At 42.7% G+C, this 72,089-nt stretch overlaps 1 protein-coding gene across 3 annotated transcripts; it reads right to left on the bottom strand.

Moving 5' to 3' along the window:
- Positions 1-432: 432 nt before the first annotated feature.
- Positions 433-42,677, bottom strand: TAB3 (TGF-beta activated kinase 1 (MAP3K7) binding protein 3). 3 transcript variants are annotated; one of them, XM_072135910.1, is made up of 8 exons: positions 42,654-42,677; positions 21,452-21,641; positions 14,602-16,000; positions 9,208-9,368; positions 7,029-7,122; positions 4,458-4,547; positions 2,607-2,714; positions 433-2,016 (listed from the first exon to the last, which is right to left on the bottom strand). In XM_072135910.1, exons 2-8 carry the CDS (start codon positions 21,551-21,553, stop codon positions 1,877-1,879), a joined length of 2,094 nt encoding a protein of 697 aa, XP_071992011.1. In that variant the 5' UTR covers positions 21,554-21,641; positions 42,654-42,677; the 3' UTR covers positions 433-1,876. The 3 variants fall into 3 exon arrangements, with proteins under 3 accessions (XP_071992011.1, XP_071992012.1, XP_071992010.1); XM_072135911.1 differs by lacking the exon at positions 42,654-42,677 and adding an exon at positions 42,235-42,502 and having other exon boundaries at positions 21,521-21,641; XM_072135909.1 differs by lacking the exon at positions 42,654-42,677 and adding an exon at positions 42,235-42,501.
- Between the last annotated feature and the right edge of the window lie 29,412 nt (positions 42,678-72,089).

Raw genomic sequence — 72,089 nt, forward strand, 5'->3', positions numbered from 1 at the left:
CATTGCAGCCAACACATGGCCCCATAGACTTCTAGTGGGCATAATCAGGGTACAGTGAGGCATGGTGAATGCAATGCTCACCAGCCGATGTCAGAATGGCTTCATACAAATGCACAGATTGGGGCAGATTTATCAAGCAGTCTGAAAGTCAGAATATTTCCAATAGCCCATGGCAACCAATCACAGCTCCCCTTTAAAATATTCATGAGCACTGGTGAAATGAAAGCTGAGCTGTGATTGGCTGCCATGGGCAACTGGAAATATTCTGACTTTCAGACTGCTTGATAAATCTGCCCCACTGTTTATGGCCAACTATGCACACATGATTATGTAGTTTTAAAAGTAAATGAAATACTGACTAATAAAAGACAATATTTATGAATATATCTATATAGCAGGTCTCAAATGAAAAACACTCCAATTTCACAAAAGAATTAGGTGCTTTATTTAGTCAGCCACTTGCATGATGCAAACCAATCACCTTGACAATACAGGAATTTAGATGCATTTAAGTACCAATATGAATTTTTTTCAACAAGATATTTTCTTTAATTTATCGTGTATTTTGTTATAACAAAAAAAGAGAATAGAACAAACATTAAAAATTTTACCTTAATAAAAAAAAAAAGTATGCAGTGCACAACATTTCTAAATCGCCTTCACTTTCATAAGTAGGCTCATAAACAATGTGCAAATAACACAGCTATTCCGACTCTGGCTTCTTATTTTAATTAAAGTCAAGTGGGTCCATTGAGGGCACAAAGTACCTTCTTTGCTGTAAACATCAAGCAGTTTTCACAAAAAAAAAAAAGGAAGCTCAACAGCAGGTTTGGGGAAAGGAGGGAAAGACAAGGACAACGGTCGATACAGAATGTGTGTCCCACCACAGGTGTGGACATGTCCACTCTTATGTGGCACATCCCAATCCAGTGAACAGATAGAATAATGCTGTAGTATATATAAGGATTAGGTGGACCCTTTACTTCTTGCTCTTGACTGTTGATAAATATACAACATATAGGTATATATTAGTGTATACGTGTCAAAGAACGTAAATCAGCAATTGGCAGAGGTGTGGTGATTACTCAGACAATATGGCCACATTTAATGTTCCTAACAGCTTTGGGGAATCACTTCAATAGGAATACAGACTTAACACATGCAGTAATATTTCCATCTTTAGCTTGTTGTACATTAAAACTTTGAACATAACCAGTAGTTTGATGATACAGCTTGCCGGACACAACTTTATTTATATAAAAAAAAAAAAAAAAAAAAGAAGAAGAAGAAAAGACAGCATTGTCACATCAGATAATGTGCTAAAAAGATAAGGCTAAAACCTTGATTTCATTTATCACCAGCAACATTTCAGAACAGCATTTTTCATTTTGGATGGACTTAATTACCCTGAAAAAAGCAGCAATTATGTCTCAGTGAATATACTTTATAGATATTTTATACTACAACACCTGCTCCCTGGCAAAGTCTTCATTCAGTAGGATATGTCTGGGAAACAGAAAGAACGTTTTGTTTATTCTGTCTTCCACTTCATAAATCCAATGAATTGGTCTACGAAACTACAACCTCAAGTGCCCCTCCCCAACATCTCGTCTTCTGGAGAAGAAACCAAATGACCAGCATTTTGAAACCTCCATCATTCACGCACAAAATTGCAGAGAGGGTTTTGGTGGATTACCAACAAAACTGTCCTGCCACTCATTTATAGAACTTGTGACCAACATGTCTCCAACTGCAGCGCTGGAGTTGGGCTCAGCTTGCGGATTAACTTAGAGTAAGGTCCCTTACTTTCTCGAGCATGCTAGATAGTAGTATCTTTATAAAAACTTCAAGCAAAGTGAAGCAGTAGGCGGTGAGCTCAGGTGAACCGAGGCATCTCACACTGCTCACAGCGATTTAGTGCCGGATGATTGAGAAAGGTACAGCTATTGCAGTTCCACGGAGACCCTTCAAAATCTTCATCTCTTGCCGGTCTTGGACTGGATCTGTTTCGATTAGCTGCCAGAGAGAATAAATAATGGCACAGTAAGCAAGACAATATGTAAGGAAGCCGGAACTTTACTCTGTGTGTGTAACTTTGTGACAGTTTTCTAGTTCTGTAAGGGAAACCCACAAAGTGGGTTGCAATGTACAGTTCTGAAATTGTGTAATTAATGTGAAAGACTGTACAGTATTGTTGGTCTCCATTCTAACAGTTGTATACATTAATGTCCCCCCTCCACTTCCCGACACATGTCACATCAGATTTAATAAGAGATTCCAAACCTCTTAGTACATTCTGATCAGCACTAATATGCCACCGTAACTCCTCATGCACTTTTAGGAAACCCTCAAAAAGATCCATAGCACGTGACCAGAGCGAAATTTTAATTCTGAAAGTATGGCACAAATTCATTTTTTTTACATTTTAAGACACTAATTGTAACAGAATACAGTAAATACCTAGTCCGCATAACTCGGCAGATTCACTTTTGAAAATGCAGCAGATGATTGCTATAATTTTATGATTTCTTAACAAGTTAAAATTCTTCAGGTTTTAAGTGTAACAAATAATATAGTAAAATGGCAACTAGTAAAATAGTACATACGTTTGTCCACAGAAGTTGGATTAGGAATATCAGGTGGCTCAACTTTTAATTTTGAGGTCACGCTTATTCTTCTGGCTTTTCGTTCACCCGAGGAGGATTCAGAAGATTCTTTAAGATCAAACAAAAATAATAACATTTATTTTTTAGACAAAATTATATCAGACAAAACTAAAGAGGGGTAGGACTAATTTGGAGAAAAATACAGAGTCCACACATCAACAAATAATGCATAGCAAACACAAAAAGAAGACAGTTGATGTGTAAATTGGACAACACAGTTTATTTACATAAATTCATAACATTTAAAAACACTTAAAAAACCAGCTAAGCTGGAGTCACGTACAAAACCTCAGAGGAAGCCTCATACTTTTGCTGTACTAGTGTTTATCTTCTCTATGTATACATATTATAACCTGTTCATAAGTATACTCTTTTTTTGCTCCTTTCGATACTATTTGCACTTTGATGGCTTTATCATATATTTGATTATTTTTGGAGCAATATGGCTACATTATCCATAGTGACTCCAGCTTTGCTGGTGTTTAAGTGTTTTTAAATGTTACATGCATTTATGTAAATAAACTACTGTGTAGTCTAATTTACACATCAACTTTCTTCTTTTTGTGTTCAAAATGATATCAGATAATTTTGCTTAACAGTAAGCGTGATGCACCTAGGCCGGTCATATAGTGATCACTTTTACAGCATTTGGGAGGCAGGGTATGATAGGGAAGCAGCATATTTACAATGTTATGCAATATAGTTGCACTAACGTACAATGCATACGTCCCCCTAGGAAACAAACATTTATATAGGGCAGTGGCTCTAGACCTGTGGAACACATACCCCTGAGGCGACATCCAACACCTTCAGAGAGTACATGACACAGTTTAAAAAAAAAAAAAAAACTCAATACACTAAACATGGCCAATAAAAGCCCTGTCCCACCTGTAGCCGCTTATTATGGACAATACACCTAATGCTTCCTGCAGGTGAGCGATCTGCCACCAATAGCAGCATGCAGGCACCACAACTTCCCCATAATAAAACATGGCTAAATAAGAAAAATAGGTTTTGCCTACAGGTGTATCTCTATGCCATTTTATCTCTATGCCGTACAGCTCCAATTGCTTTAAACCCTATTTATACTAACCCCCCCCACTTCTCTTTACCTTGATCCCGGCACTGTCCATCGCTAATCTTGACATGCATGGGAGGCAGGAGGTCGCAGCGGCATGGAACGCCGGACATTACATCCCCGTGCTCCATGGCGCTAATTATAACTTTCTTTTCTTGCTGATCCCAGCGTGTCAAGATTAGCGACAAACAGTGACAGGATCAAGATGAAGAGTAGCATGAGTGAGCATTAATTGGTTTGTTTCATTACATAATGAATTCAAATGCTTTGTAGGAAGAATGCTTTTTGGCTACAAAAAAAAAAAACATGCTATCAGCTACTACACGTCAGTAGCAGGAAGTTATAAAATTCTATAAAAACGACTATTTGTATTGGTGCTTTTTTAGAGCATGTTCTAGATACTGGTATGTTCCCTTTCTCATCTCAATGCCTTTCCTCCTAGTGTTATGCTGGGGTATATTATGAGACATTAGCATAAAACTTAAAAATTCGGACAGGATTCTTTCATGTGAGTTTTGTTGGAAAGTCACCTGTGTTAAGGAAGCCTATTCAAGGCACCGGAGGGTGTTCCATTGAAGTCTACAGGGTCCATAGAATTTTAGGCTATCATGCTCAGTCTGATATCTAATATCTATGAGGCCCTTAACAGTTCAAGGGGTACAAAAATAGAATTGTAACACTCAAGCAACATTGGGTTCCATCCCTTTTAATACCTTTTTTACACGAGTTGGGAGGTACAGCAGGACCAGGAGCTATGTTATCATAGAAGTTGCTCATTGCCTTTGCATCAAGTTTTCCCACTCCTATTAGAAAGAAAACAATATTAAAATAAATATTCAAATAAGTAATAAGAACCAACCACTACAGCAAATACTAACAATTTTTTTTATTTAACTGTATTTTTATGGATTTTTTCTTTTTATAAACATACCAGTTACTACTGCAAAATATCGCATTGTACATTGTATGACAGGAATATCCCTGGTCGCAGCCAGGATGGCAAATTATTATAGAACATCAAACCATACAACAAGAGAACAGTGTAACAGTAAGGCAGTGTTATCTGAACACTGTATGAACACAAGACAGGGGTAAGACACAAAGGGGGTGTTGGGGGTCAGACCAGGTATCTCTAATACAGCGCACTAGAAGGTTTACTGGGCATTGATAGAGCATTGTTACTTAAAGGGAACGTGTCACCAGGAGACCCATTTTTAACACTCCCCCAGTCCCCACAGAGCATAGTACATACGCTGCCAAAGTGTTTTTGTATTAAAAATTGGTTTTACAGAAAAAAAAAAGATATGTTATATTGTACCTTTCATTAGCATCTGCTGTGTGACTAGGCAGTTGCCAAATGGGAGGGTCTGGAAAGGAGCAGATCCCCTCCCACCCTTGGGGAACAGCTTCTCCATGTGACCTTTTCAAATATATGAAAACAGCCATCACTGGGCTTAGCGACACCCCCTGCTCCTCTACAGCCAATCCCGAGTGTGGGGAGTTATTCATATATTTGAAAATATAGAAAAATGGGTCTCCTGGTGACAGGTTCCCTTTAAAGACTGCTTCTGCTTCTCCAGAAATCATCCCATGGGGCCCACACTAAATTAAAACTCTCCAGTTTGTTATTCAACAAGGCTTTCAGATGCTCCATTGTGCGAACATCCTGTATCCTAATACTAACAAATTTAGCATAATTTAGTGAATAAATAAAAATAAATAAATAAATAAAAATAAATGAGGCAGTGCAATCTTTAAATAATTCAACATTTTAGTATTATAACATTTTAGGATTGAGTATGTCCAATGAATAACAAAGATTAGGAGATTCTAACCCAAAATAGAGAAGAAATATATTTGCCCTGCTGACACTATTTTACGTGTATTGTATCTATTAAAATACAGAAATAAGCTCACATCAGAATCTCTTATTCACTGGTATTTTGCCATATTTCACCACAGCGACTGTCATCGAAGAGCAGAGGGTTTGGTATGCAAAGCTGCTTAATGCAAAGAGTAATGGGCACTTAGGCACCATCTTTGGGGCACTTGAAGGACAAGGCCAAGCTAAAAGAGTCTGTTGTTCTTCTAGTGTGTATACGTAGGGGATTGACTAAGATATTTCAATACAAATGGATTGTTAATTGCATCACAGTATACTGATATGGTTAATTGGGTCAATTTCTGCTGCCAGGTTCCCTTTAAAGTTGGAAGCCTGGTACATATGTTGTGCTGGTAATCAGCAGCCTTATGACTTGTCTCTTCTCCAAACGACACTGAAGATCGATATTAAAAAATAATCCTGGAAGGAAGACCACTTTAACCAATGTGAATCACCAGTGGATTTTCTTTAATAGTCGGAAGATACAAAATATTTAAAGACATGACCAAATTAAATGAAAATGTCACTCAATTGCTATTGAATATCATTAATCCTGCAAATAAAGCAGGTATGTGAAAAGTTACAAGATTTTGTGTGAATAAATAAATATTAATGGATACTTACAGGAAGAATTCTGCAATTTATTTGCAAATTAATTTTCTGGGACACACATCAAGAAACAGTTTTGTAATCATTTACCAAGCTTTTATGATATCACTGCATATGTATACCAGAGTTAGACTGTCTCTATTGGTTTCAGTAGGCTGTAATGCAGGAGTTCGTTTTTGGTAACTCTACTATGCTCTCTTCCAAACCAAACAACTGCTGTAAAAATAGCAGTGGACATATTTTGTAAGGCTTAAATCTAATCTCGTTTTTTCTCTGTGTTGTAAGGATGTAGGGAGGATTAATAACATATCCTTACAATAGAGGGCTACAATCTTATATGCCCATATATTTAGATATGTTCTTCAGTTCAGTTGCTTCCCCCAGAAAGCCATAGGAGAAGCAATCATCAGCAGCAGGAAGCAATTTGCTGTTACCGATGTTACAGGTGTCTTCCCATTGACGCAACTGTCCGTATTTGAATCACTGGGGAAACGCCCCCAATGTGCACTCAAGGGAGGCGGGCTATGGATGCAATACAGCTCCATCTGTACTAAAATGGTCTGTGCTCTACAGCAGGAATTTATAGTGCAGCCTGCTGCACTTTTTCATCTGGCATTTCCTGCTGGATGTGATACATACGGAGTAGATGGAGGCAAAAGGAAAGCCTCCGTCTACCTATATAAAGTCTATGGACACATTCAACGTGTATGCCAGAAGCTTGCCTTGCGTACACACTGAATGTGTGGAAAAAACCTGATGGGAGTTTAAATATCTTAATTCCTTTAATATCTACCTCTTGACTGAAGCAAGTCAACTTCTTTCAGTGTACAATCTATATTGATCTGGAGCTGCCTATTCTGGCTCCTCAGTCTGGTCATCTCTTCTGGCTGAAAAGATAGATGAAATATGAGATATTCAGTAGGCACAATAAATAAATGCATATTTACCAACCCTCCTTCATCTACTACATATAATCATGGATGAGATGATCCATTCTGTCTACGCAACTGGAAAACAAGCTGTGCTACATTATTGCATTAGGGTTATCCTTTACAGAAAAACAGACATTCAAAGCCCCCAAAAAAGTGACAAACCATAAAACTGCAGACTTAACTGAACAACCACAGTGGGTGCGTCATAAGAATGGAAAGGTAGTAAACATAGTTTACGGCAAAAACCAGGCAGTTTAATTAGCATATTGGGTGTCACCGCTTTATATACATTCCCATTAAACTGTTTGTTCCATGGCTTTTACTACAACAATATGCTGTACATAGCAGTAGGGCAATCTTAACTCACAACTAGAGCCACCAGTAACCGGCTCCCTTCTGGTCCTTAGCGGCTTCAGATGATCTCCATCTATGTTTCAGGAAGGCAGATCTGACTAGAAACATTCAGCTCCTTGTCCATCAAAAATAAATAAAAAAGACACAAATGCACTCAAATGCCTCATGTTTTTGTGTGTAAGTATGGGGGTAATTTACCAATATACATCTGTTACTAGTTCTGCACTGATTTCTTGATATGTGAAGTGAAGCCTCCTGTCTTTTACCTCATCAGCCACACATTCCCGTCCATGAAATGGCCACAGATGGAGGGTCCTATGATCTCTTACAGGAGATTGTTCATGGACAGTTAGAGATCACATGACCCTCCATCTGCAGCCATTTTATGGTCAGCAATGTCTGGTCAGGAGGCTTTACTTCCCCTATCATGAAAGCACTGAAGAACTTTTAATAGATGTATATTGGTAAATGACCCAATATCCTGCCCCCCACACATTACAAAAAAAAAAAAAAAGAGGTAAAGTGGCCAACCCCTTTAAGCATTCCATTACATATGTCAGGCATTCATATATTTTGCAACATCCTTTTTTACGTACATTTCTCATATTCAACACACTATTCCCTTAACACATACACCTCTAGACATATTGCCATTTTCCTTTTTTATATACTCTTCATTCTATCTTTATCTCTCACTCTTCCTCGGTTTTGCTCTTGATGATCGAGAGAGTCTTGTTATTACTACTGGTGCATCTAAGCATGGAACGCACAGACACCCCTTCCAGCTTTCTTCCCATGCCAGATACTACTTGGTGGTTTGCGCTCCAGGTTGACACACACTACCGGAACTTTCGGAGGTCGACTTCCGGTCCCAGCTTGATATAATGTCGGTGATTCATCTAAATGCCGGCTTTCTTTCTGGCAGTGTTTACTTCAGCCTGGCGCTGCACAGCGGCTTATTCTACTCTTACTACCCCACGCGTACCTTGCTATCCAGTAAGAATATTATAATACCCCATGTCCTCAATGTGCCTCAGCAGTTATTTCTATAATTGCATTCCCCTGAAGAAACCTACAGCATTATATGTGATCATGTACGTTTCTTGCCCATTCCTATGTCCTTCTGGATCCCAATGCCCCCTTATTGTTGTACTGTATCTACATAACTATACCTATGTCCCCATACTTCAGTATCTACATGTACTATACTTCTACGTATAATTCCCTACATTTGGTCTCCTACCTTATAATTTTGCTCATTATGTCATTTTCTCACACTGATTTCCATTATCTTCTACAGTAGTATTGTTGCACTATATTTTTTTACTTTATCATATTTGCACTTGCCAGTTCATCTAGTCACACAGAGGCTTCCATAGGAATGAACAGAGAAACAGAATAGGGGTTCACACACATGAGCTATGTCACATGATATGGTCACATGATATAACGGGGACAAAAACTCCCCTTTCCATTCACAATTATGTACCGTTCTGATCTGCCACAAAATAAAAAAAAAATATTTGGACCGTTCCTTTAAGCTCTGCTCTATGCAGAAGACTTTACACATAAATTGAGCCATCAGATGTTGTAACAATGGAAGCCATGAGACCAGCACAAACCAAGCCTTACATCATGAAGCCTTCACCTTTACTACAGACACATGTGACACATGGGGCAGCTTACAGTGGGTATTGATGTGGTGCAGCTCACTCTCCTTAGGCGCCTTTGCATCAGATCGTGCTCCATTCCATTCACTTCTGCCTTTAGCATCTCCAGACCCTCTTTTTCAAGTTTCAGCTCCTTAGCCAGTCTTTCCATTCTTGCACGTTGGTGCAACAATAAGGCTACACATAAGAACATCAGAATTTATTAACACCGTTTTTTTCATAAAGACAATATTTTACTTTACGTCAGATGGAAGCAGTGTCCTTCATTACTATTTACATTTTAAGCAATCCAGCTTTTACATTTACAATCGGATACTGCAGAAAATCCAGGATACAATGCTGCTTAACAACTTATGGATTTCATAGATTTCAAAAATGTGCAATATGCAGAAAAACATTACTTCATATTTTTTAATAAAAGTTAATGCGCTTTACTTGATATTTTGTTACTTCAAAAAGACAAGAAAGTCAGCCTTAGAAATGGCCAGCAGGCCCATTGCATTTCCATCAAATATCTCCAAAAGGGTTTAAAATGACACTTTATGCAAACTTTCTGGGTTATTACTAGCACACTCAGGTTGGCTTCTAAGTGCTTACAAAATGTAAAACACATATTTTAAAAAAAGATATTCTGTTTCATGCATCACCTATTTAGCTGTTCAGTATGTGATGTGGAGACCTCAAATAACCACCAATAAAGAATTATACCATTTCACTTTTATTTACTTGCAACAAATAAAAATCTTTGAAATCATTTTTGACGATAAGCGTAAACCGCAAATACTTCTTTGTCCTATTTTCTCCCTCTCTGTACTCTGAGGTGTCAGCATATTGTAAGACATCTATGTTAAGTCTTCAGTTATTTGCATCAGTTATTTTGTGCCTAAACCAGGTATAATGTCAAGACTTGCACCCGTTCTGTGTGAATGACTTCTCCTAGTTTTGGCTCAAAATAACTTAAGAGGTAAAGATGTGAACAAGCCCTTAGCGATCAGTGTAAAAGCCGCAGGGCTGGCATAAAGAGCTGTATCATAGGGCATTTTACAAAGACACAGTCACTATCAAAGAAAACCTACAACTTACAGATTCCAGTTTATGCATCAGTCTTCAGCTACTCCTATACATGCTGGTACTGCTGTGCATCAAGGTTTACGAGGCAGTGACTAAGCCCTCTCCTTATTGTCAATACATTTCTCAGAAATTTGTCAATTTATTACACATTTCTCAGGTCTAACTTCACTACATAGGAACGTCATATAATGTGACAAATACATGAGCTACATGTGTTGTGTCAATGCAGAGCCTGACTTTGTAGTTACAGTGTATACCTATGAATGTAAAAGCATTTGTAGAAAATACCTCTATAAGCACCAAAGAAGACATTGAATATTACACATACCTTCTAAATCCAGGGAAAGTAACCCTTTAACACACAAGCAATTCATATTTATTCTCTGAATGCAAATGCTAGCATTAGTGGCATAATCCCACATGGATTATGGATTAAGCACAGTGCATACTTCTGACTCACAGAAAACATTACACAATGTAGATACACTACAGGCACCATAGAAACATTACAACCAGAGTTGCTTGTTGGAAAATGTAATGACCTGTCAGATGGGGAGACATGGAGGACCTAAAAGCTGCAGGAGGTATCATTGTATAAAGCCACCAAAGCATTTCAAGAATATGAAAAATCTGGAGGACCTACTATAGAAGGTTACCAATAGACAGTAGGAAAAATGGGGGAGATTTACCAATGTCTTGTGGATTAGACCCGTGCAGACAGGGCCAGACTACAAGGGTGGAGCGCCCCGGGGCCCCCGCAAAATGTGGACAATTGCACACATTGTTTTTGGTTCTGAGCTCCCCGGTCATATCCAGATTATCATGTGCCCCAAAGACTGCTATAGCGCCTCTACAAGAGTCTATGATGTTGATTTACTCTTTCCCAGAGGCTGATTTAACCTCCAAAAAAGCTTGGTGATTTTCTTGTTTAGGCGCTGGCTCTCGGCAGTAGGGATGTGCAGTTTCCCGCCTGCAACACAGACACAGAGCAGTCACCTGTACAGAGACGTCTCTGCTTCTGCCAGCAGAAGGGAAGCTGAAGCTATGCCCCCTGAGCCCTCACTGCTGCCGGTCACTGTCATCTCCCAGCTGCTCTGTGTCCCCCGTCATAGGGTATATAGGGAGCAGCAGGGAAATCACATTACACTAAAGAGTGGCAGGGCATGGCACAAGCAGGAGGACAGGACATGTGACCACTACTGGGGGTCTCTGCTCCTCCTCCCCTCCTGACCCGTCTCTCAAGTTCTAATATATACAGCTGCACATGCACACTAGGAGACCTAGCAGAGTCTCAGGCGATCTGAGAGAAAGAAGGAGAGTGGAGGAGTGCTTGGTTCTAAAGGTTTTTGTTGTCATCTGTGGCGGGGGTCCTCTGCCTGCTCTGGGGGTCCATTGCCTGCTGTGATGTTCCCACAGGTTTGTGTTACTGACCTATTCCCTGGGAGTTCATTTGATTAATAGTGGTTACCTGAGCCTGACATAAGTTGTATTTAATATAAGTACAAAATAGTTATGATTGAGATTCTATGCATGGGTGAACTGCATGGGACACAGGAGGTGACAGTGCTTGTAAAATGGTCACAAGAGCTTACAATCTATGAGGAGGAGGAGGAGCACAGGAGGTGACAGTGCTTGTACAAAGGTCCAGGCATTTCAAGTAAGGGATAAAATAAATAAATACCCCAAAGAATCTGTGTTCACATTGTATTGAAACTCATTCTATTGAACAAAATCCTCCCCGAACCAGAACACTTGTGCTCAGTAAGTAGCAACTTTACGCAAGTGCATTGGTCAGAAGGCATACGTTTTTGGGAAGGACCGTCTCCTGATAAACTTTAGTAAAAAATAAACAGAGTAAAAAAAAAATAAGTGTTATGCCCTCAACCCCCCAAAAATAAATGAAATAAATTTAGAGGCGGCAGCCCCAGCCTGCTCAGTGTGGGGATGTAGGGGGTTAGGGGCTAGCTAATAACAATGTATACGACTAGGATTTATATATTTGTATTACTGAAAATTCCATACTCTTCCTCAGCTAAAAATACTCCTTGAAAATGGTGAAAGGTTTATTATTATCCTTCTGGAAAAATGTTGTGCCCCGACTGCAATAAGTCCCCTGCTCTGCCATAGACCATCAGAGGTATACTTTACAAAGATGGCAGCGCCCTGCCGCTAGATGCGCAGCGTGTGATGTCACAGCGCCACCATTTTGATTGCTGGGGAGGCTGTATATAGTGATTGCTGGGGAGCAGTATATAGCCCCACCAGATTTTGCGTCCAGGGGCTTCCACCAACATTAATCTGGCTGTGCGTGCAGACTATGACTGCTGTGCCAGATTTATCATGGATAATAAATCGGGTCCTACTTTGTACCATGAATAACTTGGTTTAGATCACGGCACATGACTTTTTGCCACAACCAGTAAAATGGGTAAAAGAATTAAACGCGCAACTCTGATATCTTTAACAAAGCTGTAGTTCATGACATTAGGAACAACTTTGCCCATTACCTGGATTTCCCATGCCCAGCAGTTTCTATGATATCCTCCTCAATTTAGCCTATACATGCAGTAGATGTCTCTTCCGATTGCGCTGCTCATCCCAGGTGAGACTAGTTGTTTACACAAAGAATACAGATATGGTGTCACAGAAGGGAGAGACTCTCCCACTTTGCTCATTCTGGAGGGAGGAGGGTAAGTAATTTAATGGTCTGTGTAGCTAGTAGGAGAGCCCTGTGTATTTCCAGCAAAGGTAAAAAGGTGAGGGGAAAATGTGTTCCCCAGTCAGTCACTCCATCCCAGTCTGTAATTTTGCAGAACTTTTTCTCTCTCTCTCTCTGCACCTCAATTGGTGTCAAAAACTCCTCTGCAACAACCCTCCCCCACTTGCTCTCCAAACACTTTTTACACAGCAGGAAAGCCCTTACTCCACACAGACTACAGTCTACACTTCATGTACTTATTTCATTGCTGATTTCTACTACTTATTACATGCTTCTCTACTGATTGAAAGCTGCCAGTCTAGCCATTATATAGCTATGGTATGTACAGTTTTGTTGGAATCTCACTAGGTTTACGGCTGAATTACTAAAAACAAAGGCAGCATGAAAATTGTGGGATCCTAAATTTTCCTTTCTGCAGGGAAAAGACAGGAAAAGTTTACTGATGACAAGTTACTTCAGAACAAAAAAAAGCTATAGCAGCCCAATAAAGAAAAAGGGCATTGTACTTTTGGGTTTTAAAAAGGGAATCACATATGACAATTTGTAAAAGCATTATGAAATCAGAGTTTAAATAAATTTAATCAACGTGGTGTTATACATTCCAGATTGTCCGCTTGGAAACTTGGCAGCAAGTGAGATGAATAGGTCAGCTAAAATGGAAACCAAAACAAAAAATTCCTTACACACCAATAGAAATACAAAAAACAGACAGAAAGCCAGAGGTATGAATGAAAGAATAGCTCTCAACAATGATTGCCATGAGAAATACACTAGAATGCTACCTGCCTCAGGGGAGTGTACACAGCCTTCTTTTTTACTGGCTAATATAATGTGCTTTTATCATCTTATATGCGTGGGAAATCTTCAATTAGTGACCTGTCCTGGAGACTGACAATTCATTGAGAATAACCAAAACCCAAATCACCAACCATATGCAAAAATCTGCTGTGGATTATGGGCACTTTGCATTCTGCCTCTTTTGTTGTAAGAATGTTGCAGATCTTCACAACAGATTTGAACTCTCTAATACAATGATGGGAATCTAGGGGTAAAGGCTACCTGCAGACCAACATTGCAAAGATCATGGGCCATTTGCATCAGTTTGGTATCCGTTTTTTTAAGAATGCTCATAAACTATAGTCTGAGTGATATGCTAAAACCGGATCTGACTAGGATATGCCCTACTGCAAATTGGTCACCTTCCTTTAAAATAACAGCAACTGGTACTTCAAAAGGCTTAGCAATTAGTGCAAAAACTGAAATTAAAAAAAAAAACAAACAAACATAGGAGTACATGTACCTTCGTTTTAAATTCCACTCCTGCCCCCCCCTTTCTGCTGGTCAGATGTGTTTTAGGGGTTGTCTTTTTAATAAATCATTAGTGATTTTGCAACTTTTTGAAGCAGCTTTCCTACGCCCAACAAGAATTGTTTTGCCTTTGTACAAAAATTGCAACTCTAACATCTGCAGAAAACTAGAAAATGGCAAACTTTGAAGGGTAGTTATCTAAGGCGCAAAAAAAAAAAATTTTCACAGTGGGTAATGCAGACTAGAGCATCTCAGCTTTGTAACTATATGGAAATTAATTACTACTTGCAATAAAGAGTACAAAATTAATACCTTGTGTATATGCATAATCATCCGAGCCAGAACTTGAACTTCTGTGGTATTTAGGAACACCTTTTTCTATGCCTGGTATTGACATCAATGAAATGGGCTGTATAGGTTCTGGAGCTCCTGGATGCTGATCTTGGTCCACAATATTCAAAAGATTTTCAGTGGGAGCCCGTGCAACAGTGATTTTTAAAAAAGCTGGGTTAGATGGGGACATTAGTACACGAGGAGAAGGGGTTGGAGAGCCAGCGGTGGCTGGTGGTTGAGTGTATGTAATATACAAAGGGTTAACACCATAAGGAGTCTTTGGCTGGCCAGGCATGACTCTTGATGGAGATCCTGACCTTGCATTTGAGGCATATGCAGGCTGCTGGCTCCTCTGGGAAGACTGATTATTTATTGGTGAAGGACTTCTATTCATAGCAGTTCCAGGCCTTTGTGGCGACTCCACTGTAATCTCAATCTTGTTCATAGGAGCCTTACCTATGCCAGACCCATAAGGAAGATAAGATAAACTACTTTGCTTCGGATAAGAAGGTGGAGCTTGCTGAAAAGAATGAGGTGAAGCTGTTGATGGACTAGGTGGTAGAAACACATGTGAAGTCTGGTGGCTTAATGGATTGGGTTGCACTTGATGTTGAGGAGAGCTGTAAGGAGAAGTGCACTGAGATGCGGGAGGGGAACAGAAAGCAGACTGTGGAATCTGAGACTGCTTTGGAGAATACTGTGTAGGTTGATAACCTTGAGTGTACAAAGGAAGAGGACAAGGACTATAGTTAGGCAAAGGAACTGAAGGAGACTGTGTCCAAGGAGAGTTCTGAGGGGTCTGCCTCCCAGGAGAATTTTGTGATGACTGCCTTATGTAAATAGAATTCTGAGTCCCGTAAGGATTGCTCTGAACTTGAGGAACAATTTGTAAAGCTCTTGGCACATTGTGACCAGAAGGTATGTTTTGTGACACTGTTACGGTAATAGGATTTGGACTATAGCGAGGTAAGTGCATATATGTTGGAAGCGGAGCTTGCATAGCGGACGTGTTAACACCTTGCTGCTGAAGAGACTGTGGAGGTGGAGTCGGAGAGTTTCGATTCTGGTCATTCAAGAAAAAAGGGTTGAAATTTTGTGCCACAACTGCTGGTGCTGAATGGGGTTCAACCAAGCAGATAAACTTGCCAGTGGTGTGCTGCGGGTCAATGTGTCCATCACTTGAGCTGTGAACCAATGGCCGGCCATTTACTTGTGTTCCATCTCCTCCCTGAAAACTGGTGCCTGAATGGATACCAAGATTGATGTGCAAAAGGCTGCCATTGGTTCTATTGTCCTCTTGGTTATGCCCCTCTCTATATAGGTACTTGCAGCTTTCTTGACTCAGAGCTCTGCAGCAAGCTTCAATATTGCCATTGTTCTTCAGTTAGATATTTGGAAAAAAAGAAAAGAAAAAAAAATTAGAAAACCACAAAGCTTATGTAACGTTAGCATCTGTGACACAACAGAATCATGCATTACTAGAATTAAAAAAAAATTATTTAATATAATATTAAACTTTTTTGGTTGAAAAATGCAGTTTTGGCATAAATGGAGCAACGAAAAAATAAAAACATAGGCATGGGTGACTTGCGTGGGCATAGCCCTTTGTAATATAGCAGTTAGTAAATTGTGGTGACAGATTCCCTATGAAAAGAAAACAGCATTGGTTGGATACAGGTTTGACTCCAACTATGGGCCATGTAAAACTTTTTTTTTATTTTTCTTGTTGTAGCGCTAAAGTAAAATTGAATATCTACAAACCAATCCCTTTCTAGTACGGAGATGCAGCTTCTTCAGGCACAAAGGAATCATCAAGTGGCTAACTATTTTCAAAAAAATCATACTAAGGCACATTACAAAATTGCGTTCATCCCTCTGTTAATGGTTTCTTTGATTGAAGATAATAACACTTGCACTTGGACTACACTTTCCTCCTCCGTCTGTAATTACGGAGGTCCAAACGCAGTTGTGAACTGGACCATGGAGGAGCAAATCTTCCCATTGTAACTATATGAAAAGTAAAACCCATAATAGGCGCACACAGTTTGGTTCCTCCTAAGGATTGTGATTATTCATTAATTTTGTGATTACATGAAGTTCATCAATTAAGATGTGATTGTGGAGGCATCATACCTTCCAAAAACCGTTTTGGTTAGGGAAATACCTTCCAAAACAAAAAACAAAATGTATTTTTCTTTCTGAAGTCAAAACTAGGATGAGTACATGAGTTATAGGGTCCGTAATCTAAAATAGCTTAAATTGTGTGCCAACTATAAAACTATTTAGCTCTAGACCAATAATCAAAGTTTGCGGTCTCCAATATATTGGGGCACATTTACTAACCTCTGTGCAAAGTCTGACAGAAAGCTAGCGCACATTCTTTGTAGTGCAAACTGCTTGCACAGGTATTCAAGAAGGGTCTGTGCCACATTTGTGTTGTGGATGCACTATACTTCATGCAATACAAATTTCTGCACTGATAGGGGCATTCTGGTGCTCACTCGGATTTAAAATGCAAAGCCCAACAGAATTGTGTTGCATGCTCTATGTTAAGGGTGCACAAAAAAAAAAAAAAAAGTGGTGCACTCTGTCAGAGTAGTGCAGTGGGTGCCAGATTCATAAGGAACAGGCACCAGAAATCCTGAATATGGAATATACTTTTCTTAGTAAATGTGCCCCATTATTTTTTTTTTTTTATTGGTGCTAATTTTTTGAGTATTTCTGACAAACCATTTTACTTGTGGGCTGTACCTGTCCCATAAATACTAATATCTTTCCTTGCCAGAAGACTAATGAGGAAGCATTGATTAACTGGTAGCTATTGTTCTCCACGGTGCCAAGAAATAATTAGATTTACGATAGGTAATTAGGGACGCCGGATTCTTTTTCTAGCAGATTAAAACTGAAGCAGCACGACACAGACCTCACACTACGCAGTATCACCCTGAAATAGACTGGATCGAGGAATGACTGACAGCATAGTAGTATCATGGGGACATTACACCAACTGGCTGGTGCCTTATTTATTTTAACCCACCAAAAGAGCAGTGATGGTGGACCTTTAAGTGACCAAGGGCCCAAACTGCAACCCCAAACCACCCTTATTTATTCCAAGGTGCTAACCAAAAATTAAAGCAGTAACTAATTGCTCCCTGTTCATCAACCACTTTCAATCATATTAACCTACTGACGACACTAACACAGTAGAAAAAAAAAGGAGGGAGAATTTGCACCATCATTGTAGCTTCTTTCCAAAGTCGCTGTGTACACGAAGAATCACGAAGAACCAGCAGGAAGACCTCCAGAGGTAATTTGGCACTATCCACACATTCTCCCTCTTCTCCTCTAGTCCCAAGTAGTCAATAAGTATCACTTTAAAATAGCACTGAAAGCTGCTTGGAACTACAGGAAGATTTTTTAAGTACTGTATGGTGTGCTGCGGCGATGGACTGGCTGCCCACAGTAAGGGCGCAGAGTGCCGGCTCTGGCACCTGTGCCATAGGTTCGCCACCGCTTCCCTAAAGTGTTTAAAGGGAACTAATCGTCAGCAATTGGCCTAATAAACAACTATCAGTATATTGTTAAACATTTTAGCACCTTCTAGTTTTCTTTCCCTGTTCAGTGTGATGTCATCATCTAGAAAATAAACTTTGAAGTGAGATGTAAATTGTTTGTATGAAGTCAAAGAGGCGGAGAGTTTAACACTGAAGTCACCTCCTCTGAAAGCCTCCTCCTGATTGACATCATGCATCAGGACTTAGAAATCTGGTTAGTGATGTCTCTGGAAACAGGACCATCAATTACAGCAAAGGGGGCTTTTTGAGGAAGAAAAAAAAACTTTACTTCAGTCTTAAAATTTCAACCTCCATGACTTTATACAACCACTTTCCATCTCACTTTCTGGATGCTACTGGGTGATAAAAGAAACATGATCTGGAAGGTGTTCAGCTGCTGCTGTTCAACATACTGGTAGTGAATTGTTTATTTGGTCAATTTTTGATGACAGGTTCCCTTTAAAACCTAGAGAGTCTGATCTCTCAAGATGAGATCACAAAGGTTGACCTTGGGGGTCCAAATTAGCTTACATGACTTAATGTAACACTAGCCACTGGTGCCAGTACTAATTGTGGGTGTTAACAGTGGGTTTCTAAAATAGCAGACACCCTCTCTTCATGTAGATGGCCTAGTTGTTAATAAGACCTGAAAAGCTCTATTTAAACAAGACTTAGCGCTTTTTGCAGGATGAGTTAGCAAATAGTTGACACAATCTTTGTATTTAATATTTTAAAAATTTCATTAAAGAGACCGCTTTCCAAGAAGTATCTTTATTAATACATATCTGGCAGTGTATATGTACATGTATCCCTCTCTTTCTAACCTGCAATTATTCTGTGCATCCTCATGTCTCCTCCTCAGCCATAGAGAAAATGGTAGTTCCAAGTCTGTGTTTTCTAGAATATTGCATATTTACAACATTACAAACTCATTCAAGTTATACAAGAAGGCCGTTCTCGGTAGAAAGATGAATGCAAGATAGGACAGAATAATGCAGCTGGAATTGCTTGCCAGTTAAGCACTAAAGGATCTGTAGGGTAAGGATTGGTCTTGTCAAAGTGTCTCGATGTTTAATTGCATTTGGACTGAAAGCCCAATCTGCAGTGGCCAAACCAGTCACCTTTGCTAAGAAGCATGTTGTATGAACAGAGAAGTGGTCAACAGTTCATTTTAGTAATGAAAGAAAGTTTAATTTATTTGGGTTTGAGGGGAAACATTATGCTCAGCAACAAACTGGGCAAAGACTGAATCCAAAGTGTGTAAAGAAGTCAGTGAAACGTGGTGGGGGAAGCGTCATGGATTGGGGAATGTTTTCTGCAGCAGGAGTTGTACCTGTCATACATACTTGAATGTTCTGATACAGCTACTGAGTGTATGCAACAACAACAAAACCTGGTTCCTTCCTGGTGATCATCACTCAATCGGCCATTAATTGTCATTCAGATCAATGCCTCCTGTCACACAGCAAAATGGGTAAAGCAGTGCCTTGAAACAGAAAACCTTATTTTTTTTTATGTCAGGGCTGGGGAGGGCTAGTTAAACATAATAAACATGTACTTACCTCCTCCGGTGCTGCCGATGTCCCGCGCCGCGGCCCGTCTTCTCTGTGCGCCGGTTTCATTACACCGGCGCACAGGGAGCTTCCGGACGGCCGGAAGCTCCCATGCGCACCATCTCTCAGCGCTTACAACGCTGAGAGATAGGGACGCATGGGAGGAGCCGTCCACATCGTGGACCGGAAGCTCCCTGTGCGCGGCTTCCGTGCCCCTGTAAACAAACAGGGGCACGGATCGAAGGGACCGCGGCGCGGGACAACGGCGGCGCCGGAGGGGGTAAGTACATGTTTATTATGTTTAACTAGCCTTCCCCAGCCCGGACATAAAAAAAAATTAAACCCGGATAACCCCTTTAAAACCAGGAAATGACCAGCCTAGTGTCCTGATCCAAACCAAAAAGAAAACCTTTGGAAAATCCTTTGTGACAAAGTTATGGCCAAGAAGCACACAAGTGTCATAAAACTGAGGAAGAGACAAAGTAAAATGGACACACACATCACAGCAGAGCAGTGCGAAAGAGTAGTGATATCCTGTGGCTGCAGATGTGCTAAAGTCATTCAAAGGAAAGCCTATCTACTGATTGGTGACTGTTGTAAGTTTCAGAAAACATAATTATAAGGATTGTCAGTGCTACAGTCATTGCTGTTCTCTGTGGCATGGTGTAATCCTTACAAAAAAAAAAAAAAAATTAAAAGTTTATCAACGGAAATCACATAATTTCAGAAAAAAAATCATAGGATCATACATTCTCTAATTTTGATCTCCAGTGCACAACTTAAACATGTAAACAGAGCTTTACAACTTAAGACAATTAAACAATACTCTGTTAACACAACTGAACAGTAGCCACATAAAGGAAATGTATCATCAAAAAATAATAATAGGAATTTTTTTTTTTTTTACCAATGCCATGCCACTTTCTATATTTCAAAACAGTACTACCCCGTTTCCCTGAAAATAAGACCTGGTACAATAATTGTTCAATCTTAGCAATATAAGGCCTCCCCTGAAAATAAGACCTAGTAGCAGTCATTGCTACAGCTCCCCCCACGCAGTACACAAGTATTAATATATCTTTTATAGGTTGTGACATGGGTGAAGATTTTGTGGAATAAAAATCACTGACTGTTGCAGGACAAATGCCCTACAAGCAGCTACATGGACACGAAGTGGTCATTTAAGATAAGTGCTATTGCTAAACATGAGAGATTGGGGCCAAATATTCCAATAGTTCAGAGTTTGGAGAGTTATAAGGATGTTTGAGAAGTTGGTTTTTTGTTCATCAATAAATGTAAATTCTTGTTCATGGAAAAATAAGACATCCCCTGAAAATAAGACCTAGTGCCTCTTTAGGAGCAAAAATTAATATAAGACATTTTATTAAATTAGGTTGCAGTTTATTTACACCTCATATATACACAAAGCATGCCTAGAAACCTCTACATAGACCTTGGTTGTCCCCAAACTACTGTCCTCTATGGTCATCAGGCTGCTGTAAAGCAAATCATTAAATGCCGTTTCCAGCCAATCATGGACAGAAAAAAAAAAATACAGAATATACACCAATTAAAAACAGTGACGAGTTTTGGCTTTATTAAGTACAAAAGAAAGTTGATGATACTTTTCCTTCAACTTAAATAGAATGTTAGTAAAATAGTGGATTATGGACAATATAAAGAGTATAACAGATTATAGATACACATCACACTAGCACATACCTGCATCATGCACTGAGATACCACTTCAAGTGGGATCTCAGGGAAGCGTTGCTGAAGTTCATTTAATACCTGGATGTCAAGATGATGACTGCTCTGTGCCATCTCCGGGTGTATAGTGGATTAAGATGAGAAAGGACAGGACTCAAAGCGCCCACCAGTGGTTGTGGTCTTCTGACCCTTCCGGCATTTTCTGCCACAAATTAAAAAAATATATACTTTAACAATATTGACAAATTATATTTTATATAATGATTTTTATGTTACAAAAGCAAATATGACTATAAGCAATGATATTTGGTTGAATTGTACACATTTTCAGTTTCCTTCTAATGTTGGGATAACATTTACCTTTTTTTTTTTAATATTTTCAGATCACTGTCAATATCAAATAAAAAGTACAACATCCAGCAATTTTCACCAAGATCAGCAGTTACCTCATTTACAGACTATGGATGATGTCAAAGCAGGTCTATAAAACTGCTCCTCTGCATCTCATAGCACAGAGGAATCATGAAGTGTCTGCTTAGTGATAGGTCTAGGGAGTGATAGGCCCAATAGCAAAAAATTGGCTAAAATTGCAAATGAAGGGGTTAGAAATTATATTGATTGTGTAAACATCAATATGGGATTAAAATTTCATAACTTTTATAGTAAAACCCCTTAAAAGTTGAATTTGTATGCAAGTCAGAACAGGTATGTTTTATAGTTGTAATTCCAGACAATTTTTTTTTTGTCCTAGTGACAATTGGATTTTTAAACCCCTTACCGACGCGTGCCGTTGTAGTACGTAATCGGGGAGCCGTTGTCATGACCACCTCGGGTCTTCGGAAGACCCGAGGCGGTCTTGTTTTTACCCTTTCATTACAATGTGGCATAAGCACATTGTAATGAATAAGGAGGAAAATCCGCATATACTGCCATACTGCAGTATGGCAGTATATGATAGGATCGATCAGACAACCTAGGGTTAAGGTACCTTAGGGAGTCTGAAAAATAAAAAAGTCACCCCCCTTTCCCTAGAACTGATGGAAATAAACTGTTAAAATCCTAAACACATTAAGTATCGCCACGTCAGAAAATGCCAGATCAAACTATAATAATGGGTTTTCACTGTGTTTAACCCCATAACAGAAAATAGCGCCCATTTTAAAAAATATTAAAAATTCTATAAAAAGTGATCGAAAGGTCGTACAGTCCTAAAAATGGCAGCATTGAAAACGTCATCAAAAGTCGCAATGACAACACCCACAGCTCCGTACACCGACGTATGAAAAAGTACCAGAAGAGGGCAAAATCAAAAAAATTTTTTTTTCTTTATTAGAGGTTTTAATTTTTGTAAATGTATGAAAACATTATAAAACCCATACAAATTTGGTATCCCCGTGATCGCAATGACCCAAAGAATAAAGTAGACATGTAATTTGGGTGCACAGTGAAAGCCGCAAAATCCAAGCCCACAAGAAATGGCTCAAATGCGTTTTTTCACCCTTTTCACTGTATTTGGATTTTCCCGCTTCCCAGTACACAACATGGAAAATTAAATACCATCGCTATAAAGTGCAATTTGTTACGCAGAAAACAAGCCATCACAGAGCTCTTTATGTGGAAAAATAAAAAAACTTATAAAATTTTGAATGTAGAGAGTGAAAAATGGAAGTGAAAAAAACTAGAAAGGTCCAGGTCGTTAAGGGGTTAAATTTTGTGCAGTCATTATTTTCAATAAAACTTAATAACAGACACCTTACAGCTGATCATTGCAGCCTGGGACTAAAGTAAGGTCTGTCTGTAACTAGGGGTTGTCTGTAAGTCGGGTGTCCTTAAGTTTAGGACCGTCTGTAATCTGGGTTTGTACATTTTAGAATTTTCATGTATTTTTTGCATCTTATAGCAGTTTGCTAAAAGTGGTGGAGTATTTATTATAAAGTCATAATTTTGTACCCAACAGGCTGTACTTTATGAAAATAAAAATATTAACAGGATAGGAGCGTTTACTTTATGCGCTATATACACTTAAACACATTATTCCATGACTTTTGTTTCATCATTTTTTGAAAGTGCAAGTTCTGGTAATTGTGGTATATATAAAACAGTAAACAGTGACTTATTTTCACATCCTTATTGTGTGTAAACCTAGATGTGCGTTTTATGCGTTTTTATATTTTCATGCATTTGGGTTTTTTTACATTTTTTTGGTTTTGTGGTTACAAAATTACAGGCTGTCAACAGTGGAGGCTGGCATGAGCTGTCAACTGTTAAGCAAGACAAAAGCAAGTGCCAGTTTGTCCGATTTTGAAAATATATCGCTTTTAAGGATCCATTTACTTTTAATGTTTGTAATCCCTATACTTTGCAGGTTGTGATGGTCTTACAATTTATAGCTGAAAAGCAAATTTTGGGCGTTTCATTGATTTTATGATGATTTCCTCATGTTAATAAAGGACAAGGTATTTATGAACACTACACATCTTCATCTATTACATTTAGGAGCTTCTCAAAACACATCGAGAAATTGAAAAAAAAAAAAAAAAAACCAAAACACGTGTAAATCAACTATTGCACCCACACAAATACACAAATAAAGATGAAAGCAAAATATAAAACACCAGAGTTTCATAATAGTGCTTTTGTCTATAAACTCCTTCATGCAATTCTGAAAATGTGACAAGTCTCTGCTTTCAGAAAATATATGATTTTTAGGATTTTAGTATGACTCTTTATGTTATAGTTTTGGTGTTAACTGCAAATAGTAAAAATTCAAAATAGCGAAAATCTGTCAAATAATGGTGTTAATATTCCTAAAATTCCAGGCAGCGGAAGGGTTAAAGAATTATTTAAGGACACTAGATTGTGAATAGATTTTTTTAGTCTTCAGCATGTCTTCCATGCAATGGAAAAATGTTTCTGTTACAGCTAAATGTAGCCTAACAGATGTAATAAATAATAACTACCGTAATCTAAATGTATTAACTTGGAAGTAATAGAATGTTTTATTATACATAGAAGAGTGTGCAACACCCTCGCCGATGCAATGGCGAAGGAGTGCTTGCGAATAAGCCCCACAGCAGGTCATCACATTACACAGGGGACATTGCAGTGGTTAATCCTGCTTGGCAAGGCAGAAGTTAATCTGTGTATGATGTAAGATTCTGTCATCCAATGATCTGTGTTACATCCTGTCTCTGTGAGCTGAGAGGTAATTGGAGGAGCAGCCACCACCTGACCAAGGGGAGATAATAAAACCCCTGGCCAAGAATATTCTAGAGAGCAGTTAGCTGAGCAGTAGCTCAGAAGCAGACTGGAGTCTCTCCAGTACAGACTCTTCGGAGTCTGTACAGCTAGCACACCAGACCAGAGCAGGAAGAGCCTAGCCCCTGCCTGAAGTGGAGCTAATAGCTAGGTAGTGAGAAAAGGGGTATCATCCTACCTTCAAGGGTGATACCTGAAGATATCCAGGATCAAGCTGAAGCATCCTATTAGGACACAGCTACCTCCCAGCCTGCCATTGCATCGAGGCTGGTGATCTACATCCCGTGGCTCCCTCCAAATACCTCTCCAGTACTCCACCATCTTGTTAAAGGCACGTTGCTGATGTTCCTGTCGGTTCCAATAAAGAACTGTAAGTGTTTCTGTTCAACCTCTGCCTCCGTCTGGTCCCTGCTACTACAGCTGCCATCATCACAGGCACCCTGTCCACTACACAGAGACTCATCCTCTAGAGACCAAAGGGTTGCCCCAGGGAGATCCGCTATAGCAGCCTCTCCCTCATCATTTCTTGCCAACACCACCCTGCTGCAGGCGGTAGGACAGCCCTCCGGTTCCCCATACCAAGCACCGTGACACTAGCGTGCCTAGGCCGCAACCGCCAGCCACTCAGGTACTGCGGGCCCCGGCTGACTCCAGGCCCCGAGAACAGGCTAGGCCCCGGTGGGGGATGTTGCAAGTGTACACTACAAAATGTGAAATTTTAAAAAACTGATCAAAAAAAAAAAAATCTGTTTTTCTAAAGTGTGGTCTTAAGATGGTCTTTTGTTGACTCATCACACTATATAATAAAGTGTCTACATGGAGATTTAGAAATCTCTATGAGACTGTCACTAATTAATTACTACAACAAAGGTGAGGTTCACAGTCATGAGTATATTTGGGGGGGGGGGGGAAGAGGAATAAGGAAGAAAATGGAAGTAGAGGGGAAATGAATAGAGAAAGACAAGGAATAAAAATGAGAAGAAAGGAATTTAGGAAGTGTTAAAAGGCAGAACATAAAATTACAAGAACCACCAGAGCAATTCACCCCAAGAATTAAAATACTACACAGTATTAGGAAGACAGTGATGCCACAATTTCATTAACTTTAACATAGTTCCAGAAGGTTCAACTCCACCTCCTCCACCAGTAAGAAATCTGACATGTCTGGAAGCTATTCCAGCATTACAGGTGAATGGCTCATATGCCAATGGTGCTGGTTGACTGACCAGGCTCCAAAAATGTAGGAAGTTAATGGAAAGGAAGGACAGATCAAGCACTGTTTTGGTGATGATAGGAGAAACCGATAAGTGATATTCAGAAAATGACCTTTTGCAAGCAGTTTAATATTGTTAAAGAGAACCCTGCCATTAGAAAGTATTGCCTCTATCCCTTCATTGTCCCTCTACATGCCTGTAAACTTAAGCAATGAGGTCCTAAAGCTGTATGCAAATGACCTGTGAGATGTCCAATGAGTCATTATCATATTCAAGCTGTCCAGCTTATTCATGAGTGGGCGGCACAGCCACACACTCCAGCGCTTGACTTGACAGCCTTTATAATGATGTGAAGTATAATGCTGTAATGGCTCCTCCATGTGCCACGCCCCCTGCAGCGTGTGTGTGTGTGTGTGTGTGTGTGTGTGTGTGTGTGTGAGAGATACAACAGCTCCAGGCAGCCATGTTATAGCAGAACATGTCAGGTACATGTGCAGTTGATGTCTGTGTCTCACACATGTGTATTAGGAGGTAGTGTATGTCAGCAGATAAATCACAGACACCAGCAATGCTTTACTATACATAACACACAGACATGAGCAGGGGGAGGAGAGGGGAGGCGTAACAGGGGTGACATCACTGCCTCTGACCAACCTCATTTACATAATAAAGAAAAGATGATTTTACAATGATTAATGTATGAATTTGGCAAGATAAATACTGAAATGGAATCCTTGTGAGCTGCTCCAACAGGTAGAGGTGACAGAATTCGTGACAGAGACCTGATGACAGGTATCCTTTAATTTAATATGATTCTCTAACCAAAGCATTATCATTCTTCCTATATACACTTATGTAACCTGCATAATGTTTACCTTAACTCTACATCTAGAAATTTGCCTGCTATGAGGACTACTACATTATCTCTCTACCACTTTCTTCTGTAGAGACTTTGCTAAAGTGCCATCAAGGTCTATTTGTAGATAAAAGAATGAAATCACTTGGAGCTTTTCTTAAATATAATAATATAAATAAATAATTTTAATAAATATATAAACAAATCTCTAGCGCAGAGGATTATTATTATTTTTTTTTAATCGCAATGTTGTCCATGGAACTTTGGATATACTGCTCACTTCAGGAGAAAGAAGCACAGATAAGCTGCTATACTTACAGGGGTATTCCAGGAATATGAACATCTGATACAAAAACCCATGATGCTATAAATAAATGAATATAACAAAACTCTAAGTCATTAGTCACAAATTGGAGTTTAAATAGTAGGATTTTATGATTCACAAAATGTTATTGCCTCTCCAAAGTAGGCACAGTTATCACCAAGATGGACGCCACTGGAAACTACAAGTCCCATGATCCTTTAGTTCTCAGTCACTCCTTCTCCCGGTTATGCTCTACCCCCTGTTTTGATGTAACCTCACTGAGATGATCTCTGACCAAAACACCAGCCATACTGGATGCACTGCAACCGAACGGCCCACAGCCAAAATTAGTGAAGATCACATGACCTGCCCAGACAGGTGCAGGATATATAATGTGGACATGTGACCAGTGTCCTTCTTTTGTCCTGCGTCTCCTCCATGCAGAGGAAATTAACGGACTGATTAAAGGGCCAGTTTCTCCGTCGTCCTAGCCCAATGTCTGCATGGGGGTAGAGCCCCAAATGAGATCGCAGGGTGACGTCTTCTTGCATGGACAGTCGGGGACCTAATGAAGGTCCTAGGGTTTGTCTTGTGCATTCCCTGCTCGGTCCAGCCAGCAGTCTGCCTTTTAACCTATGCAAATGCATTGGCTGACATTCCTAATGCACTGCAATACATTTATGGTTATGGCAGTGCATTAGTATGAACAAGTGATCAGATAATCACTTGTTCTAGTCACATTACGGTATTAGTAGTAATAAAAGTAAAACACACCAAAAAAAAAAATTCCAACACATTAGGTATCACCAGGTCCCAAACTATATTTTTACAATAGCTTTTAAGTTTTTTTTTAAATCGATCAAAACATAATAAAACCTATATAAATTTGGTATCCCTCTGGTCGTACCGAACCAGAGAATAGGTTAGAAGTGTCATTTGGAGCACACAGTGAAAGATGAAAAAAACCAAGCCCACAAAATTACACAAATGTCTTTTCTTGGCCATTTTACAGAATTTGGAATCAGCACATGGCATGGAATTAGAATTTGTTACACAGAATATACAGTCATATGAAAAAGTTTGGGCACCCCTATTAATCTTAAAGGAAACCTACCACTTGTAGTGGCAGGTTTCCGATGGCAATACCGAGCACCAGCTCAGGGTGAGCTGGTGCCGGAGCTTATTTTAGTTAGTGTTTTAAACCGCGGTATCGCGGTTTAAAAAACTTTTTAAACTTTATAGCCGGCGCAGGCAGGTACGCGCTCGGCGCTTACCGTGCACGCGGCTACATAGGAAGTGAATGAGAGCCGCGCGCATGGTAAGCGCCGAGCGCGTACCTCCATGCGCCGGCTATAAAGTATAAAAAGTGTTTTAAACCGTGATACCGCGGTTTAAAACACTAACTAAAATAAGCTCCGGCACCAGCTCACCCTGAGCTGGTGCTCGGTATTGCCATCGGAAAACTGCCACTTCAAGTGGTAGGTTTCCTTTAATCATTTTTAGTTATCAAAGTTTGGGTTTTTGCAACAGCTATTTCAGTTTGATATATCTAAACTGATGGACACAGTAATATTTCAGGATTGAAATATTTTACAGAAAATGTACAATATGCATTAAAACAAAATTTGACAGGTGCAAAAGTATGGGTACCCTTATCATTTGCTTGATTTGAATACTCCTAACTACTTTTTACTGACTTACTGAAGCACTAAATTGGTTTGGAAACCTCATTGAGCTTTGAACTTCATAGCCAGGTGCAACAGGCAACAATACAGCTCACTTTGCACAAGGAGAAGCTGTATGGTAGAGTGATGCGAAAGAAGGCGTTTCTGCAAGCACGCCACAAACAGTCGTCTGAGGTATGCTAAAGCACATTTGGACAAGCCAGTTTCATTTTGGAAGAAGGTCCTGTGGACTGATGAAACAAAGATTTAGTTGTTTGGTCATACAAAAAGGCGCTATGCATGGCAGCCAAAAAAGCATTCCAAGAAAAACACTTGCTGCCCACTGTAAAATTTGGTGGAGGTTCCATCATGCTTTGGGGCTGTGTGGCAAATTCCACCACCGGGAATCTTGTCAAAGTTGAGGGTCGCATGGATTCCTCTCAGTATCAGGAGATTCTTGAGAATAATGTTCAAGAATCAGTGACAAAGTTGAAGTTACGCCGGGGATGGATATTTCAGCAAGACAATGATCCAAAACACTGGCATTAGCTACCCAGGCATTCATGCAGAGTGAACTGGAATTGTCTTGTAAAGAGGAATGGTCAAAAATACCTTCATCCATCATCCAGGAACTCATTAAACGGAACCTGTCACCAGGAGACCCATTTTTGGCACTCCCCCAGTCCCCACAGAGCATAGTACATACACTGCCAAAGTGTTTTTGTATACAAAATAGGTTTTACAGAAAAAAGATATGTTATATTGTACCTTTCATTAGCATCTGCTGTGTGACTAGGCAGTTGCCAATTAGGAGGGTCTGGAAAGGAGCAGTTTCCCCCCCACCCTTGGGAAACATGTGACCTTTTCAAATATATGAATAACTCCCCTCACTGTAGAGGAGCAGGGGGCGTCGCTAAGCCCAGTGATGGGTGCTTTCATATATTTGAAAAGGTCACATGGAGAAGCTGTTCCCCAAGGGTGGGGGGGGGGAACTGCTCCTTTCCAGGCCCTCCCATTTGGCAACTGCCTAGTCACACAGCAGATGCTAATGAAAGGTACAATATAACATATCTTTTTTTCTGTAAAACCAATTTTTATTACAAAAACACTTTGGCATTGTATGCTCTGTGGGGGCTGGGGGAGTGCTAAAAATGGGTCTCCTGGTGACAGGTTCCCTTTAAAAGCTACAAGAAGCTACTAGAGGCTGTTATTTTTGCAAAAGGAGGATCTACTAAATATTAATGTCACTTTTCTGTTGAGGTACCCATACATTTGCACCTCATTTCAATCCTGAAATATTACCGTGTCCATCAGTTATTAGATATATCAAACTGATAGCAAACTGATATCAAACTGTAGCAAAAACTCAATTTTTGATAACTAACAATGATTAAGACTAATAGGGGTTCCCAAACTTTTTCATAAGCCCTTATTTAGCTCTGTACATGAAAAAAAAGTTATGGATTTTTGCAGGTGGAGGAGACCAAAAAAAATAAAAACGTAAAATTTAAAAAGTCCATTGGCAGCCAGGAGTTACAATGCCCCCTAATAAAAAAAAAAACTCAGGGGCTCTGCAAACATGTCAAGGCACCTGAAAGAGGAAATCAAAATATGCCCTACCCAGACAGTGAATTACATCCACAAATGGGGAGGGGGGGTTCTTAATACTCGGAATAAACGGCACAATATAATGTCATGTAACCCCTTACTCTACAATGTTACAATTAGGGCCATAAGTGAATTAGTGAGTGTCTCTGAGCTCTGTGCAGGGGGCGGATCTACAGGCTCACCAGAAAGTAACTCAGTAAGCACGGGTGTCACACAGAAATCCACAATGGCGGCCACCCGACCCCATGTCAGAAGTTACAGGGTCGTTTTTAGGGGCAACTGAAATTGTGTACAGCAGGTCTGATAGACACAGGTTGGACTTGTTTATGTGAAATGCTGTATTTTTGTTAATAATAGAGAGTTAGAAAATGTGTTATTTTGTTATCCTGAGTACATATAAGAAACTTGTCTTCATGGGAATCCCCTTTTAAATGGTTAAAGAGCTTGCTGTGAGCAGTTTGTGGGGTAATGTTTTTAGAATGGAGAGATTTGTGGGGGTTTCTTTTAATACAACATAGACTTAAATGTTCCAGCTTACCAGCCTCCCAAAATAGATCTCCTCAGGCACGGTTTACCCCACTGCAAGGGCATAGCAACATTGAGAAAAAGAATCCAAATCTTTAAAATTCTTCTTTATTTGCGCTTATACAACATCCAGGTATGCAATGAATTCAATCGTCCATGCGTTTCAAGCAGTTTGCCTCCTGGACTGTGCTTGCCTGCGACTCAGGGAACATCATAGACCAGGTTTTGAGCCAAAACTTTCACCCCATGTTTTTCAAAATCCACTTATTACCCACCATATACAGGAGCCATTGTCTGCTGCTGTGCCAGTTGGAAGCTGAGCCATGATTGGTTGCTGTTCTGCCACAGGTCATTAATATGAGCTCTGAGCTGTGATTGGTTACTATAGGCAATGAGAAGAAGACATCTTATGTGTGAGGTAAGATGGATAGGGATACAGAGATAGGGGGAGATTTATCAGACATTTTTAAGGTAAAACTGTTCCAGTTACCCATGGAAACCAATCAGAGATCAGCTGTAATTTTATAAACATCTGTGCAAAAATGAAACTTGAGCTCTGTTTGGTTACCATGGCCAACTGGAATGAGAGTGCCAGCGACAGACAGTCACTGAAAGAGACGGCCCAAGACAGTCTATAGACACATATAAAATATTTTTTGTTAACCCATTCTATTTTGTTGTAGCTAAGAGCAGTTATTTACTATCCCAGCTGTAGCGGGGAGCTACAGCTAGTACCTTATAAAATAGATTTTTGCAGAAAGTAAAGGTTTTCGTGCTTAGTCAAAATATATTCCAGGATCACCAGCACAGTGCCTACCAGTAAGTCCCTTTAGTTCATATGCATGTCCTCTAACAAGGATGCTGATACTCATTACCACGGATGATTCCACTAGTTGAGTTGTACCACAATGTAAACTGATCTCCTGTCCACAGGCGATGTAATGGAGATAGTGGGCAGTGTAAAAAAAAAATCATTGAATAGGTTGCATGAGCCCTGCAAACCTATGTGAGAACTGGGCCCTCTACTAGTTTTATATTAAACAGTTTTTTCCTAGTTATACTCTTTATCCTTGGAGTTTGAACTTCTGTGAACTGATATATGACCTTATTCTAAGGCCCCTCCAACAAGAAACAGGAGGGAGCTCAAAACACTGAATGTTTGACAGGAAGGTTCTAGGTGTTGAGTTTAAATATAGTATTTTGGTCAATATTTTGCATCATAACAAGAGAAAAGTAAACTGTACTTTAGTTATTTGGACCACTCCTAGTATTTGCTTACAAACACTGCTGGCAAATACTGCAGTTTGTATGCGGGAAGGGGGGTTTAAAGGAGTGATAACCATATCTTCAGAGTCATGCCTGTCACAAAAGCAGGAAATAAACACCGAAGCATGGACATGTGACAAAACTGGTCTTACTGCATGAAAGTCATGAGCATGTAATTTGTAAAAAGCAAAAAATTCCTTCCAATCACCTACTTTAACTCTACTATAATATACCTTTTCTAGATGTATCTCTTAATACATCTACAATTTAATTTACCTATATACTTGAGTATAAGCAGAGTTTTTAAGCACAAAAAATGTGCTGAAAAAATGAAGCCCCGGTTTGCCCCAGCAGTTGGCCAGCCCAAAAAAAAAATAAAGTTGAAACTCAACCCGCCCAAAGGGGGGGATATGATGGCAGTGGCGGCTGATTTAGAATCTCCATATAACAGATATCTTACTGCAGGAAATTATATTTGTACAAAGTTTCCTTTCTGTGGCTTCCATTTGAAATTCTGCCAAAACATGCAATACAATTCCCTAACACGTAAACCCAGGCATTCCTAAATCAGTATTAACATTTGAAGGGAAGCTCTCATCATGCAAATTCAGGATAACCTATAGGCATCAGGTTATAAAGCAGAAAGAGCGGATATATTAGTGTGTGCAGATTCCAAAACCTTGGAATTTATATCTCGGCTTCCTATAAGTGATTGACAGCCTTGCATGAATCTCTGTGCCTGTGAAATTAGCATCATGTAATGATAGGACTGATCAAACAGCCCCCATGACTCATCTATGCTAAATCATAGAAAGAGCAAAGATATAAATAAAGTTATACTCCTAATAAACTATGTATAGAGCTGCTCAAGTCATCTTGGTCTAGAACATGCAGCCAGCAGATTACAATGCAAATTCATGTTTCCAGGTTCAGTGGTGGAGATTTATCACTAATGCAATATTTGAAATACGTTTTGAGTCTGTGTTACGTGTTAAAAGTGTATGTCAGTACTTGGATATGACTAGATATATTTGACATCTAGCACTTGCTTTTATACTCCAGTAGGGGGTGGCATTTAAAGTTTAGTACAATCTCAGGACAGAAGTGTTTGACTCTGGCTTTATTAATTAGGGCCATAAGTGAATTGAGGTAGGGGAGCCATGTATACACAAGTCCTAAATTTACTTTTACAGGTTTTCCAATAACTCCTGTTCAAGTGAATGGAGAGAATTGGGTACATGTAATCACCTGTGGCTCTATGGCAACTCCTTAATTGTGAAGGAGAGTGTCCAAAAAATATAAAAAAGGCCCCAAATCCTTTATGTAAATAAAAAGTAACAGAAAGCACAAAACCATACCGCAGCAGTGCTTGTTGGTTGATACATTTGCCCCAATGTCTAGCTTGTGTTTATTCATAAGAAACTTTAATTATACCATGTGCTGAATTGAGCTCATTCCTCCATTTGTACATGATCTACATAAAAAAATAAACCCCAAGACCATGTAGATCTACATAATACTCTAAGTTCTAAGAAACTGAAGTTACAGCAACATTACGCCCTTCCAGCCATTGTTTTATCATGGAAAATCCAGGAAGTGCTTTCTAGAAACTTTTTGGAACATATAACAATCTGAAAAGATTTCACTAGAGAAATATGTAATCCTTCAAGTAATACATATTTCTCGCAAGAATGTGAATACCTGAAACTCAACACTTACTGAACTCATCAACCCAGGAGAGACCTGTAAAGCAAGCATATACCTATCAATACTGTACATGGAAAAACAGATTGAGAATTACTTATTTGATTTTTTTTATTAACCACTTAAGGACATAGCTCTTTTTCAACTGTCTTTCAATTATTCACGCCGCACTTTGTTTTTCCATGCACAGAGCTGTATAAGCGCTGGCTTTCTGTATAACAAATTGTACCTCCTAATCTATCTAAATGACAACTTTACTTTATTCTTTGGCGCAGTACCAACAGGAAGATATCAAATTTATTTGGGTTTTAAAAAATAAAAATTTCATTTCACCATACCCTGAGGCCAATAACTTCTTCATACTTCGATGTGCACAGCTGTGTAATGTGTCATTTTCCGCGGGATTAGATTTTCAATGCTACCATTTTGGGAACGATACAAACTTTTGATCACTTTTAATGAGTTTCAAAATAGTAACTAAAAAGTGGAGATTCTGATATTCAGGTGTTTTATCACCACCTGGAATAACCATTTTTATATTTTGATAGATTCTGCAGTGATACCTAACATGATTATTATTTTATTTCTACATATATTGGTTCTAAGGAAAGGGGGGGGGGGCTATTTAACCTAAAAATTCATTTTTTTTTTCTTTTTGCCAAGAAGATTTAGTTATTTAGCTAAACTCTTAGAAAAAAAAATATATTATAATTATTAGAATGCAACCAGCTTTCAACAAACTATTATTAAGCAATAGTGCAGATGATAATAGTAAACTTTGTTATACACTTTATTACAGAAATCTGCTTCTGTGTCCTTTTTCTCTGCCTTTCTTCCTTATTTAAGCAGTTAAGATAAATCAATTTTCTGACATGTTCTCCACTGACAACTAAGAGATAAAAAGGAACCAGATAAAGTCAATACGGGAGATTTATCATGCGCTAGACCAAGATGGAAGCCCCACCCCTCCAGCTTAGACCTCCTGATGTATCCGGCAGGTTGCTGCACAGGTAGCGAAAACACCATGCAAACATTCAAGGTGAATGTTACACGGTCTAGGCAGTGTGCAGATGCAGGAACGCTGTGCACCTGCCCACTCCTCTGCTGTCCATGCCCCCTTCACACCAAGCTGCACCATAATTTGCGGCCCAGGCAGTCAACCATCACACTAGGCCATAGAAACTACAGCTGTGTACGAGTCCATAGTAAGTTATGAGACTATGTAATGGCTGAAACAACGGCTAGTATTTGTCAACAAAGCACTTTCATATGATTGAGGCCTACGTCTGTCGCAAACAGAAATACTGCACATTTTGCATTTCAATAGATATTTGTTGCTATTGACATACACACATATGTATACCTGCTACATGGTAACGCATGCAATCAAGTGTAACATTTTGTGCGACTCTCCTTCTGGTTTTGGAGGGGAGCAATATAATTAGAAATGAGTCAGACTAATAAATCTACATTTGCACAGTTGTGTGAAACTGACCCCAGCATTCAAATGTCTATAATAAATCATGCAAGAACAGCAAATAACAATGGCCCCTACTGGACTCAACTCGCTCTCCAAATACCATCCAGCAACTGCAGTAGACGCTGAAGAACCGAAAATACCAAGAAGTGCACATTTATGCCTCCTCAAAATAACAGCAATTTATCAAAGCCTGTCAGTCTGTCTCTAATGGCAGCGAGTCACAAGTCACCACAATGTGCAATGATCCTTTGCTTCCAAGCATTTTGGAGCCTGCAGGATGTGTCTATGTGTATAAGCAAACTCTTCATAGAAATCCTGCTTAGCAGCAAGCTGCTCTCTCCAACACTAGGCGCATGTAGAATGTAGTTCTCAGAGAAGAGAATACATGGTTTTTAAAATTTGTGTTAGGACTTATATTGCAATACATTATAGGGGCAAAATAAAAATCTCTCCTTATATCCATGGCATTGTTATTATATGTTGGCATTGTGCTGCTCCCTGGGGGTGAAGCTTGAACTTTTCAGGTAATTGAAAAAGCAATTTCCACAGCTGATTTTTTGTGTGATTATGATAAATGCCACACACACTACTATACTACACTACTGTATAAGACTACAAGAACATGGTCATTTTGCCCATGAGTTGGCTCCCACAGACCTCTATTAAGCAGAAGGAGAACGCCGCGTCTTACCGCACTGGGACCAACCTCAACAGTCTGGTCACAAATTATAGAGTGTCCTATTCCTGCCCAATTTTCAGTGTAGCAACTCCTTTATATCTGGAGCTCACCACTGCCATCTCGACTCAGCCAACTGGACCCCAAACTTTCCCTAATGTGTGCACACTCTGTGAACTTAGCCATACTTTGTGAATTTTCTGCACAGAAAGCAACAATTACGAGGCTTGATTTTGAGCGTAAATTTCCTTCAATTTGCTTCTGCCACCAACATTTTAGGGTTGTCATCTATCAATATTCTGCATGACACTGCTTAAAGGGAACCCGTCACCACTATTTTCACAAATACAGGTAGTGGCAGGTTCCTATAGAGCTCTAGTAACTATCTGACACCCTGCTTTTAGCTAAAAATTGTTCCCCTCAGATCCCCATAAAATCAGAGTTATAATCTTGCCTGGTAACTATGCAGCTTTGGAGCGAGTCCATGGGGGCGTGGCCTAATGTCATGTGACCAGGGTGACATCATCAAAGGTCCTTGAGCTACTTAATATGAAAACTATACCCCATGTACATATCTGACCACATAAAACCATCACAGCAGCCTCCATGGACTTCTGCTCCTCTCCATGCAGGCTGCTGTGATTTCATGTGATAAAACATGCTGTGATTTCATGACATATATGCTTAGTGTACAGTTCCTAATGCTACAAAAGCTATAGGACCTGCGATGATGTCACCCTGGTCACATGACATTATAGCAGCATACAGAGATAGGCATGGGGAGGAGCTGCTGGATTCAGCCCGAGGAGGCCACGCCCACCTGGACTACATGTAGCCATGCTTAGTTACCAGATAAAACTATAAAGTTGAATATATGGGGATCTCAGGGGTATAATTCTTAGCTACAAGCAGGGTGTCAGATAGTTATTAGAGCTCTATAGGAACCTGTCACTAGCTGTATTTGTGAAAATAGTGGTGACGGGTTCCCTTTAAACATACAATAACACGGGCCACCTTCATCTATAATCTATAAACAGTAACAAACAATTATGCACAAAAGTAAGGAGTCAATCCTTCTTCAATTGTTGAAGAGCATGTGTCCCTATTTAAGACATGACTTGGAGCGGTTTAGCTCCAAGCTGGATTTCCAATATATGCAATGAAGAAAAATGGGACTGAAAGTAGTCTGTAGTCACAGCATGGAGTGAAGGATCTGCAACACTGCCATAACCTTCTAAGATTTTCTTTCCCGAAACTGTGCAATCAGCTCCATCCAATTAAATGTGGCCACACTGCAGTTACTTGCACAACGGGGGGTGCCATTCTGCAGGAAAAATTAATGGAGGGGTAGGTTGTGTAACACCATAGCTGCAGCTACTTGTCTCTAAAAGTTGTGGTGGTATCAGAGGGAAGACTCTTTAAACCTAAAATTTATTTTTGATGAAAACATCTTGAATCTTTCCTGCAAACAGCTTACACGGAATGAATACTTTAAATCAAATTTGAATAAATTTAAGCTGGATTTCTGATACTGTGGTGAACCATAAGTAAGTGTGGGATTTTCTTCTCAGATATTGGAATACATTACAGCACTATAACAGCAATCTTATTACGAGTTTCAGTCACTCGACAACGTTCACGTGCAGGATCTTTAGAGGTGAAAATACTGGGGCAGATTTATCGGTTTATGATAGATTTCTGTTGAATTCATCTCGCACCACATTTATCAAGGGTTTCAGGGTGTGTTCACATGCAATGTTTGCATTGCGTTTACAAATGCAATGCAAGCACCCGGGAATTTCACACATGTTCCCAGTGAATCACATGTTGATATGCATTGTATTGTATTTGCACTGTGTTTTGCTCGAGACAACATAAACGCCATGTGTGCATGCAATGGGGAATCTGTCACCACAATTTACATACTAAAAACCCATGGCTATGCCCACACGTCAGGCATCCCTTTGCTTTTATTTTCCCCATTCTCCATCCATGACAAAAATGTAGAAATATTTAAATATTTTAGAAATATGCAAATAACATTATTTGAATCGTGCCACTGTTATGACATCTATATACATGCAATCTGCGTGCAGTATGTGCAAAAAGTACATATATAGTCGTATGGCAGTCATGCAGTTCTCTGCCTAAATCTATATTTACAGAATCAAATGATATCATCGCACTGCAGTCTATTATAAAGAAGCATGAGATTTAAGCATTGACATACTATTTTCCCCTTGTTGGTTCAAAGTTAAGTGCTCCGCCAGCCTTGAACTGAACAGCTGAATCATGTCTGACAGTCTGGTTGCTAAGGATACACTGCCAAAAAGCAACATCTTAACTGAGTTAGTCAGGCAGGAAAACCATAGCAACTGCTTTATACAGGTAACTGAAAAGCTAATTGTGCTGTGAAGGACAGAGTCGTCACTCCTTACTGGAAATATCTTATATAGATAATATTTTGGTTTCCCATCAACTTTAAAGGACATCAGCCATCAGTTTGGCTCCGGCTCAGCTACATATTTTTTTAAAAGTTATTTTCTGGGCTAATATGCCCTTTCTTTATACACTAAAAACTGTCCCAATTAATGCATAAAGGAATGGGCATCTAACGCTGTACATCTACCATCAGTCAAACTAATGGTAGAGGTCCTTTAATGGCAATATATGGATTATGTTATTGATGAAGATAACATCAGACTGCTGTGTATCATCAGCTTGTAAGGTCCACTCACACACCAATAACAAGAACGAGCCATTGGATCACACAGGGAACCGTAGAAACAACTGTCATAATTGTAAGCTCATAGAAATACATGGGACTGTTTAATTAAAAAAAAAAAAAAAAACACAACATGTGGAAACCATGGGTAGCACTCATCCCTAAACAAAAACACAAAAAAAAACAAACATGCGTGCATGAAGCCTTAGCCACAGGTGAGGGGCAGGTTTGAGGCTAGGCTAGTCCGACTGCTGGGACTTCCATCCATTATGAGACAACCTGCAGAGACGATTGATGCCACAGGTTGCATTGTTGGACCGTTTTAACCCCTTAAGGACACCACCATTTTTTTTAGCTTAAGGCTCAGCCCCATTTTTTGGATTCTGACTTGTGTCGCTTTATATGGTTATAACTTTTGAAAACTGTTACTTATCAAAGTGACCCTGAGATAGTTTTTTTCCCTGCATGTTGTTCTTCATTTTAGTGGTAAATGTTGGCTGATAAGTTTTGCATTTATTTACAAAAAAAAAAAGAAAAAGGGAATCTTTTGAAAAATTTGAAATTTTCGAAATCATTGCGTTTTCAGGCAGATAGATTTACCACCTATATAAATAGCTGAATAACATTTCCCATGTGTCTACTTTACATTTTTATAATTTTTGAAATGTCTGGATAATATATTTTGATGTCCTGCGGCTTACAAATCAAATATCGATTTTCAGAATTGTCTATTTTGGGGGATAAATACAGTTTTGAATGAAATTTTACATATTTAGCATCAAACCCCCTTATATAATAAACCCATTTTCAAATCTGCACCCCTCAAGCTATCAGAAACAGCTTTTAGGAAGATTGTTAACCTATTCAGATCTTCATAGTAATTGAACCAAAATGGAGGTAAAATTTAGAATGGTCAAAATTTTGACAGTTATACGTTCATTCAGCCCTAAAATTTACACATTTCCAAAAGATAAGATGGTCTTCACCGTTTAGCCTAATAATCATGTTATCTTTATTCTATGGGTCAATACAATTACGGGGATACCATGCATGAATTTTTTTCTTACGTTTTACTAAATTTGTCAAATAAAACCCTAATGTGGGAAAAATCTATAATTTTTGCATTGTCGTCTTCCAAATGGCATAACATTGTTACTTTTTTGGCTACGGAGCTAGTTGATGACTTTCGGGACATGTACTCTGCAACAGTATCATTCTGGAGTACATATGTTTTTTTTTTATCACTTTTTATAGAATTTTTTGTGGGATTGAATAGGTAAAAATCATAATTTTTGGAGGGTTTATAACAGTTTTTTTTTAACAGCGTTCACCGTGGTCGCACTGACCATGGCATTTAACGGGTTAAACACCCACGATCGGAGCCCACGGAATTATAGCCGGCACTCCGCGTTTCCCGATGCGGGTTCGGGCTCAGATCTTGAGCGATAGAGAGCGAGATAGATATATATATATATATATATATATATATATATATATATATATATATATATATATATATATATATATATATATATACACACATATGTATGCGTTTTTGTATGTTGACCATGTGTTTGGCTGGTTTTAATCTGTTTCACAGTTGCCTACGCTTTAGCCAAATGCATGGTAAACATGCAAAAAGGCAAGCACTTAAAGGGAACCTGTTACCAGAGGGGTATTTTTCACTGGTGACAGGTTCCTATAAAAACTATACAGTAGATGGCAATAATGTTTTTATCAAATGTGTGGCTTACTTTCTTAGCGAAATACGCAATATCAAACTTTACCTGGCTCCCTATCACCACCTGCAGTGAAGTCCCGGGGGTTGCGCATTTCAAATTCTAACATCCACCTGCTAGTTTGCACGATTCACTCGGTGCCCCGCACTACATGATGCACCCAAACCATCTCACCGCACAAGGAAACTTTGCGCTTGCGCAGCGATCGTTGCTGCTCACTGTCCATGCCGGCAACACAAGGCTCACTGTGAAAGCACAAAGTTTCCTTATGCAGTGAGCCAACATCATTAGGGAGTAGGTCAAGACAGGGAGGATGTGGGAGAAGGAGTTGGTGCATCATGTAGCGCGGGGTTGCAACCCCCAGGACTTCACTGCGGGTGGTGATAGGGAGCCAGGTAAAGTTTGATATTGCATATTTCGCTAACAAAGTAAGCCACACATTTGATAAATACATTATTGCCATCTACTGTATAGTGTCTATAGGATCCTGTCACCAGTGACAAATACCCCTATGGTTACATGTTCCCTTTAAAATGCATGCGTTTTTGCACTTTTACCATCCATTTGGCTGGTTTGAATCGGTTTGTCTTCAATTCTGTAAGTGAAAGCAGCTGTGAAAAAGTTAACACCGCTGCTTACACTTACAGAAATTAGGAGAAACCAGTTCAAATCAGCCAAACACATGGAAATATGTAAAAAGAACCTTTACAGTCATGGCATGCTGAATGGGACTTACACAAATACTTTTCACATGAAATGATTTAAAATTGACAACATTTCCATTACTGCAGCAGATTCTTCAGAAAAATGTCAGGCTTTGGCCGCTCACAGTTAAATTGCACCTGAAAGTTGTGATGTAAAACTATAGTTTTTTTGGGTGGCTTCACATACTGACACTTTCATGAGTATTCTTTAACTATAGGTCTTTTCCAGGAGAGGAAAAAAAAATTTCTTGAAGGAAGACATGACAACAGAGCTCTGCTGGACTCAGGGTTGGAAAATCATGACATGCCAACCGTACCCAATTGCTGGTCCCTATAATCCTGTACTGTATATTGGTTGCAGCAGTCATGTGGGTGACAGGGTATAAACGCTGCAGAAAAATCTAAGAATATCGACAGCTTATCTATAGGTGATGGTGCTACATGGCTGCGGGCCCTATCCCTATACTCATCTATATTTGAATATACAAATATCTATATGTGATACTGCTACATAGCTTTAGGATCCGTCCAGTACCGAGATTCATCTAGATCTATTTACAGGTATATCTATAGGTGATACTGCTAAGTGGTTTTGGGACCCGTCCAGCACTTGAATTCATCTGATACCTATGTACACATATATCTATAGGTGATATATACAGAAAACTGGCGAGGATGTGGAACACTATGATATATAGGATTATTTCCTGAACTGAATACATGGTAACATTACTACATCCTGATGACAGGGCTCTTCTATAAGGTGACTGGGGGTGTAGAATTACTTTCACGGGCGGATCATTTCTTCGGCCGATTTGCGTTCACCTATATATCTGTGTACAGATATAATAATAGAAGTAAATAAAAACTAACTGCCACTTACATTCTGGGCTCTTTATTAATGCGCCCCTATATCGAATAGACGGTGCATATGGAATTTTAGCCAAAATATTTTACATATTTCCAGCTGTACTTTACAATAATACCCTATATAAATGCTATACCCCAGGCAGAGGTATTGCACGTAGGTGCCAGGCTGTGCAGCAGCTGACAGACACAACACTCATCCTACCTGCAAAACAGCTGTGCTCATTCATGTCCCATACCCACTTCCAGGTGGTAGGGGTGTCACTGCTCCATGCCAGGAGGGCGGCGCTCACTAGCTTATGCCCTGGTAACACCTCTGGCTGAGGAAGCTTCAGGCCCAAATGGACGGGCGGTGACGTCACCAGGCCGGAGCAGTGGCCGCCAGTGACAGGAGAAGCCAGTGCACTGAGAAGTACGGAGCCGCTGAGCTCCGCTCACTTCCTGGATCCGGTCCCGTGGTGTCATGACGTGGGCGGTGGGCGGCGGGCGGCTGTCACGTGTCCTATCGCGGGAACTGACGCCCTTCTCCCCTAGGCGGAGGCTGGGAATGTTGGCACTGGCTGCCCGCATAGTACATGCCAGGGGAGTGCTGGGGGTCAGCGCCTCTGCCCTCAGGAATGTTACCTTATCACAGACATAGCTGCTGCTGGCTGCATGTGGGGCACTGCGGGGTGTGCGCACACCCAGGAACATTACCACAAAACTGGCACAAAGACGTCACCCCAGGAATTAGTAACGGCGTCCTCCTAATTCGTTTATAAATGCTGCCCCCTACTGAAACAAGCCTAAGATCACACCTGTCTACCACAGGTTACCTTCCACTTTCCGTTATAACTAGGGGAAATCTAGAGCCGCAGCCAATGTCTTTAATACCACTAAGTGACGTCTATGGCGAACTAACTGTTATGCTTTAATACAGAAACAGCAGTTACTGTAAAATGACACTACCCTGCAAACCTCCGTCCCCTACCTCCATACTTGTCCCCTACTTCCATAAAGTTATCTGCTTTGTATGTGCAACATCCTCTGTTGGGGCCTAGCCTTGTGACCTGCATGCAGCCGGGGTCACTGATGCCACTGTGCTTGGTATGGGGAACGGAGGGCTGTCCTACAGCATTGGCAGGTCTCTAGCAGGTGGTGTGTGCAAGAAATATGGAGGGAGAGGCTGATGTACTGAGTATCCCTGAAGCAACCCCTGGGTAATGGAGGGGGAAGCCTGTGGTGGTAAATAGCAACATTGTGCAATTCAACTTAAAGTTCTTTATTGAACTCCAAACAGGAAACGGCCCAAACACAATTAAGATTGGATTCTGGTTACTGGAGTGGTCATGGAGATTGGTCCACAGGAATGGTGTGCACAGCCTGATACTAGATGCAGGCTGGGATGATTGAGGTGGAGCTGTCTCCAAATTGTGGAAGCTGCAGCTCGGGGCTAGAGTCTCCTGACTCAGTTCCTGGGATTAGTATCTGTTGCAGCACTGAAGGCGTGGGCAAATTTACTTACCCGGTCCTATTGCGATCCCCGATTCGGACGGTCCGACGAAGATGCAGTCCGGCGCGATTCATGTAGCTCGTGCGCCTGATTTCCTGCATCTGTCGCTTCCCCGCTGAGGTCCGCCGGAGTAAACCTTCGGAAATCGGAAATAGCCGGGGAACCCGGTGAAAATGCGGTCCGCAGACCCTTAGTAAATGAGCCCCACTGTTTCCTCTGAAGCATGTGCTCCCACTGCACAGGGATTTTATACTCCCCTGGTCAGGTGGTAGCAACTCTCCAATCACACTCCAGTTTATAATAAAGCCAAATAATTGCATAATTACTTACACCCATTTAACTGTTGCCTTTCCAGCCAGAAGCTACAATTTACCTAAGTTCTCCTTGCATTATCCTCTGGGTGAGTTGCGCAGGCTCACCGGATAGATCCTGAAAGGGAGAGGGTGTTGTTTGCAACTACCACTTTGCCTATACGTTGGCAGGGGTGTTGCACATGCGTTTTTTGACTGAAAAATTTACAGTGGCTGCAGTAGTTTTACTCATTTTGAAAAAAAACAGATGGATAAAGTGTGATATCAAATTTACATTGATGTTAATTGATAAGTTAAACCTCCGTTCTTTAATTAATGGAGTTTAGAAATGGGAGTGTGAACTAAGCCTCAACCGCTTATTAACCAGGCGGTATGTGGTAGTGACTGTATTTAATATTCCATGCTGTATACTAGGAAGTAGGAAAAAAAATTCCAAATGCAGTAGAGTTGGTCAAAAACATATTTGTGCCATTTTCTTGTGCCTTTTTTATTTGTTTCACCAAATGACATGTTTTAATACATAAAAAATAAAAACATTCTGTACATTTTTTTTATATTTTGCAATGTTCTGGCGATAATATCTTTTTCATACTTCAGTGTACGGAGCTGTGTAAGGTGTCATTGTTTTGCGAGTTGAGATGACTTTTTCATTGCTACCATTTTGAGGACTGTACGGCCTTTTGATAACTTATTATTATATATGATGCAAAATAACAAAAAATGTGTCTTTTGGGTGATTTTTTCCATTATGTGGTTAAAGGCTAGGAATAACTGTTATTATATTTTGATTAAATGTACATTTTGGGATGCAACAATACCTAATACAGTATATACTTAGTATACCTAATACAGTATATATATACTTATACACGAGTCAATTAAAAAATAAAAACCTTAATACTCAGCGGTGTCCGGATCATTTCCCCGGGTCCCGATCTTCGGTGCGAGGCTCCCGATCTTCGGCGCGGTTCCCGGCGGCTCCTCTTCTCTCTTCTTTCTTCTCTCTTCTTTCTTCTCAAGCCGGCAGAGTCACATCCATGCGATCTGCCGGCAGGCGCACACTATGATGCAGCGGTGTCGCCGCTGATGACATCATAGTGTGTGCCCGCTGGCAGATTGCATGGACGCGACTCTGCTGGCTAGAGAAGAGGAACCGCCGGGAACCGCGCCGAAGATCAGGACCCGCGCCAACGATCCGGGCACCCGAGGGTGAGTATTAAGGTTTTTATTTTTTATGCGCTTAGCAGGGGGCTGGCTGTATACTACATGAGGACTGGCTGTATACTACATGGGGGCTGGCTGTATACTACATGGGGACTGCCTGTATACTACATGGGGCTGGCTGTATACTATGTGGGGTTGGCTGTATACTACTTGGGGCTGGCTGGCTGTATACTACTTGGGGCTGGCTGGCTGTATACTACTTGGGGCTGGGTGTATATTACAGGGGGCTGTCTGGCTGTATACTACATGGGAGCTGGCTAGCTGTATACTTCACCCTTGGCTTATTCTCGAGTCAATAGATTTTCACAGTTTTGGTGGTAAAATTAGGGGTCTTGGCTTATACTTGGGTCAGCTTATACTCGAGTATATCTACGGTATGTTTATAATTTTTACTGTTTATTTTTTATAGCAGTTCTAGGGAAAGGCAGGTGATTTAAATTTTTATGTTTTTTATTTAATGTTTTTATTTACATTTTTTTTACTACTTTTCAGACCCCCTAGGGTTGTCTGATTGAACCTACCATAAACCGCCATACTACAGTATGTCAATATATGGGGATTTTACTGATCATGTATTACAATGTGCCACTGACACATTGTAATGAATCATCAGATCATAGCAACAGATCATCGGTCCCCAACAACGTCACAGGGAGCTAGGATCGAAGCCATCTTACCCGTTACCCAATTCAACTACAGGTGGTCCCCTACTTAAGGACACCCGACTTACAGACAACCCATAGTTACAGACAGACCCCCCTGACCTCTGGTGAAGCTTTCTGAATGCTTTACTATAGTCCCAGATTGCAATGATCAGCTGTAAGGTGTCTGTAATGAAGCTTTATTGATAATCATCGGTCCCATTACAGCAAAAAATGTTTAAACTCCTATTGTCACTGGGGCCAAATTTTTTTTTGTCTGGATCTACAATTATAAAATATACAGTTTCGACTTACATACAAATTCAACTTAAGAACAAACCTCCGGACCCTATCTTGTACGCAACCCGGGGACTGCCTGTAGTTACCCGAAAACAGGTGATACAACAAAATTTGTGACATAAACTTCCAAACACTATTATAATGTCTGTTTTATGGTAATGCTTTATAATGGTATAAAAAACTATTTTCCACTATTATGTCAGATTTTAAGCCTAAAATTTCTCCAGCCCTGTCCTCATCAACACCCACACCTGTGTTAATGGAGCAATCAGTTAAACGATGTTAGCTGTTACTTTTAAGGCAGGCCTGCAATGAAGTTGAAATGTGTTTTGGGGGAAAAAGTTAATTTTCTAGGCCAATATTGACTTTGCAATTAATTGCTGTTAAGCTGGTCACTCTTTATAACATTCTGGAGTATATGCAAACTGCCATTATAAAACCTGATGCAGTAGACTTTGTAAAAATTAACATTTGTATCATTCTCAAAACTTTTGGCCATAACTGTACAGCTTTGACTCAATCTCTTCATCGCAATTTCACTCGGATTGCCCTTATGACAGGCCTGGGAAAGGAAATCTAACATCAAAATCAAGCATGATAAATCAGGTACACTTACTGATAGATCCATTGCCACGGAAATAAATATAAGAACAATACAATAGTAACAGTGCATGGTTCTATGGGTAAGTGCCCTGGTTTATCTTCATTTTTGATGGTAGATTTCTTTGAAAAGTAGCATTTAAACTCCCAGTAGTATTTAAAGTACCCAACTCCTCCTTCGGCCGGTGTTTTCATTCTGAGGCTGGATTATATCTTAGCCATGAAACCAAGCGATTTTTCCACAAAAATTTTAAAATATTCTAATTAAGCTCCTGTGCATGTCACTCAGGGCACTTGCCGCTTTCCTCTACTCCTAATTATGCATGCCTCCAGAATGCATGGGTGCATTAGAATCCACCCACTTGCTCCCATTCCTGGCTCTTGGGAGGAGGAATGGTAGGGAGTTTTTGTAGGGAGTTCCAGAGAATGGGGGATGCATGTAAAAAGCATTGGAGATGGTTGTGAGAAAAGCAGATGAGTAAAGCAGAAGGTCTAGTGAGGAACGGAGATTATGTATGGGACTGATTAGTATTTGCTGATTAGTTGAAAAATATATAGAGGGGACAGGTTGTGGACGGCTTTATAAGGCGTGGATAGTCTTTTAAAACTGAATTTGCTGTGCAATGGGTAACTAATGGAGAGGAGTGATAGAGGAGAGGTGAGGAGAGAGATGGATTAGCCAGGCAGCAGACTTAAAGGGGTTTGCCCATGAAAGAAAATTCTCAAATTTCAGTCCCCTAGTGATATGGCCGCAACTTGCAGAGTTTGCAGTAGAGAAGCTGTCCTGCACAGCCCGTAGTGTGGCATCAGAGTGGGTGCCATCGTTACTCCAAGAGAACCCGCTTGTCCACCCATAATGTGGAGAGACTGACCTTTGTCAAGATGAATCAGGTTTAGATCGCCCCAGGATTTCAACTCACCAATGCCTTATGCATCAGATTAGATCAGCCATGACGCCTCTCCCAATCGTTGAGAAATGAGTCTGGATTCTAACTACCCGCCTCAGCCACTATTCTGATGCTGCCACCCGCCTGATGCCACATATCTGCTGCCAATTGCTCCATCTGCCTCCTACCATCTTTACCAAGGACTGGAATTGTCCGCCACCTCCACACTCTATCATTGTGCTACTCTATGGATTTCCATGTTGCTGCCACCTTTGGGCTCCTGTTGCTACTTCTGCTGCTGCCACCTCCACACTCTATTATTGTGCCATTCTGTGGGCTCCTGCTGCTGCTCACGCCACCTCCACAATGTATTATTGTGCCACTCTGTGGGCTCCTGCTGCTGCCACCTCCACACTGTATCATTGTGCCACTCTGGCTTACCAAGTTGCTGCCACCTCCACTTCATTGTGCCACTGTGGCTTTGCATGTTGCTGAAATCTGTGGACTCCTGCTGCTGTTTCTGCTGCCGCCACCTCCACACTATATCATTGTGCCACTCTGTGGGCTCCTGCTGCTGCTGACGACACCTCCTCACTGTATCATTGTGCCACTCTGTGGCTTACCAGGTTGCCACCACCTCCACACTGTATCATTGTGCCACTCTGTGGCTTACCTGGTTGCCATCACCTCCACACTCTATAATTGTGCCACTCTGTGGGCTCCTCCTGCTGCTGCTGACGCCACCTCCACACTGTATCATTGTGCCACTCTGTGGGCTCCTGCTGCTGAAGCCATTTCCACACACTATCATTGTGCCACCCTGTGGGCTCCTGCTGACGCCACCTCCACACTGTATCATTGTGTCACTCTGTGGCTTACCAGGTTGCCGCCACCTCCACATTCTATCATTGTGCAACTCTGGGGGTTCTTGGTGCTACTGCTGCTGACGCCACCTCCACACTCTATCATTGTGCCACTGTGTGGCTTTCCATGTTGCTGCCATCTGTGGGCTCCTGCTGCTGCTTCTGCTGTCGTCACCTCCACACTATATCATTGTGCAACTCGGTGGGCTCCTGCTGCTTACTGTATCCTGCTGCTTACTGTATCATTGTGTCACTCTGTGGCTTACCAGGTTGCCGCCACCCCACACTGTATCATTGTTCCACTCTGTGGCTTACCAGGTTGCCGCCACCTCCATACTTTATCATTGTGCCACCCTGTGGGCTCCTGCTGCTGCTGATGCCACCTCCACATTGTATAATTGTGCCACTCTGTGGACCCCTGCTGCTGACGCCACCTCCACACTATATCATTGTGCCAATCTGTGGCTTACCAGGTTGCGGCCACCTCCACACTATATCATTGTGCCAATCTGTGGCTTACCAGGTTGCGGCCACCTCCACACTCTATGATTGTGCCACTGTGGCTTACCAGGATGCCATCACCTCCACACTCTATCATTGTGCCACTCTGCGGGCTCCTGCTGCTGCTGACGCCACCTCCACACTCTATCATTGTGCCACTCTGTGGGCTCCTGGTGCTACTGCTGCTGACGCCACCTCCACACTCTATCATTGTGCCACTCTGTGGCTTACCAGGTTGCTGCCACCTCCACACTATATCATTGTGCCACTCTGTGGGCTCCTGCTGCTGCTGACGACACCTCCTCACTGTATCATTGTGCCACTCTGTGGCTTACCAGGTTGCCACCACCTCCACACTATCATTGTGCCACTCTGTGGCTTACCTGGTTGCCATCACCTCCACACTCTATAATTGTGCCACTCTGTGGGCTCCTCCTGCTGCTGCTGACGCCACCTCCACACTGTATCATTGTGCCACTCTGTGGGCTCCTGCTGCTGAAGCCATTTCCACACACTATCATTGTGCCACCCTGTGGGCTCCTACTGCTGACGCCACCTCCACACTGTATCATTGTGTCACTCTGTGGCTTACCAGGTTGCCGCCACCTCCAAACTCTATAATTGTGCAACTCTGGCTTACCAGGTTGCCTCCACCTCCACATTCTATCATTGTGCAACTCTGGGGGTTCTTGGTGCTACTGCTGCTGACGCCACCTCCACACTCTATCATTGTGCCACTGTGTGGCTTTCCATGTTGCTGCCATCTGTGGGCTCCTGCTGCTGCTTCTGCTGTCGTCACCTCCACACTATATCATTGTGCAACTCGGTGGGCTCCTGCTGCTTACTGTATCCTGCTGCTTACTGTATCATTGTGTCACTCTGTGGCTTACCAGGTTGCCGCCACCCCACACTGTATCATTGTTCCACTCTGTGGCTTACCAGGTTGCCGCCACCTCCATACTTTATCATTGTGCCACCCTGTGGGCTCCTGCTGCTGCTGATGCCACCTCCACATTGTATAATTGTGCCACTCTGTGGACCCCTGCTGCTGACGCCACCTCCACACTATATCATTGTGCCAATCTGTGGCTTACCAGGTTGCGGCCACCTCCACACTATATCATTGTGCCAATCTGTGGCTTACCAGGTTGCGGCCACCTCCACACTCTATGATTGTGCCACTGTGGCTTACCAGGATGCCATCACCTCCACACTCTATCATTGTGCCACTCTGCGGGCTCCTGCTGCTGCTGACGCCACCTCCACACTCTATCATTGTGCCACTCTGTGGGCTCCTGGTGCTACTGCTGCTGACGCCACCTCCACACTCTATCATTGTGCCACTGTGTGGCTTTCCATGTTGCTGCCATCTGTGGGCTCCTGCTGCTGCTTCTGCTGGCGTCACCTCCACACTATATCATTGTGCAACTCGGTGGGCTCCTGCTGCTTACTGTATCCTGCTGCTTACTGTATCATTGTGTCACTCTGTGGCTTACCAGGTTGCCGCCACCCCACACTGTATCATTGTTCCACTCTGTGGCTTACCAGGTTGCCGCCACCTCCATACTTTATCATTGTGCCACCCTGTGGGCTCCTGCTGCTGCTGATGCCACCTCCACATTGTATAATTGTGCCACTCTGTGGACCCCTGCTGCTGACGCCACCTCCACACTATATCATTGTGCCAATCTGTGGCTTACCAGGTTGCGGCCACCTCCACACTATATCATTGTGCCAATCTGTGGCTTACCAGGTTGCGGCCACCTCCACACTCTATGATTGTGCCACTGTGGCTTACCAGGATGCCATCACCTCCACACTCTATCATTGTGCCACTCTGCGGGCTCCTGCTGCTGCTGACGCCACCTCCACACTCTATCATTGTGCCACTCTGTGGGCTCCTGGTGCTACTGCTGCTGACGCCACCTCCACACTCTATCATTGTGCCACTCTGTGGCTTACCAGGTTGCGCCACCTCCATACTCTATCATTGTGCCACTCTGTGGGCTCCTGCTGCTGTTGATGCCACCTCCACACTGTATCATTGTGACACTCTGTGGGCTCCTCCTGCTCTTGCTGACGTCACCTCCACACTCTATCATTAGGCCACTATGTGGGATTCTGCTGCTGCTGACACCACCTCCACACTCTTTCATTGTGCCACTCTGTGGCTTACCAGGTTGCTGCCACCTCCACACTCTATCATTGTGCCACTCTGTGGCTTTCCATGTTGCTGCCACCTGTGAGCTTCTGCTGCCTCCACCTCCACACTCTATCATTATGCCACTCTGTGGGCTCCTGCTGCTGTTGATGCCACCTCCACACTGTATCGTTGTGACACTCTGTGAGCTCCTCCTGCTCTTGCTGATGCCACCTCCACACTCTATCATTGGGCCACTTTGTGGGATAATGCTGCTGCTGACACCACCTCCACACTCTTTCATTGTGCCACTCTGTGGCTTACTAGGTTGCCGCCACCTCCACACTCTATCATTGTGCCACTCTGTGGCTTTCCATGGCTGCCAACTGAACGCTGTCTCCCTGGAACACCCTGTGCTTTCCATAATGCTGTTTTCACCCTCCACTGCTCTGTGATGTTGCCACTATGTTTAGTTTTCCCACTCATTTCATCTGTCAGAAGGAATTAAAAGCCTCAGAATTTATAGCCAAAAGCAGGAGAGGATACAGAACACAGAGGACATGCAAATATCCCATTCACTGGTCATCTCTGTTTTGGATGCACTCCTGTTTGTTTTTGGCTTTAACAATACTCATGATGGATTATTGACTGATTGAAAGCAGACACTAACGGATGAAATGAAGGGCAAAATGATCAGTGACATCAATGCAGAATTACTGCTGACACCCTTCGCACTCTTTTGGGGGGTTTTCTACATGTATCCACATTTAACAGAAAAGGTTCTGTCATAATCTATGGAATCATCTGATGTCAGTGTAAAAAGAGTGCACTCTTTGATGTTACAGTGGCATCCTCAGCTCAGTCCTTTCGAGCTGGCACAGACCTTACCTTGTCAGGCTGCATTCCCGCTTCACTTATTTGGTGAAGTTGGCCTCTGTAAGTGCACATGGAATTGAAGAGTGAAGCGATTCTAAGAGTGACGGCTGTCATGTGCGTGTCATACTAAAACACAGAATTTTTTGAACACCAAACCACACTCCCTATGCATATTTAAGCATGGCACAATGTTATACAACACCCTACAGGCTCTCTGCAGCCAGAAAATACCTGTTTTTCGGATCAAATCAATTTTTTTTTTAAATTCGGTGAATCAGGTCGTACCGAATTTCAACAAATTCGCCCATCTCTAATGGTCACACTTGGTAGCACCTGATATCAACGGCACTCGCCTGCAAGGGACGCCGGACTTATGAAAAGAATGCCACTCCCTCCTCCATGAGGTGGCGATAAAGCAGAACCAATCAGGGTGCTTGTGGCCAACGAGCCTCCCCTGATTCTCCTCCTCGTGATGTCACAGGTGTATTACCTGAGGCATAACATGGGGAGAAGCCTAAGCTGCGCAGCGACTGTGTCAGAGATGTGCTGACACACCTCCTCTGACGAGGCGCTCGCAAGAGCCAATAGGAAGGTGACCCTCTCGGGGTTCTTGAGTTGGATGATGTATCGCAATGTACCAATATTGGAGGGTAAGTATGCAGAAAGTAAAAATGAATCAAATGGGAATATAGAGGGATTAAACACGGTAGAATCCCTGTCAGAAAGAGATTATTCACAGATATTTCCCATATTAAGCCTTAAAGAGGAAGCTCAGAGGGTGTCCCAGAGGACAAGTCATTTACCAACCACACTTCTTACTTCCAAACCACAGGACTAAATATTTCTAATACATGAGACACAGGCAATCTGTCTGTCTCTGTCTTGTCAGGTCTGGGACTTGCATACAAGTTATGCAACATGGCAGAGACTCTGAGGCATGAATTTCTCAACTAGTATATACACATACTGACCATATTTAAAAACGGGTGCACCCCATTGACAACAGTACACAGTGATGTCATAAATTCACTGTAAAGAGAGATGGCTAATGATCAGGATTCCTCCATAATCATAGGAAGCTGACAAAGGAGAGTTTCTCATTAAGACTGACTGGATCTACTGGATCTAATTTAAAGATCCATTTGGTCTCTTTCTGTTAAATGAGTCTGTCCCAGTCACTACTTCTCTTCGGGGGTTGAACTTTTTCAATAACCTGAAAACCTAGATGGCTCGGATCACTGTTATGGTGGCTGGTAAAGTGCTTTGCCACTGATGTGGCATGTTGGTTTCTAATGTCCCCCACATGGTCCTGTATTCTGGTCTTGAGGGTGCGGAATGTCTTGCCCATATAATTAAATGGGCATGGACATGTGAGCATATAGACCGCCCCTTCTGTCCTGCAATTGGAACAGTCTCTTATCTGGAAAATCTAACCAGTGCTGGCACTTTTAAAGGGAACATACCACCACAAATCTATTTATAAAGGTAGAAAGGGTGGTAGGTGCATGTATGGGACGTGAGGATAGCCCTTTTTAGAGCTAATCCTCACGTCCCCGCTATCTTTTTAAAATATTTATTGCCCCAATATGTAAATTTTGTAAAGCGGCTACTTGGGCGAGGAGTAGCCGGACATGAGGCTACGTGTCGCGGCTACTCCCCGCCCCAGTAGCCTTTTTGATCCTCCTACCCTGTGATCTTCGGCACGCAGCTCCTCGTAGCTGCTTGCCCGAGAAGCCGGAGTTCTGCGCTTGCGCAGTAGCTCCAGCATAAAAGCAGTGGCCGCACAGCCAGGGGTATGCGTTCTGCGGACCAGGGCGCACAAGTACGCGGAGCTCCGTGCCAAAGATCTCAGGGTAGGAGGATCAAAGAGGCTACCGGGGCATACCACCTGTTCTACCTTTATAGGTAGATTCGTGGTGGTAGGTTCCCTTTAAAAGTCTTGCCAGGCAAAAGCAGTGGGCAGACACTGCAGTTTCCGCACATAAATGTCCCTTGATTAGGAGTAAGCCAAGTGGTGGGTGAATATTCGGGCCCCAGGTGGCTGTGGACCAATATGTCACGCAAATTATTCCCCCTCCTGAATGTCACTGAAGGCACTATGGAGATGTTATCTGTAAGATCTGGATCCTGTCTCAGTATACGCCAGTATTTGTCCAGAATTTGCCTGACGTACCATGTTTTTTCGTCAATTATTTCCCAATTATTCGTATGAGATTCTTACACGATTAGGTCTTAGGGACGAGAAGTGTCTCACTTTCCAATGTGACAGCGCTTTGATATGCCTAATGACCTTTTGCCTTAATTACCTTTTTAGCAAACCCTTTTTGTACAAACCTGGCTGTCAGATCCCTAGACTGTTGGACAAAATCTTCAGTGTGGCTGCACTTACGGCATTACCTGAGGAACTGTCCTCTCGGAATACCCCTCTTAAGAGGAAGTGGGTGACAACTCTCCCATTTTAATAGACTGTTAGTTGCAGTCTCCTTTTGATATACCTGTGTCTGGAGCTGTCCCTCATCTCTTCTTAGGATTTGTAAATCCAAAAAAGTTATTGATTTTTGTTTGATCTCACTGGTTAATTTGAGACCAAAATCATTCTCATTCAGGGCTTGGACAAACTCTCTGAAATCTGAGGGGGTAGCTGATCATAGGATGAGCACATCAACTATGCACCTAAGACACATAGATGTAGATGACATCCATCTTGCATACTGATCCGAGAAGAGGCATTGGAAATCTGTTGTGTCGTGAAAACTGTGTGCGCCTAGTGCTTAGGAAAAATTCCACTGCCTCACATCCCTTATTGTGCGGGATTGAGGAGTACAAAGCCTTCACATCTAGGCTTGCCAGGAAGGTAATCACCAGGTAGTCATCAATCATCACTCCGTCAAGTTGTTTCACGATGTCAGTGGTATCCCGCACGTATGAGGGCAGACTAACCACAAATGGCCTCAGGATCACATCCACACATTGGCTAATGTTTATGGTCAAGCTGTTAATACCTGATACTGTGGGCCTCCCCTTCAATGGGAGATAGCCCTTATGGACTTTTGGCAGTCCGTAAAAGGCTGCCATTGTGGGAAAAGATGGTAGTAGGTATTTAACTTTCTGTTCACTTATCAGATTATCACTACATGCTTGTTCCAGTAGTATTTTTAATATGCTACAAAATTTCTATGTAGGATTTGCTGAATGAACTCTGTACCCAAATGAATCAGACAGGATCAAGTCACACATGGCCTTATACTCAGAACGCCCTAATAGGACAACGTTGCCCCCTTTGTCTGAGGGTTTGATAATAACTTGACCTGTGATTGCCTGTGTCTCATGTATTAGAAATATTTAGTCCTGTGGTTAAGAAGTAAGAAGTGTGGTTGGTTCATGACTTGCCCTCTGGGACACCATCTGAGCTTCCTCTTTATGGCTTAATATGGGAGATATCTGTGATTAATGTGGCAGGGATTCTAGCATGTTTAATCCCTCTATATTCCTGTCACGATACTAGTGGGACGGGAGCAGGAGTCCAGTAGTCAGGTAAGGCAGAGGAGGCTGGAGGCAGTACATGGATAACCCTCAGGGAGCTGCAGTAGCAGTCTTGAACAGGAACGTAGAGACCAGAGTAATAGTCTGAGTATTTCAGGAGCTGAAGGTGCAGTATAGACAACTTGCAGTTAGCAAAGGTGATGTTCCAAGAAACTAGAAGAAGATCTCCAGCAAGGAGGTCTCCTGGGTGTACAGGCTGTACTCAGTAAACTGAACACAATACTAACGCAAGCAGTAATCAAGGTAAATTCAGGGCGGTTCTAAAAAGGAGACACAGATGGCGGGTTTTACAGCACCATAATCCAGCAGACATTTATTCAACTAGCTGAGTGGCTCAGCAAACAAGGAAACACAGAACCAGCACCATTTGATTATCATTTTTACTTTCTACATCCTTACCTTCCGATATCTGTACATTACCATGCATCATCCCCCTCAAGAACCCGGGGAGCGTCACCTTCCTCTTGGGGGCCCTGCGTCAGAGAAGGTGTGACAGCACATCTCTGACACAGTCTCTGTGTCATAAGGGGGTGGAGCTTAGGCTCCTCCCCTTGTTATGCCATTGGTTATACACCTGTGACGCCACGGGGAGGAGAATCAGGGGAAGCACGTTGGCCTCAAGCACCCTGACTGGTTCTGCTATATCACCACCTCATGGAGGAGGGAGTGGCATTCTTTTCATAAGTCCGGCGTCCCTCGCAAGTAAGTGCCATTGATATCAGTGCGGATCTATAAGATTAGAGAGGGAGAGCTAGCTAAGGACTGTGATACGAGGGAAAGCTGTATGTGAACAACTAGGGGTAGTGTGTGTGATAGCGTATACCCAGTCATTAGCATCCCATCCAGTCTGTGCAATTCAGCATATAGCACCCTAATTGCAACAGCCTGTCACTGCTCAAAAAGAAAAAAACATATAGGGGCAGTGACGGTGGAGTATTTTACTTATAAGTTAAGTACTTATAAGTTTTAAGTTATTGTGGTGGAGGGACATTTAACATCACGCTTTTGTTGCTATATTATGGTTTTACTTCTTATCAATAAAGGTTATCTTTTAACCAGATATACTCCTGACAGAATTGAGCAGTGAACTAAAGTCAGAAGTTTAACAGTCAGATCCTAGGGCAGTGATGGCGAACCTTTTATAGACTGAGTGCCCAAACTACAACCAAAACCCACTTATTTATTGCAAAGTGCCAACATTGCAATTTAAGCTGTAAACTTATTGCTTCCTTCACTGTCATAGCTTTCAATCCAATCAGTATCCTGAGAACACCAGTAGAAAGAATTGTCAGGCCTGGAGCCGGAGCTACAATGAAAAAGCAGATCTGCCCATCCCTTCCAATCCCTCCAGTAGTCTCAGGAAGCGCTGTTGCTTTAAAGGAGTTATCCACAGATTGAAATACTTGATTGATTTCTTCCAAAAACAGCGCCACACCTGACCATGGTTTGTACTGGTAATCATCTCTATCCAACAAAGTTGCAATATCAACTCAAACCATTCTCAGGTATGGCACTGTTTTTGGAAGAAAGCAGCCAAATTTTTCAACCTCCTGCCAATCCCTTTCAGATAGCACTAAGCGCGGCAAGTCCTTGGATGCATGAGAATCCATGAAGATGCCCTCCATCCTCTCTGGTGATGGCCTGGGTGCCCACAGAGAGGGCTCTGAGTGCCACCTCTGGCACCAGTGCCATAGGTTCGCCACCGCTGTCATCTGAAATTGTGTACACCAGGACTGATAGAGACAGATTGGAATTATATCTGTGAAATACTGTACAGTGAATTAGAGAATGTGTTGTTTTGTTATCCTGAGTATATTTAAGAAACTTGTCCTCATGGGAATACCCCTTTAATGCAGGATTTCAGCCTAGAGAGTTAGCTGGGAGACCATAGAGAAGAATGTTGCAGTAGTCCAAACGGGAAATGATGAGGGCATGGATTAGCAGTAGAGATGAGCGAGCACTAAAATGCTCGGGTACTCGTTATTCGAGACAAACTTTTCCCGATGCTCGAGTGCTCGTCTCGAATAACGAGCCCCATTAAAGTCAATGGGAGACTCGAGCATTTTTCAAGGGGACCAAGGCTCTGCACAGGGAAGCTTGGCCAAACACCTGGGAACCTCAGAAAAGGATGGAAACACCACGGAAATGGACAGGAAACAGCAGGGGCAGCATGCATGGATGCCTCTGAGGCTGCTTAATCGCACCATTATGCCAAAATTATGGGCAACAGCATGGCCATGACAGAGTGACAGAATGAAGCTAGATAGCATCTAAAACATCCAATAATTGACCCTGACACTATAGGGGACTTCATGCAGAGGCAGCGGCAGCAGCGGCAGGCTAGAGAGTGGCATGGCGACATACCCTAAATGGACTCAGGCTTCAAACCAATGGGTGGCAGAGAGGAACCAAAGGAGGTGAGCAAGAAGCGCTCAAATAATATCGGTACATGATAAAAGTTTGCCAGTATATTTTGTGATTACACAGCAGGGTGGCGACAAAGTTTACATGGAAGCCATGAAAACAACCCAAAATTCTGCCTGACACAGCTCGTTTGATAAGGGGACCATGTATGGAGGCAGTGAACTAGTAGTAGATTAAAGGTGCTGCAGTTAAAACTATGTTAGTTGGATCTTGGCATGGAGCTGGCGCGCCGCTGCCAGGCGAGCTTTCGCCAATCCAAGCCCCTGTCTCTAGGCTACTCCCCAAACAGCACTTCTAAGAACCTTTTGTATAAGATCAAGTGTAATAGCGTTCTTATAAGTTTAGGATATGGCGGGTGAGGGGAATGGAAACAGATGCGCAAGAAGCGCTGAAATAATATTGGTAAATGATAAAAGTTTGCCAGTATATTTTGTGGATTACACAGCAGGGTGGCGACAAAGTTAACAAGTTTGTTGTGGAAGCCATGAAAACAACCCAAAATTATGCCTGACACAGCTTGTTTGATAAGGGGACCATGTATGCCTACAGTTCATGCCAGTCGCTGCTCTGGCTGCCAGTCTCCTTTCGAATACAGTTTAAAATAATAACCCTCATCCATAAAGCTCTGTATAATGCTGCACCCCCCTACCTCTCCTCTCTTATCTCAGTCTATCGCCCAACCCGTGCTCTTAGATCCGCCAGTGATCTTAGATCAACCTCTACCCTAGTGCGGACCTCCCACTCGCGTCTCCAAGACTTCTCTAGAGCTGCACCAATTCTATGGAATGCTCTGCCCCGGACTATCAGACTAATACCTAACCTCCAAAGTTTCAAACGTGCTCTTAAAACCCATTTCTTTAGGCAAGCCTATAACACTCATTAACTGCATGAAGTTTTAACTCTTCTACTAACCCGTCCTGTGTCGTCCTCCCATCTGTTATCCAGCAACCAACAGGCACCAGACTTCTATGCAGTCCCATTCACCCTGGACCTGGTGACGGCTGAGTGGTTCAAGCGACAGCAATTCCATTTATTATATTTTGTTCTATTCCCTAAGAAGAATGGCTTGACCATTAAAAATTCTTTTACCTCGTGTTACCCCATCATCTTCATAAACCGTAAGCTCTGGCGAGCAGGGACCTCACTCCTGTTGTTCCATACAAATGTTGTGCTCTGTTACATTACATTTGTATTTGTTTCCTATGATTTGTAAAGCGCTACGGAATATGATGGCGCTATATAAATAAAGATTATTATTATTATTATTATTATGGAGGCAGTGAACTAGTAGTAGATTAAAGGTGCTGCACTTAAAACTATGTTAGTTGTATCTTGGGATGGAGCTTTCGCTCCGCTTCCAGGCGAGCTTTCGCCAATCCAAGCCCCTGTCTCTAGGCTACTCCCCAAACAGCACTTCTAAGAACCTTTTGTATAAGATCAAGTGTAATAGCGTTCTTATAAGTTTGGGATATGGCGAGAGAGGGGAATGTAAACAGATGCGCAAGAAGCGCTGCAATAATATCGGTAAATGATAAAAGTTTGCCAGTATCTTTTGTGGATTACACAGCAGGGTGGCGAGAAAGTTAACAAGTTTGATGTGGAATGCCCTGTAATAGCTCTTGGGCGGTGTGCCTTTTATCGGCTAGGCTCAGCAGTTTGAGCACCGCCTGCTGTCGCTTAGCGACGGCACTGCTGCTGTGCCTAGAGCTACCGACTGATGGCGCCATGGCCACGGATGGTAATTCGGAGGAGGAGGAGGTGGAGGAGGGGTGGGAGGAGGAGAAGGTATAGTAGGCCTTTGAGACCTGGACCGAGGTAGGCCCCGCAATCCTCTGCGTCGGCAGTATATCACCAGCCCCAGGGTCAGACTCGGTCCCAGCGTGCACCAAGTTAAGTGTAGTAGCGTTCTTATAAGTTTGGGATATGGCGGGTGAGGGGAATGTAAACAGATGCGCAAGAAGCGCTGAAATAATATTGGTAAATGATAAAAGTTTGCCAGTATATTTTGTGGATAACACAGCAGGGTGGCGACAAAGTTAACAAGTTTGTTGTGGAAGCCATGAAAACAACCCAAAATTCTGCCTGACAAAGCTCGTTTGATAAGGGGACCATGTATGGAGGCAGTCAACTAGTAGTAGATTAAAGGTGCTGCAGTTAAAACTATGTTAGTTGGATCTTGGCATGGAGCTGGCGCTCCGCTGCCAGGCGAGCTTTCGCCAATCCAAGCCCGTGTCTCTAGGCTACTCCCCAAACAGCACTTCTAAGAACCTTTTGTATAAGATCAAGTGTAGTAGCGTTCTTATAAGTTTAGGATATGGCGGGTGAGGGGAATGTAAACAGAAGCGCAAGAAGCGCTGAAATAATATTGGTAAATGATAAAAGTTTGCCAGTATATTTTGTGGATAACACAGCTGGGTGGCGACAAAGTTAACAACTTTGATGTGGAATCCATGAAAACAACCCAAATTTCTGCCTGACACACCTCGTTTGATAAAGGGACGATGTATGGAGGCAGCTATATGGACGACTTTTGGAGGTAGCAATGGAGACAACGTGTGGAGGCTGCTATGGAGACAATTTAATTTGGATAGTGCCTGTATGTGGCAGTCCCAAAAAGTTTTCAAACCAGAGGAGCAGGTAGGTGGCCCTCCAGAAAAATGGAATAGATTGAGTGCCTGTATGTGGCAGTCCAAAAAAGTTTTCAAACCAGAGGAGCAGGTAGGTGGCCCTCCAGAAAAATGGAATAGATTGAGTGCCTGTATGTGGCAGTCCCAAAAAGTTTTCAAACCAGAGGAGCAGGTAGGTGGCCCTCCAGAAAAATGGAATAGATTGAGTGCCTGTATGTGGCAGTCCAAAAAAGTTTTCAAACCAGAGGAGCAGGTAGGTGGCCCTCCAGAAAAATGGAATAGATTGAGTGCCTGTATGTGGCAGTCCAAAAAAGTTTTCAAACCAGAGGAGCAGGTAGGTGGCCCTCCAGAAAAATTGAATAGATTGAGTGCCTGTATGTGGCACTCCCAAAAATTGTTTAAAACAGAGGACCGGGTCGGTGGCCCTCCAGAAAAATTAAATGCATAAAGTACTATAGCTAGAGCCAGTGGGCCCTGTCAAAAAATAGCCAGTTTCCTCTGCTTTACTGTACACAGAGGAGGAGAAGGAGGAAAATGAGGAGGAGGAGGAGTGGATAAATTATTCAGGTTGAGCTTCCTTCACCTGGTGGAGATTGGAAATTATGAGAAATCCAGGCTTTATTCATCTTAATTAGCGTCAGCGCTGTCAGTCGACAGGCGTGTACGCTTATCGGTGATGATGCCACCAGCTGCACTGAAAACCCGCTCGGAGAAGACGCTAGCGGCAGGGCAGGCAAGAACCTCCAAGGCGTACAGCGCCAGTTCGTGCCACATGTCCAGCTTTAAAACCCAGTAGTTGTAGGGAGCTGTGTGATCATTTAGGACGATGGTATGGTCAGCTACGTACTCCCTCACCATCTTTCTGTAAAGATCAGCCCTACTCTGCCGAGACTGGGGACAGGTGACAGTGTCTTGCTGGGGTGACATAAAGCTGGCAAAAGCCTTGTAAAGCGTACCCTTGAGAAAAAGGAATTTTTTGTAGATCCAGCACTCGAGGTGAGTATAATTAAAACGGCATATACTTTATTTGGTTCCAGAAAATGCGTAAAAAATTCTTTACAAAAAACATGGAATGCACTGTGCGTGCTACATGAAAATAGTGTTGTCAGTTAAAAGATGCATAGTAGCGGACCTACGCGTTTCGGGCATAACCTTGCATGTTGCCCTTATTCATGGTCTGTCTGCTGTTGCATGGAGCTTGGTACTTATGCTAAAATGACAGGTGTGAGGTTGACAGCGCTAATGAGGACATGCGCATATGGGTGGAAAGAGAAAGGGGCGTGTTTGGTATAGTTAAATGTATGATGTTACGAGAAATATCCAAATATTGCAGTTTCTTTAATTTAGTAGAAATATAATGTATCCGATCTGTTATTGAGACCTTGTGGATGTCGTGTGTCTAATTTTAGTATCCAATATATTTCTCTGTTTCTTAGTTTATGTGTTCTGTCTCCTCCCCGTATCGGGGCCGTGACTTTTTCAATTGCTGTGATGCATAGTTTGGATACATCTCCTGAATGCATGTTAAGGAAGTGCTTGGATAAACACGATATATTCTTAAGGTTCGTGTTGTCTTTTTTTGTAGCGTCCCGTATGTGTTCTGCTATTCTGGTTTTTAGTGGGCGTATGGTGCTGCCCACATACTGGATATCACATAGAGTACATGTTGCTAAGTATACCACATGTTTAGAATTACAGTTGATGATGGTGTGGATACTGTATGTTTTTTGGTGATGGCTTGATGAAAAATGCTTGGTTGAAGTCATGTATTTGCATATGTTGCATCTGTTTCCCCCACATGGATAAGAGCCCTTAGTGGTAAGCCATGTGGGGGGTTGATGCATTTTGTTACTGTACACCGAAGGTGATGTAATGCCACCTATTGTGTTGGCTCTGCGAGCTACAAAGCGACAGCCTTTTTCGAGTATGGCATGAGATTTATCATCTCCTGTAAGAACAGGCAGGTATTTTTTGATTATTTTTACGATGTTGTGGTAATCATTACTATATGGTGTGGAGAAGACTAACTGATCTGTATCTTCACTATTAGTTTTTATTTTTTGTTGATGTATTAATGTTTGTCTATCCATTCTTTGTGCTTTTTTTGCTGCTATGTCCAATGTCTGTTTTGTGTATCCCCTACTTGTTAATCTTTCTTTTATATTATTTTCTTCTTGCTTATATAAATGTTCATTACTACAGCTCCGTTTGGCTCTTATGAATTCCCCAAGGGGCAGATTATGTATTACATGCTTGGGATGATTGCTATCCGTGTGAAGTATAGAATTGCCACTACTGGGTTTCCTGTATAATGATGTATTTATTGAATTTGTAGCACTAGATCCTTGTAGGAGGATATCCAAAAATGGTACATCAGTTTTTTCAGTGTTGTATGTGAATGCCAGGTTGAAGTTGTTGCTATTAATGTATTGGATGAAAGACTTCATGCACAGCGCGGACCCCTGCCATATGATTAGCATATCATCTATATATCTTCCGTACCATAGAATCTGGGCTTGGAAGGGGTTGTCCGCGCTGTACATGAAGCTCTCCTCCCACACAGAGACATATATGTTGGCAAGAGACGGTGAGAAACATGAACCCATGGGGCAACCTTGTATTTGAAAATAAAAATTGTTGTTAAATGAAAAATAATTATTCTGAAGTAGAAATTCAGTTACTGTAATAATGTAATCACTGAGATCTTGCGTGTAGTCTGTATATTTTTTGATACAGTATTGTAAAGCTGATAGTGCCCTGTTGTGGGGTATGCATGTGTAGAGGGCAGTAATGTCGCAGGTGAGCCAGGTATATTGTTCTGACCACCCCATATTAGACATAACTTGTAAGACCGTTTTTGAGTCTTGGAGGAAGCCTGGTGTTTTCTTCACTATTGGCTGCAATAGTCTGTCTATCCATGAGCTGATACGTTCCGTGATGGAACCTACCCCCGAAATAATGGGGCGTAGTGGAGGAGGGAAAATGTTCTTGTGGATTTTAGGGGTGGCATGGAAAATGGGTGTTTTGGGGTGTTTTGGAATCAAGAAATCTGATTCTTTCTGTGTTAGTATACCTAACGATACCCCCCATCTGGTTATGTTCTGTAGTGTGTTTTTGATATCGCCAGTGGGATCTTTGGTTATTTTTTTGTATACTAATTCGTCTGATAGCATTTTGTTAATTTCCTTTTCATATAACATACAATCCATAATAACCACTGCCCCCCCCTTGTCCGCATTTTTAATAACTATATTTATATTTTGTTGTAAATCTTTGAGAGCCTTGGATTCTCCTTTTGTTAAGTTATATATAGGATTTTTCTGAATTAGGGATAGCGTTTTCAGTTCCCTCTCCACCAGATGTTGGAAATTTTCCATTTCTATAGTTCGAGATAAAACAGGGTAAAAGTCTGGGTTTTTTGTCGTAGCAGGTGGTAAATCCTCTTCTTTAATTTTTGGTATCTTTTCATTTTGCCATTTTACCCTTGCCAGTGCTGGACAAGCTGCCTGCTCGCCTACTCTCCCTCGCTACTTGTCCCGCAGAACTACGCACTCTGCCGCTAGCGCTGTCAGAAGGGAAATACTGTTTCAGCTTGTGCACCAGGGCCTGCTGGTATTCATGCATTCTCACACTCCTTTCCTCTCCAGGGATGAGAGTGGAAAGATTTTGCTTGTACCGTGGGTCCAGGAGAGTGAACACCCAGTAATCGGTGCTGGAATAAATTCTTTGAACGCGAGGGTCACGGGATAGGCAGCCTAGCATGAAATCTGCCATATGCGCCAGAGTACCAACGCGTAAGAATTCACTCCCCTCACTGGCCTGACTGTCCATTTCCTCCTCCTCCAACTCCTCCAACTCCTCTTCTTCTGCCCATACACGCTGAACAGTGAAGGACTCAACAATGGTCCCCTCTTGTGTCTCGCCAACATTCTCCTCCTCTTCCTCCTCATCCTCCTCCACCTCCACCTCCACCTCCTCCGATATGCGCTGAGAAACAGACCTAAGGGTGCTTTGGCTATCAACAAGGGAATCTTCTTCCCCCGTCTCTTGTGACGAGCGCAAAGATTCCGACTTCATGCTGATCAGAGATTTTTTCAACAGGCTAAGCAGCGGGATGGTGAGGCTGATGATGGCGGCATCGCCACTGACCATCTGTGTTGACTCCTCAAAGTTACTCAGCACCTGACAGATATCAGACATCCACGTCCACTCCTCATTGTAGACTTGAGGAAGCTGACTGACCTGACTACCAGTTCTGGTGGAAGTTGACATCTGGCAGTCTACAATCGCTCTGCGCTGCTGGTAAACTCTGGATAACATGGTCAGTGTTGAATTCCACCTCGTGGGCATGTCGCACAACAGTCGGTGAGCGGGCAGTTGGAGGCGGCGCTGCGCTGCCCTGAGAGTGGCAGCATCTGTGCTGGACTTCCTGAAATGCGCACAGATGCGGCGCACCTTCGTGAGCAAATCAGACAGATTGGGGTATGTCTTGAGGAAACGCTGAACTATCAGATTTAACACATGGGCCAGGCATGGCACATGTGTCAGTCTGCCGAGTTGCAGAGCCGCCACCAGGTTACGGCCATTGTCACACACAACCATGCCTGGCTTCAGGTTCAGCGGTGCCAGCCACAGATCAGTCTGCGCCGTGATGCCCTGTAATAGTTCTTGGGCGGTGTGCCTTTTATCGCCTAGGTTTAGCAGTTTGAGCACCGCCTGCTGTCGCTTAGCGACGGCACTGCTGCTGTACCTAGAGCTACCGACTGATGGCGCCATGCCCACGGATGGTAGTTCGGAGGAGGAGGTGGAGGAGGGGTGGGAGGAGGAGGAGGCATAGTAGGCCTGAAACACCTGGACCGAGGTAGGCCCCGCAATCCTTGGCGTCGGCAGTATATGACCAGCCGCAGGGTCAGACTCGGTCCCAGCCTCCACCAAGTTAACCCAATGTGCCGTCAGCGATATATAGTGGCCCTGCCCGGCAGCACTCGTCCACGTGTCCGTGGTCAGGTGGACCTTGTCAGAAACGGCGTTGGTCAGGGCACGGATGATGTTGTCTGACACGTGCTGGTGCAGGGCTGGAACGGCACATCGGGAAAAGTAGTGGCGGCTGGGGACCGAATACCGAGGGGCGGCCGCCGCCATGAGGTTGCGAAAGGCCTCGGTCTCTACTAGCCTATAGGGCAGCATCTCCAGGCTGAGCAATCTGGAGATGTGGACATTAAGGGCTTGGGCGTGCGGGTGGGTGGGTTGCACTATATTTGCGTTTCCGCTCCAGCGTCTGGGGTATGGAGAGCTGAACGCTGGTGGATGCTGTGGAGGATCGTGGAGGCGACGATGGGGTTTTTGTAGCAGGGTCCTGGGCAGGGGGCTGACTATCAGCTGACACAGGGGAAGGAGCAGTGGTGTGCACGGCCGGAGGTGAACGGGCTTGTTGCCACTGAGTGGGGTGTTTAGCATTCATATGCCTGCGCATACTGGTGGTAGTTAAGCTATTAGTGGTGGAACCCCTGCTGATCCTGGTTTGGCAAATGTTGCACACCACAGTCCGTCGGTCATCCGGTGTTTCCTTAAAGAACCTCCAGACTTCTGAAAATCTAGCCCTCGCCGCAGGAGCCCTCGCCACGGGAGCTTCACTAGTTGACACATTTGGCGCTGATGCACCAGGTCTGGCCCTGCCTCTCCGTCTGGCCCCACCACTGCCTCTTCCAACCTGATCTGGTCGAGGACTCTCCTCCGTCTCAGAAGCACTGTGTTCACCCGGCCTATCAACCCAGCTTGGGTCTGTCACCTCATCATCCTCCGATCCCTCAGTCTGCTCCCCCCTCGGACTTCCTGCCCTGACAACAACTTCCCCACTGTCTGACAACCGTGTCTCCTCATCGTCGGACACCTCTTTAAACACTTCTTCCACTACGTCAAGAAGGTCATCATCACCCACAGACTGCGACTGGTGGAAAACCTGGGCATCGGAAAATTGCTCAGCAGCAACCGGACAAGTGGTTTGTGACTGTGGGAAGGGTCCAGAAAACAGTTCCTCAGAGTATGCCGGTTCAAATGCCAAATTTTCCTGGGAGGGGGCAGACTGGGGGGGAGGAGGCTGAGGTGCAGGAGCTGGAGGAGTGCCGATTTCGGTGACATGGGTGGACTGCGTGGAAGACTGACTGGTGGACAAATTGCTCGAAGCATTGTCGGCAATCCACGACATCACCTGTTCGCACTGTTCTGGCCTCAACAGTGCTCTACCACGAGTCCCAGTAACTTCAGACATGAACCTAGGGAGTGTAGCTCTGCGGCGTTCCCCTGCTCCCTCATCAGCAGGTGGTGTCTCACCCCGCCCAGGACCACGGCCTCTGATTCCTGCAGTAGTTGGACGCCCACGTCCCCGCCCTCGTCCTCTACCCCTAGCCCTCGGGTTAAACATTTTGAAAATGAAAGTTATAACTTTAATTTTTTTTTTACTTTTTTTTGTGTTTTTTAGGTTTTTTTTGTGTTTTTTAGTTTTTAAAACCAAACAATGCTATCCTATTGCTATGGCTATTTTCTAGCCAAGTATGAAAGCACACTGCTATGCCAGATGAGATGACGCTGAGTTATTAAAAAAATAAACGTAAAATAAAAAAGGAAATGGCAGACTGTGCCTAATTGAAATCCAACCCCTAATAAATTTTCCCACTTCGGTCTTTGCGATGGATATGTGCGTCACTAAGCGCAAAACACAGCGGTCGCAAGTCTCACTACAAATTGCTCACAATTTGCTAGTAGATGCACTGCAGCAAGGACAGCCACCAGCAGATCAACCAGAAATCAAATATATATAACGCTACTGTAGGCGTAAGTAAGCCGTTTGGATTCTCCTATGGCTATTTTCTAGCCAAGTATGAAAGCACACTGCTATGCCAGATGAGATGACGCTGAGTTATTAAAAAAATAAACGTAAAATAAAAAAGGAAATGGCAGACTGTGCCTAATTGAAATCCAACCCCTAATAAATTTTCCCACTTCGGTCTTTGCGATGGATATGTGCGTCACTAAGCGCAAAACACAGCGGTCGCAAGTCTCACTGCAAATTGCTCACAATTTGCTAGTAGATGCACTGCAGCAAGGACAGCCACCAGCAGATCAACCAGAAATCAAATATATATAACGCTACTGTAGGCGTAAGTAAGCCGTTTGGATTCTCCTATGGCTATTTTCTAGCCAAGTATGAAAGCACACTGCTATGCCAGATGAGATGACGCTGAGTTATTAAAAAAATAAACGTAAAATAAAAAAGGAAATGGCAGACTGTGCCTAATTGAAATCCAACCCCTAATAATTTTTCCCACTTCGGTCTTTGCGATGGATATGTGCGTCACTAAGCGCAAAACACAGCGGTCGCAACTCTCACTACAAATTGCTCACAATTTGCTAGTAGATGCACTGCAGCAAGGACAGCCACCAGCAGATCAACCAGAAATCAAATATATATAACGCTACTGTAAGCGTAAGTAAGCCATTTGGATTCTCCTATGGCTATTTTCTAGCCAAGTATGAAAGCACACTGATGAGATGACGCTGAGTTATGAAAAAATAAACGTAAAATAAAAAGAAACTGCCAGACTGTGCCTAATTGAAATCCAACCCCTAATAAATTTTCCCACTTCGGTCTTTGCGATGGATATGTGCGTCACTAAGCGCAAAACACAGCGGTCGCAACTCTCACTACAAATTGCTCACAATTTGCTAGTAGATGCACTGCAGCAAGGACAGCCACCAGCAGATCAACCAGAAATCAAATATATATAACGCTACTGTAGGCGTAAGTAAGCCGTTTGGATTCTCCTATGGCTATTTTCTAGCCAAGTATGAAAGCACACTGATGAGATGACGCTGAGTTATGAAAAAATAAACGTAAAATAAAAAGAAACTGCCAGACTGTGCCTAATTGAAATCCAACCCCTAATAAATTTTCCCACTTCGGTCTTTGCGATGGATATGTGCGTCACTAAGCGTAAAACACAGCGGTCGCAACTCTCACTACAAATTGCTCACAATTTGCTAGTAGATGCACTGCAGCAAGGACAGCCACCAGCAGATCAACCAGAAATCAAATATATATAACGCTACTGTAGGCGTAAGTAAGCCGTTTGGATTCTCCTATGGCTATTTTCTAGCCAAGTATGAAAGCACACTGCTATGCCAGATGAGATGACACTGAGTTATTAAAAAAATAAACGTAAAATAAAAAGTAAATGGCAGACTGTGCCTAATTGAAATCAAACCCCTAATAAATTTTCCCACTTTGGTGTTTGAGGTGGATATGTGTGTCACTAAGAGCTAAACACAACGGTAGCAAGTCCCCCTGCAAATTCCTCACAATATGGTACTAGCTGCACTACTAGTGCCAGCAAGCCCAGCCACAAGCAAACAAAAAAAAAAAGTATAACGTTATTGTAGCCCTAAGAAGGGCTGTTGGGTTCTTGTTGAATCACTCCTGCCTAACACTATTCTAATAGAACACCCTAACGCTTTCCCTGACCAGCAGCAGCTCTCTCCCTAGCGGCATCCAGACACAGAATGATCCGAGCAGCGCGGGCAGCGGCTAGTCTATCCCAGGGTCACCTGATCTGGCCAGCCAACCACTGCTATCGACGTTGTGAGACACTGAAGGGGTTAACTGTGGATGGGCGGTATGTTTCCCCTAGGTTTTGCTTCTATGCAAGGCCTTAGTGCTGAGGTGGGTTTGTCCAGCACCTTGGACACAGGTGATGGGTGCAGACTAATGAGCCTGCATAAAATCACTCAGCAGAGTTGAGTGGGTTGTCTCTCTGTGGAAGGAGGCTGAGAGGACACAGCCCTGACCTCTGTGCCTGGAGCAGCCACGCGATCTTTGTATAGTGTGAGTTAGTGGACTATTTGTATAGTTAGCACCCTGACGGGTAGGTTTTTGTTTGTTTATTCAAATACCTGAATGTAAAGGCTGTTTATTTTTGCTGCAATAAACGCAGGCGAGACCTATTTGGACTGTACCACGGTGTCACTGTCTTGAACTGCATCACAGCACCCCGCTACCACGGTCTCTACCGGGCCAAATCTTCCACATATGGTGCTTCGGATTGCGGGCAGTTCAAAAAGACATACACCTGAAAGGCTTGCTACATCCTGCAACATTGCATGGCCTGGGTGAAAACAGCAGGCAAATTGCAGGATACAGCCAAGATGGAGGACTTTATTAAATACCTGCAAGAAGAGTCCCAGGCTAATCGGCAGCTGCAGCAAGCCATGCTCCAGCAGCAGGAGGAGAGGTCCCGCCAGCAGCAAGCCATGTTCCAGCTGCAGGAGGAGAGGTCCCGCCAGCAGCAGGAAGAGTCCCGAGCCATGTTCCAGCTGATGATGGAGAAGTTTTCTGGCATTATGGCAGCACCACAAGCGACGACTACTGAGGGGTCCCATACTGGTCTGCAAGGGTACCCGGTTGTCCAGCGTTCCGCACGGGCTGCAGTACAAAAGGCGTTACAAAAAATGGCGACGACCGACGACGTGGAGGCGTATCTCACTGTGTTCGAGCGAGTAGCTGAGCGAGAGGAGTTACCGGCTGAGCAGTGGGCAGATGTCCTGGCACCGTTCCTGACCGGCGAGTCGCAGAAGGCTTACTACGACCTGAGTGAAACGGAGGCCCGTAAGTACCCCCAGCTAAAGGCGGAGATTCTGGCTCGTCTTGGGGTCACCGTTCAAGTTCGCTCCAGCCGGGTCCACCAGTGGACTTACTCAGAAAAATTACCCCCACGCTCCCAAATGCATGACCTGATCCATCTTGTCCGCAAGTGGCTACAACCAGAGGACTGCACCCCAGCACAGATGGTAGAGAGAGTGGTCCTCGACAAGTTCACCCGTTCTCTGCCCTCTCGGCTCCAACGGTGGGTTGGACAGGCCGGTCCCACAAAATCTGAGGAGCTCGTGACCCTAGTAGAGAGGTATCGGGCTACGGAGGACCTTCTACTTACCTCTCCCACACGAAGCAGTGCCAGTGACAGGGTCACCAAACCAGCTGGTAAGAGTGCTACTGCGGAAAAGGGGAGATATGTCAGGTTGGGAGGGGGTTCATTGGGGGGCGTGGATACCCAGAAACCCAGTGAGGCTCGTGACAGAGGTCATGGCCGTATCCAGTGCTGGCGGTGCCATGAAATGGGCCATATTGCTGCCAACTGTCCACTGTCAGTGGAGCCAATGGACTGCAACCAGACCCGGCGAGTGTCACTGTTTGCCCGGCCGGTTCTGGCGGCCGAGTCAGTCACGGATGCAGAACCCCAAGTGTGCAAGGTCACAATCGGTGGTCACACAGTGGAAGCCTTGCTAGACTCAGGGAGTCTGGTCACCCTGGTGCGGGAAACTTTGGTTGATCCTGGACTGTACAGTGGGCGGAGAGTGGGAGTGTTGTGTATACATGGGGACACTCGCGGATATCCCACTGCTGTCATCAACCTACATACCCCTTGTGGTACTATTGCCCATGAAGTGGGGGTGGTGGGGACCCTGTATCATAAAGCTATTATCGGCAGAGACTTACCGGTCTTTTGGGACCTCTGGAGACGAAGACCCACCTCAGGTGCTGTTGCAGATAATGGACATCAGGTATGTCCGGCCTTGGCCCCTGAACCCTTTGAGGCCAATGTACCCACACCAGCAGTAGGGGTGACCCCATGTGATGAATTCTCTCCTCTAGAGGTCCTAGCTGGTGAGGTGGAGGGCCACGAGGAGGTGGCCGACATGCTGGACCTTGAGATTTCCCGTGAAAATTTTGGGGCTGCACAGCTACAGGACCCTACCTTGGTTAAAGCACGGGAGAATGTTAAGGTGATAAATGGGGTACTCCAAGTACCAGAGGCTGATAAAATATACCCCCGAATGGTGATTATTGGGGAACTGTTGTACAGGGTCGACCAGATACGGGGTGAGGAGGTTGAGCAACTTGTAGTACCCCAATCTCACCGTAGGCTGGTGCTAGAGTTGGCACACAAACATGTGCTGGGAGGGCACTTAGGTGCTGAGAAGACCCGAGAGAGGATCCTGCAGCGATTTTTCTGGCCCGGGGTGTGGGAGTAGGTAAACCGGTATTGTAGCTCCTGCCCTGAGTGTCAACTTACTGCCCCGGTCTTCCACTTCAGGAGTCCTTTGGTCCCGCTACCAATCATAGAAGTGCCATTTGAACGGGTTGCAATGGATCTGGTTGGCCCCATAGTCAAATCCTCCAGGGGGCACCAATACATCCTAGTTATCCTGGACTACGCTACGCGGTATCCTGAGGCGATTCCATTAAGGAACACCTCCTCCAAAAATATTGCTAGGGAGCTGTTCCAGGTGTTCTCACGCACAGGCCTCCCCAAGGAAATCTTGACTGACCAGGGTACCCCATTCATGTCTAGGGTAATGAAGGAGATGTGTAAATTACTACAGGTAAAACAGCTCCGCACCTCTGTGTATCATCCTCAGACAGATGGCCTGGTCGAGAGGTTTAACAAGATCTTGAAGGGGATGCTAAAGAGGGTGGTCAGCAAGGATGGGAAGGACTGGGATTGTTTGTTGCCCTATTTGATGTTTGCCATACGGGAAGTTCCCCAGTCCTCCACGGGTTTCTCACCCTTTGAGCTATTA

The sequence above is a fragment of the Engystomops pustulosus genome, chromosome 2 (genome assembly GCF_040894005.1).
Source record: "Engystomops pustulosus chromosome 2, aEngPut4.maternal, whole genome shotgun sequence".
Lineage (NCBI taxonomy): Eukaryota > Metazoa > Chordata > Amphibia > Anura > Leptodactylidae > Engystomops > Engystomops pustulosus.

Bases quoted from the DNA above. Each gene is read 5' to 3' on its own strand.
- TAB3 (XM_072135910.1), bottom strand. From the start codon at position 21,553: ATGGCACAGAGCAGTCATCATCTTGACATCCAGGTATTAAATGAACTT. The intron at 9,369-14,601 runs GTATTAATTTTG...TCTTATGTGTAG, and splicing joins TGATTATGCATATACACAAG to CCTTATTGTTGCACCAACGT. The intron at 2,017-2,606 runs GTATGTACTATT...TCTCTCTGGCAG, and splicing joins TCCAACTTCTGTGGACAAAC to CTAATCGAAACAGATCCAGT.